Source organism: Heterocephalus glaber, unplaced genomic scaffold (assembly GCF_053883595.1).
Source record: "Heterocephalus glaber isolate CG9 unplaced genomic scaffold, H.glaber_assembly_v1.0 deba00001805, whole genome shotgun sequence".
NCBI lineage: Eukaryota > Metazoa > Chordata > Mammalia > Rodentia > Bathyergidae > Heterocephalus > Heterocephalus glaber.
The window spans coordinates 1,111,240-1,183,328 of NW_028258480.1; the positions used below are offsets into that span (position 1 = coordinate 1,111,240).

General features: G+C 41.7%; 1 protein-coding gene across 1 annotated transcript; it reads left to right on the forward strand.

Annotated features, from left to right (window-relative positions):
- The first annotated feature begins 2,760 nt into the window (after positions 1-2,760).
- On the forward strand, positions 2,761-34,595 carry LOC101699817 (fatty acid desaturase 2-like protein FADS2B). Its single transcript, XM_004869791.4, has 12 exons — positions 2,761-3,349; positions 12,589-12,699; positions 15,715-15,912; positions 17,145-17,246; positions 22,546-22,671; positions 25,393-25,453; positions 27,819-27,895; positions 28,087-28,184; positions 29,253-29,349; positions 31,325-31,404; positions 32,633-32,758; positions 34,018-34,595. The coding sequence occupies exons 1-12, from the start codon at positions 3,029-3,031 to the stop codon at positions 34,064-34,066; spliced, it is 1,446 nt and encodes a 481-aa protein (XP_004869848.1). The 5' UTR covers positions 2,761-3,028; the 3' UTR covers positions 34,067-34,595.
- The last annotated feature ends 37,494 nt before the right edge of the window (positions 34,596-72,089 follow it).

Consider the following 72,089-nt stretch of genomic DNA (forward strand, 5'->3'; position numbering starts at 1 on the left):
ATAAATATGTATGATTACCATGCCAATTAAAATAACTTTTCAAAGAATAGTGCCAGTAGATAACACTTACAGAGAGCTTCTAGATAATATCTTAATCACTGTACATAAAGTCACATACTATTTGTGTGTGTTGAAGGAAAATCTATAGGATATTAGCATGACTAGCTTCACCCATGTTTTATAAATGAGGGAACTGAGGCATGGAATGGTTAAGGCCAATTTCCATCCTCAATTTTGAACCGTGGATATCCAACTCTCTACTAAGATGTTGAATACATGGAGATGGGAGGATGTGTCTCCTTTCATTTTTTTTTAAGCAGCTTTCTATACAGAGAAAAGAGTTTTGCCCTTCTTTCTTCTCCAGGTTTTCTAGCACTGCACTCAGGAAATAAGCTCGCAGTAAATCTTCGGTCGAGCATGTACAACAAGAACAAGAAGGTCCCGATGGCAGGGGTGATTCCCGCCATGGGTCTGAGAGGTCCCGGGCTGAGAGTCAGAGGGACCAGAACTCCAAACGCCATGCTGGTCTGGCCCGGAATGCGGCTGGCCTCTCCTAAGTAAGTGACAGAGGAGCGAGTGCTCCTCTCAGGTCCTGGCCTGTGACAGCCAGAAGACCCAGTTCATAAAGCCTATGAGACGGCCTGGCCTGCGACACAGCCAGTCCATCACTCCTAAATCAATGGCCCATGAGTCTTCCTCAGCTGAGAAAAGATCCCAGCTTTTCGAGAAGCCCTGGGGGTCCCATCTTTTCATGATCATGAGCCAGTGTTGCATCTGAGATGAGGCACTGACTTAACTGTCCCCACGGAGGAGCTGAAGACTGCAAGGAAGCCAGGAGGGAGCAGCACCCCTGAGTCTGAGATGGGCGCTCCCCGTGTCGGGAAGACTGAAGACAGCCGACCCCTGCCCACAAGCCCACACCCGAACCCACTGAGAAGGGGCTTACGGGGCCCACAGGACTGAGCACTTTTCAGCACTGTGCATCTTCCAGGGTCCTTGCCCGTGAAGCAGGGATGAGGGCCCCAAGGGCTGCAAAGGTCTCTGCTTGACCCTAAGCCCACCCCAAGCCCACACCCTTCCCCCCAAGGACCTCAGTGGTCCCATAGGACACCGGACAGCTTCCCTGGACCAGCCCGACCCCGCCTGCCAAACGCCCCGGCAGACTGCCCTCCAGACCTGACACTGAAATCCTGGGGTCTCCTGAGCTGATGCCCGCTGCGTAGAGAACACTGAATGTACCCGTGTGGAAATCACAGAACCTATCGGAATCCCTGAGAGCATCTGTAAGCACCCCGGCACTGATGTTCACTTGATGCCAGCTTTGTGCTTATTCTGCCAGAAGAAGTAATTTGGCCGATGTCCCAGGCTGAACTATGGTCCCAGACCCACAGGTCTCTAAAAGTCATGCTTTATCTTTCCTTTGTCAGTTCCCTTTAAAAAAGAGAAAAAAAAACTTTACTACATTCTAAAAATAACAGACACTGATTTGTAGAAAACTTGAGAAGCACTGGAAAAAAAAATTGTTTTAAAGACATAATCTTGAGTAATGTTATAATCCAAAAGGAACTAATGCCAACACTGTGGCATCAAACATCACTATATAAATACAATTTATTGACTAATTTTTCCTTTGTTATACTGAAATCATGAGTTCATATCATGAAAAATTGGATAACTTATTGCTAATATCTATATAATACTCCATCTATTTATAATCAATGCAATGCTGCCTTCTTATCATTGAACACTTAGGCCACATCTGATTTTTAGCAATTATAAGCAATACTGAAATAGATCCCTTTTTACATCAACCTGGGATTCAATTCTTAAACATTTAGTTCAGACACATTCTCAAACATAAGGAATGTGCTTTGGGGCTAAGGATGTAGCTCAGCAGAGCAGTGCCTGCCTGGCAAATGAGAGGCCCTGGGTTTGATTCTGGTACAAAAACAAAAGAATGTGCTTTTACTATTATTCTATGCTACCTTTTAAAAAGAATTAAGACCTTCCTTCCCCACTTCTACCACCACCCGGAAGCTCTTCCGCCGTATCTGTGAACCCCGAGTTGCCCCATACAGGTCGCGACCCCAGCTCTGGGGAGCAGTGAGAGGGACTTGGCGTCTGCAGAGAGCTTGGCACCCGCTTTCTCCACTGCCAGGTGACTCTGAGGCAGTTACCTGAGGCCTGCACCTGTCTTCTCACCAGAAAATGGGCACTAGCAGTCCCTCCCTCAAAGGACTGACGGGGAGATCAGAGAGAAAGCATGTGACACAGAAGCCACCATGTGTTCAGTAAAGGTCGGCTGCTCTTACCTTCAGATGTCCTGGCAGATTTAGAAAGCTTGGGAAGAAACACACCATGGAAAAGAAAGCCTCATTCCTTCATGTTGATTTGAGTTTTTGTTTTGGTTTCTTTTTTTTTTTTTTCTTGCTTGCTGGTTAGCTTTTTTATAAAATAAAGCTCTGTTTCAAAAAGTATTTAAAATATCGTGGTGAGAATGACAGGTGCCAAAATAACATTTCCCAAGTGCACCAGCATGCGCATCACCCTGGAGGTTTTGAAAGCCTTTGCTCACATGTTAGGCTGACAAATCTGAAGGTTTGCACTCACAGACACGTCTCAAGACCGGCGATTCAGGCCGCCTTGCATCTGGGCCAGGGCTCAGTCCCTCCTCCCTGGGGCGGGCCTCCAGGTCCAGCCCCAGCAGGATTGGCCCAGGCTCCTTGCTCAGGGACATTTAACCATGAAGCAAGAAGCTGCCTAGAGGCAGAGAGAGAAGGGAAGCAGAGCAGCATGGTCTAGGCTCTCCGGGAGCAGCAGGGACCTGTGACAGACAAGCGTAGCCAGGTAACAGGCTGGCAAGGAGCACACTAGCAGGTTGGAGGAGAGGGAACTAGGCTCAAAAGTTTTCTGCCCTGTGTGTCCTCCTGCCGTGGAATGAAAGCAAAGAAAGGCATCCGTTCCACAGTCCCATCAGAGGATTAGACATTTCAGGAGTCAACACAGTGATCCCAGGGATTCAGTGACCATGAAGCTTGAGGAAAAGCTAGAGGAGATTGGCCACATTGGAGGAAGGAGGGGGCCTTGTCTCAGTGAGACGTGCCAGGCAGATGCGAAGCTGAGAGCAAACAGAAAAGGGGACGGCCCTGCAAAGCAAGAGGCAAATGGCAAGAGCACTGTGCCCAGGAGAAGTCTCAACACGTACACCTGGCAGGAGGTCCAGAGACACAACCAGGAGGGTGACCAGTGGCTGGTGATCAACCGGAAGGTTTACGATGTCACCAAGTGGGCGTCCAGGCATCCAGGTGGGCACCGGGTCCTCAGCCACTATGCTGGGGAAGATGCCACGGTAAGGATCCTGTCTCTCTCTCTCTCTCTTTCTCTCCCTCCCTCCCTCCCTCCTCCTAGATGCAAGGTGGCTGAGCTCTTGGCTGTCTTCCCAAAAGGGTTCAAGTACGTGTTCAGGCTCAAGATCACTCATCCCCTCCCAAACCAATTTTTCAGGATTCCTATCTAGCAAGACTCTCGAAGCAATTTAGGCTCCAAGATCTAGCTGTTTCCTGCACCCGGTGGAGGATGAACTCACATGTTGACTGTGAAACTGTGTTTGTGTATTCTGGGCTTTGTTTTGCTTTCTTTTGAAATGGGGTTACCATCTTACAAGAAGAAAGTTGACAATAGGTGAGTAAAATCCACAGGGGAAACATCTGTATCCCACGCAAAAATTTCCAAGACTTTTATAATTGCTGTGTCCCAAAGAGAGAAAGCCATCCATCCAGTGGGCATCTATGTGTTGTTAAAAGTGATAGAAGCCAACAATGACCATGAATTTTAGGGCTGGCGGCATGCTTCTGATGAGGTAGCTGCTCATTCAGTGTGGCAGAGATGATGCAACCCACTTCTAGGGAGACATTTAAATGCACCAACTCTCATACATCTCCCCATGAGGGAAGTAAAACTACTCCCATGGTACAGATAAGAAAGTTGATTGCAAAGAGATAAATAATGTGTCACCTCTCTAGCAATCGTAGTGCCAAACTTCGGAATCAGATTGGTTTAGTCACAACTCCCTGTACATATGGAATCTTTAAAAATACAGTTTCCATTTACTATTTAATAAGGAGGTCTCTCAAACTCTTAAGTGCTTTGAAGAATCCTTTTGAAAATACTCTAAAAGGATATCTGTTTGCTCTCTACTGGGAATTTTATTTTCCATATTCTACAGATCCAAAATCAGAGGGTTAGGGGGACTCAGCAACTAACTCAAAGACAGAAAAATGATATACAACACAACAGAAATTTAGGCCTGAGCTTTTAAAATTCTTTTCTCGTACCTGGTAACTTTATAAATTGGCATACAGCTCCTGCAGCTGGTTTCAAAATTTAAGACCAGAAACATCATTTTGCCAAACACCAGCCTACAAATGGTGTGTGCTAATAATAAAAGAATGTGGAGGTAGTAGACATTCTTTTAAATATAGATTTTATTTTGTGATCCCATCACCATTTTTTTCCTCAATTCTCAATTTTCCCCCATTCTCTCATTCCGCCTCTCTGTTCTTATACCATCTTCTGGTCTCGACTTTGCAATCCGATGAATGTCTTTCTGAAAGCATCCTGTTGCCTTCTCACCACTTCTGTGAAATAAGATTTTAAGAAAAAATAAAGCCCAGCCTTCCCTTGGGAAAATGAGCATGGGCTTGTAGTGATGGGTGAGTGTATTGTGTGTTAGGAAGGTGCACACTGTAGAAACCTCAGTGGCGAAGGGTAGAAAAAGCAAAATGGAGAATATTTCTATGAGAATAACAGGAAAGTAAATAACAAATACAAAATGAAAAAAAGACTACAGACTCTGATTCAGTGCTTCTAATTCCCCCAGCTCAGAGAAGATATGGACAAAGGTTTTCAATGTCACAGAATTAATTCAAACGGGCAAAGATGGGGGCTTTCAAGCTTGTTGAAAATAACTGATAGCCTTACTCCACTGCAAGCAGCATGAATGATAAACCTTGAATTTGCTAATAATTTTTATTCTGGAGAAGTCAGGGAAAGACTGTGCTTATGCATCCAACTCTATCCAAGGAGGAAGAATTGATTACTATCATAGAAACCATCAGAACCTTAGGGACACATAGCCAACCCACCTAGGATTTGCATATGTCCAGGAAGAAAATCATAAACCTGGTAAGCCAAGAGAAAAGATTTGCTAAGAGAAGATGGGTCAAGAAGGACAGCATGGATACCAGGAGGGTCCTGGCCATTAGCATACAGGAATAATCAGAGGATAAGCAGCGTGAGCTTGGACTCATTTACGTGAACGGGCACAAGTTATTGCAGAGCTCTCAGCCTCCGTTCAGTGATCTGCAAGTTAGGGAGGACACCAGCCAGGTGACAGGGTGACGGTGACTGGAAGGGATGCCAGTGCCGTGCGGGCACCGTTCTCGGCACAGGTCAAAGTTCGTTAGACCAGAGCTACTTTGTATTCATATCACTGGCCCCATACCCCCGGAAATATGGTTATTTCCTGTTTGCTCAACATCAGCTTACAATCCTGATGCTCTCTGGTGCCTTTTGCTTGGGAAGAGCTCTACAGTGGAGACGCACGATGCTTTTGAGTGACGGAGGGCAGAACATCAGGTCGGAGGACCTGAGGTCAAAGGTCATCCTTGACCTTAAGATATGTGTTCAGGTCGTGACTGAACAGGACATGGAGACCAAAGTACAGCCCTGGACCAAGGCTGCAGCTGTCCCGATGGGGCGCCATCCTCTTATTTACGTAGGGTATTTTCTCCAGACCTCATACAAGGTGAAGGATAATGAAGTGGTCTGCCCCACGGGTCCCTAGTCCATTCATTCTTGCTAGCTATTCTAAAGCCTTCGTGAGGTAGGGGTTCAGCCTCGTGTTGAAAGTACAGGTATTAGGCAGAAACAGGTACAGTGTGCATCTAGGAAGGTCCTGTGGAAACTTGCTCTTGGGTTCTCAGGGGTTTTAATCTAGAAAATGGGGGTGGCAATACCCTCATCTTAGTTTTGTTCTCCAAGTCAGCGAGAATAAAATAAAGTACTCCTTACAGTGGTGGGCACTGATTAAATACTCAGGAAGTGGTAGTTCTTGTGTTTAAACACTATTTCATTTTTCTGAAATGGATTTTGATGTTCTTCAGGGAACTTTACTGAGAAAAACAAACCTGAGCTGGCCATGGTGGTGCACACCTGTAATCCCAGCACTCTGGGAGACTGCACCAGGAGGACCACAAATTTAAGTAAGCCTGAGAAATTTAATGACTTGGTGAAACCCCATCTCAAAAAATAAAAATTTAAAGAAGAGAAAGGGCTGGGGATGTAGTTCAATGGAAAGCTCCTGAGTTCAGAAGTAAAACATATGGTTTTTGTCCTTGGCTCTATTGATATAGTGTATTACATTGATTGATTTGTGTATGTTGAACCATCCTTGCATCCCTGGGATGAATCCCACTTGGTCAGGGTGTATGATCTTCTGCATTGTTTGCCAGTATCATACTGAGGATTTTTGCACCTGTGTTTGTGAGGGAGATTGGCCTGTACTTCTCTTTCTTGGTTGGATCCTTCTCTGGTTTTGGTATCAGGTAATGCTTGCTTCCAGGAAAGACTTTGGGAGTGAGTATTGCTTCCTCTTCAATTTCATTAAACAGTTTCAGAAGTAGCAGCATTAGATCTTCTCCAAATTTCTTATAGAATTCAGCAGTGAATCCATCAGGGCCCGGGATTTTCTTTGTTGGTAGGTTTTTAATTGCACCTTCAATTTCATTGAGTGATATTGGGTTATTTAGAATTTTTATATCTTCTTGATTCAGCTTTAGTAATTCATGTGTATCTTGGAATCTGTCCATTTCTTCTGTGTTTTCCATCTTATTTGAGTACAGGATCTCAAAGTAGCTATTGATTAAGTGAAATAAATTGGATACCCATCTGTAAATATGGCATTGCTTCTCTGGTGTGAGAAACTGAAAGTGTAAATAAGGATCAAAATATATAATAGATATTGTGAAGTAGGAAGTAAATGTTCAAATGGGAAGGGGAACTAGGGAGGGAGGAAGGGGGAAGGAAAAGGAAAAAATGAGAAAAGAAGGAAAAAATGGAAACAAAGTATTTGTAAATAAAGAGAGGAAGAGGGGCCAAAGGGAGGAGGGGAAATAGAACAAAAAGAAGAATCTAGATATATCATATACAGATACAAATTCCCTAGGATGAATGTGATCATTGTGTATATAGAAACTGTACCAATAAACTTAATTAACTAAAAAACAAATAAAATTAAAATGGCTGAGTATGTAATTCAGTGCAAAGACCCTGAGTTCAATCCAAGAAAGGAAGGAAGGAAACCAGGTAAGAAGGAAGGGAAAAGAAAGGAAAGGAAAAAGGAAGGAAGAAAATCTATAAAACAAAATCAGCACATACAACCCTTATGTTATTATTTGTTATTGGACATATAAATTTTCTGGTCTTTTAAAACTGCATAATTTATAACTAAAATCTCAGTGCTACTAATTAGAATTTGGTCCCCAGCCTTTTCACTTGATAGGCTCGCTCATGAAGAGCCAGAAAGCCTGTATGTGCAACAGGAAGAATTGATTATAAAGATTACATTCTAATTATGTCATGATAAGATATTTTGCAATCATTAAAATAAAGGCTGCACAGCATTTTGTGATACGATGTACATACGAAGTTCACCGTCAGCTTCTGTAAGACAAGAGCATGCTCCAAGCTTCACGCTCCAAGCACCTCCTAGGCTTGGCACAGTGCTGCTCAAAGCACACGCTCAGTTGCTGTCGGGGGGCGGGGGGGGGCTGTGGTAGTGATGACCATACGGAAGATGGAGAGAAGACAAAGGGACAGGGTAGCTAGGGAAAGAAAATCCCAGGGAGAAAGAGGGGAAAGCCCTAGGTGTTGAGCAAAGGACTTTGCATTTTACCCTCAGGGCCTGGCAGTCTCTCCCTCCACAAGGCAGGAGGAGAGAGAGTGGGATTTCAGGTTCCAAGGGACAACAGTGGATCCCGAGGAGGGACTGTTTCTCTGTAGCTCAGCCTGGCAGCCAAGTGGAAAATGAGATGAGGAAGAGTTGGTCACAGTGAAGGAAGATCAGGATGGAGTGCGGGGAACACGCTGAAGGCGCAGGAAAAGCACCAGCGACGACAATGGCAGGGGTGGCAGAGGCATGAAGGAAATCTAGAAGACAGAAGGTAGAGTTGGCGAGTCACTGCATGCATGAAGCTTGAGTCCCTGGCTCACAACAGAAAAAGGGCTGGGGATGCAGCTCAGTGGTTGAGCATCCCTGGATTTGATACCTAGTACAAAAAAATGAAAGAAAGAAAGAGAGAAAGGGAGAGAGGGAGAGGGAAGAGAAGAAAGGGAAAGAAAAAGAGGAGCAAGTATAAATTCACGAATCTGACTTGAACTGGGTGGTGAAATCCAATCATTATAAGACAAGAGCAGCAGGGTGGGAGGGACAGACAGGCTTGGAAGGGAGTGTGGGTGGGAAGCGGGAGTGACTGGGCTAGGGCTCAGCAAACCGAACGCAGTATGTCCATACAAGGGAAACTTTGACGTAAGGAAAGACCTGGACAGAATGGGCAGCGTGTGTGTGCTTCTTCCGGCGGGAGAAAGGGGGTCCGGTGTCTTCTGGGAGCATTCCCTACCCAAGCTACTGAGTCCCGGATCAGGGCAGAGGTGCGTTCTCCACCCAAATCAGCCCTCACCTTCCACCAGAAGCCTGAGGAGTCTCAGCCTCGGCCTTAGCACACTCGCACTGGGGATCCACAGAGCAAGTAGAGAGGAACTGCCCGAAGGAGGGAAAGAGTTTTCTTCTGTGGTTGGGTACAGAATATTCTTGTGAGCTTTTTTAGAAGAGAGCACAGCAAAAGCTGCATTCCTGTTGTCTTCTTTGGTGAGCTGCATTCTCCGTTGGTAGGTTTCTGGATTTATGTTCGTTGTTCAGTCCTCTTCAGGAAAGTTAGCACTGTCAGTGAAATAAGTGAGAGTGTACAAACCTCTTGGTTTCTAATTCCATGCCTGAGCCCTGAGTGGTCAGGCTAGGGCTTGGACAGGTTTCAGACGAGGACGACCAGGTAGTGTTACCTACATATAGAAGAAAGATGGGGTTAGAGAAATTAAGTGAGCTGCCCAATATGAAAGTCATCTCTTCTGCTAGCCTCTACCTTGGAATGAATTTGAAAAGACCCACTTTGGGGGTGGTTGCAGCCCCTCAGGCACAGGGTTTGGCAGATGGAACAGAAAGGCTGCTGGACCTGGGGCTGCACTTGCCCACCCTCTTCCCGGGTGTCTGTGCAGGGCCCGACCTGGATACAGCATTTAAGTTGCAAAAACAGGACCTCATCCCAGGCCTTCTGACTTCTCACGCCTAACCCTCACCCTCCCTCAGGATTAGACCGCCAAGCAGGAAAGCCCATCACATTATTTCCCACTAAATAACAGCAAAACTAGCAGCATTTCCAAGGCATTGGTGAAATCAAGGCAATAAACACATCTTTCCCGCGTTGATACATACTATTTTGAGAAAAGTCAGCTTCTAGAGGAGCTCTAACGTACATTTAGGAACGAGCTAAGGAACGGACACGGTGATTTAGCAGGGAGTGGAAGGCTAACAAATGAAAGTGGGAGCTGCAAAAGTAGCAGAATGCGAGACAGCAGAGAGGCAAAGGACAGAAAGACAACAGCACCCAACACCTGCGTCTTCCGAGAGCAGCACTGCGATCATCCAGTCCCTGACACAGTCTTCCCAGGCCCGTGTCCTCCTTGCCACTTCCCTTACTTACCAGGTGTGTATTCATCACATGCCACAGTCCAAGCGCCATGCAGACGTTGGGTAGATAGCTGTTGGTCCACAGTAGACTGCTGACTCACACAGTCCCAGCCTTCAGCAACTCTCAACTCTCCAAAGAGACAAGCTCACTACAACATGGCTTTTAGAGCTCTGGCAATGCAGTGTGCTGGTGCCAGGTGGTGATCATGAATAACTTTCCTGAACGAGTTAGGGAGAGGCTGTACTCAGTGTGGTCTGAAGGGTAAGGGGGTAGTTTTGTGCCGAAAGTGGCAGAAGGAAGTCAAGGCAACAGGAGCTGCACATGGAAAGCCTCAGATCCTAGAATGTCTATTGAATGAGGAGTGGAGGAAGTGGTGTGCACAAGATGTGGGGATATTTGGGCCAGCAGGGAAGGGCTTTGCATGATTAAAACCTGAGGTGGGAGACACCATTGCCATCTGCCCAGAAGATACTGATTTTCAGGTCATCTCAAACAATCCACCATCCTGCCTTTCAGAAAAAGAAATGCACGTCAGAGCTGCAGCAGACTTATAGTTTCATTTCTTTAGAGTCACAGAGCCCTGAGTTCAAATTCCGGCTCCACTACTGACTGTGGCATTTTGAAGCAAAATGTTTCTCCCCTCTGAGACTCGATGTCTTTGTCCAACAAGAAGCTATGGAATCTTACAGAATTAAGGCAATAGCTAGGAGTTGGCCCACAGAGAGCCTGGTATGTAGGATCTACCCCGTGAACACTGGCTGTACCCTCTTCTCTTCAATTTTATTCCCTCTCCTTCTCCCAGCAGGAACATACTTGCCCGAGAATGTTGGCAACAGAACCTGTTTTGCAGACTTTCAAGAAGGGATTTCACAACTCACATTCTGGATTCTATTAGAAAATCTTGACTGTATAAGATGAGCTAAACTCCTTTATTGTTATGTCGCATTAATGCAATGACAAGTTGCCACATACTGTGTCAAGGCCCAGTATTCAGGAGAGCTCTGCAGCTCTTCCATAGCTATCATCACAGTTTTTGACCTGTGACCCTTCCCGGGGAGAGGAAGAAAAGGGTGATCTCAGAAGGATGTTATTACCAGCACGCTCTAAGGCGAAGCTGCACTAGATTACATTGTTCTGCACTTTGACCTTAATTCATCGGGATGTTTTCTACTGCAAACTGCTCTGAAACAGCAAGCACAACACGACACTTTTAGTATGAGAGTCAGTGTTCAGTTTCTTCTTCGCTAAATCATTCTGTACCTGTTTAGGGAAACTAAGCTTTAAGACCTTATGTCTAAAAGCATCTTCAGAATTTCTAAGGCTCATAATTTCCCAAGGGTGTGGGAAGAAATGTGTACAAACAGAATTGTCAGGAAAGCCGGCCAGGTTCTAGCAGATTAAAGCTCTCTTTATATCATTTCATCCACAGACCCTCAGGTGAAGTGAGCCTGGAGTTGAGATTGAGCCCTTCTGGCTCCCTTATTTACTCTATAAGCACCTTCTACAAGTAGACTCATGTATATCCAAAGTGGGATATATTCAAAGTTACTTCAGGATTCATTATATTCCCACTCCACACCAGACATTAGGCAATAGGAACAAAATCAATGAATTGCTGCATTAAAGAGAAAATAGATAGGAAGTTCTCATCATTAGAGGTATGCAATAGGAAAGACAGTAAGTATTGTAAATTATGTATATGTCAATCGTCATTGTATTTAATTCATTTATTATTCTTAACTGATTTATTATATTATTATTTAATTCCTCATAACAGCTTATAAATGGAGTAGCAATCATTAACCCCATTTGGGGGGGGGGAGATCACAGGACACAGCTGTAGCAGAAAGCTGGAGCTCAGGTATGGGAAGCCTGGCTTCAAGGCCTGCTTTCTGGATGGGTGCTGGGAGTGACACTACCCCAGAGCACTTGCGTGGCTGCCCTGTACTCAAGTTACAACTACATTTCATTTTCAATCACTCCCCTCCCAGAATCATAGTAACAGGAAGTCCAGAATCTCCATCTGGTAGAGTCCTTCTTCCCAACCCCTCTGTGAATACTGGGAAGGAAAGATGCTCTTACTTCTAAACATAAGAGGAAATAGGAACCCCACTGCTTCTCAGAGCCATATGAAACGGCTACTTAGCAACAACATTTTTATGGAGTGATGAGAGCCCTTTGGGGAAAACTCAGCCGAAGAGTGTACAACTTCACACAACCGGGCCTCCAGTACTGCACTCCCATGATCCCTCATGTCTTTGTCTTGAGCCATTGTCACCAAAGTTATCTGTCCTTCTCTGGACATAACCAGCCTGTGGGGCCTAGTTCTTCTGGGTTTGGCCGGAAACCCAGAGGAACCCTCAACAGAAGATGGGATTCGCATAGCCAATCTTGTTGCTGCACACCTTAGGGAGGGAAAGCAACTGCCCAACAAAAGCCACGCAGGTCTTTAAAGATTCCTCATGGCCAGTAAACCAAAGCAACTACTTCTCCTGATGCTCAGTAAGATAATCAGTGAGGTCAGTGGTCCAGGATAGCCTGGCTGTATTGGCCAGGTCTAGAGAGACAGAATATGCAGGACATGGGTCCCTGGCATTCGCCTTCAGAGACGGATCGCAAGGGTAATTCTGATCCACCAGTTGGAAGCATCAGCCTGGACTCAGAAGCAAGTCCTCTGTAGTGGGGTTTGTGCTGGTCCCCAGGGTGAGTAGGAGACGAGGTCTGAAAGTTAGTTTGCGGATAATCTGTCTCCCCTGAACTTCTAACAGAGCGCTCTCTCCTACAGGATGCCTTTAGGGCCATGCACCTGGATCTGGACATTGTGAAGCTGTACCTTAAGCCTCTGCTTATTGGAGAGCTCGCCTCAGGAGAGCCTAGCCAGGAGAGAAACAAAAATGTAAGTGAGACCTCAGGATCAAGTGTGTGGAAGCCTGAGACAAGGTATATACAGCTGTCGTGCCTGGGTAAGCTCACAAAAAAGTATGAGACTTCCCTCTTCCTTCCCAGGACTATATTCTAAGACTCTCAGTAGATGATTGGAACTGTGGATAGCACTGAATTCTACATACAAGCAATTTGATACCATGAGAGTTGATGATAACCAAGACAAAGATCTAAAGAGGATGACATTGCTTTGATGTCTGCAGAACCCACTCATTTACAGTAGTTCTCCTTTATCCATGGTTTTATCCCCATAGTTTCAGTTTGGGAATAACAGCAGGGTAGTGTACACAGTGTGGACAAAGCAATGGTTTCTGCCCTGGGTGGGACAAAACAAGATGGGGGGGGGGGGGGGCGGGGTTCATCATGTTACCCAGAATGGTGCCCAATTAAAACCTGATCATTGCTTCTTTCTGAAAATTTTCTCTTTAATATTTCTGGACCACAATTAATGCAGGGTAATGGAACCTGTGGGAAGGAAATGCATGGGCCCAGGGGACTGAGTGGATTCTGCACCTCTCCAAGCAATACTGTCTTTAGATCCTTAGGAATCTCAAACCTCTGTGAAACAAAGGAATGAAATTTCTGGCCCTGTGTTCCACAGCAGTTCTCCATCTCTGAACACCTACTTCATGCCAGGCAGCATACACATATTTTTTTCAGTGACTCCTGGCAATTATGTGTTTGACATCTACACCTCTTGTTCCCTGCTAAACTAAGCTCCATGGAGGCAGAGAATGTGTCTCTCCTGCTCACCCTGCATCCTGCAGACCAGCACAAGACATGGAACAGGAAACCCATAAAGAGCTGTGGAATGGAGGATGCAATTAGGTCCTCACCAGTGTTCCTTTTACACTTGGAGACATTATCATTCTTGTGGAATAAATTTCTTTCTGAAGCCCCCACAGCTGTTTTACCAAAGCAATGTAACCCTAAATTACTTCTCTCTAGCACCGAGCTCTTCAGTATTCCCAAGGGTGTATGCCAGTATTTCTTTGCTCTTTGGGCTACATGGAATACTGTCCTCCAAAGAATGGAGTCTCAATAAGACTAAAACTTCACTGGGTGGTTTTACATAAACCTTAAAGGACTTTGACTTAATGGTGAACAATTCAATTTTTACAATTTATTTTTATAAGAACTTATATTTGTCAGATTCTTAGTTTCTTTGAAACAATTTGCACAAAGTGCTGATCCACATCTCACTGTGAAGTCAGACTCACATAGGGGGTGGAAGGACCAGGAGACACTGAATGGATCATGTCCAGGTCCGAGGCAAACACACTCACTCCTTAGCCCAAGTTCCTCCACGCAGCTGTGGATCAGCCAGCACAACTCTGCTTAGAAGATGATTCTGAGGGCAGATGGGTTGAAACCATACCCATCCCTCCCACTCTGCAGCTCTACAGGTTCAGACCAGCTCCTAGACCTCTCTGTGGCTCAGTTTCTCACACGGTAGAAGAGAACAATAACACCCATCTCATAAGAGTTACTAAGAGGTGATAAGAAAGAAATAAGAAATGAAATCATTTCAAGTATCTAGAGCATAGTAAATGCTCAATAAATGTTAGATCCTATCATCATCATGAGCCCAGTGGCGGTACTAGGAACTTAAAAACCTCCAGACATGTCCCCGTCATTTGGGGAAGTTGGCCCAAGGCTGAAAGGGAAAAATGATGCCAAGCTCAATCGATATTCCCCAAAACACCCTGAAAAGGACAATAAAATCCTCCTGATGGTGGAGAGCTGTGAGATAATCCCTGGTCTCCAAGGACAAACACCTGCTGTAAATTTTCTGCCATGCATCTGTACATTCGGGTGGCTACCTAGGGACCACTGGGTGTTAGGGTGAAACAGTGTCATGGGCTGAAGTCCAGTGTCTGTCACTGCCTTGCTGATTTCCAAGCCAAGCCGGTCACCCTTCTGGATTCCAGTGACCTTGTACTCCAGTTCAGCTGGGACCAACCCTAGAGGTGACTGATTAACATCAGACACTCATTAAAATCATCTCTAGTGGCCAGAGTTCCAAGGTCAACCGGGACTTGAGGGAAAAGCCAATCCAGACTTTTGGGAGCAGGGAGTCCTTTCAAAGTTGTATCAGCAAAACCTTAAATGAGAAATTGGCTCCTAGCATTGCTTTCCTGACTCTTGTTTATTCCCAGTTTTTCTCTTTTCTTATAACTGTACAGCCCTGTTATTTTTTTTCTCACAGCCTGGTCATTTCTCAGCTGTCCGGGCTTCAAACCCATTAAAGTTATTAAGGCAAATGGCACTTCTCCCAGCCCTTGCACAGATGTGGCAAGCGTGCAAACCAAAGCCACCATTGGCCACAAAGGCACATGCACACAGCATGCTCATGCGGGGTGACTCCCACCAGCCAATACGCATTCGTGCCAGTAGCTCCCCTGGAATCCCCTAGAAGCTCTCAGAATGCCTGTCCTTAGGGCCATCTAAGTGGGCTGTGCTGTTCTGTGCTCGCCATTCTCCACAGGAGTCCTTTGTCTGCGTTCAACAGCTAAGGACGAGCAACACACTGTGCGAGTTACACCAGTAACTACGGTAACACTGATCCATGTGGACCACCGAACGCACAACCACAACACAAGCAGAGCTCAGCCATTGCCTGAATCATACTGACGGCCTTGCTTAGGCATCTCTCAAATGACCCTTCTGCCCACAAATCAGCTGCCCTTCCCTGAGCTCCCCAACAGTCGGAGAAGAGTTTCCAACTCCCTACTCATCTTTTGCAAAAAAAAACAAAAGATAAGATCATCACCCTTTTTCAAAGATTTCATTTATTTCTACATTGTTTTTTGTTTGTTTTAAATTCTGGACAGTTAAATCTGTTCCTATTCGTGAAATTACATCGATCCCATCTTATTACTAAATTAATAAAATAAATTACACCTTGGGCTCCTTGTGTTCCCTCTCCCCTGAAGGAACTGACCGCCCTTGAATATTCCCTTCACAGCCCCAGCTGGTGGAAGATTTTCAAGAACTTCGCAGGACGCTGGAGGCTATGAACATGTTTGATGCCAACCTGGGCTTCTTCTTTGTCCACCTTGCTCAGATCATGGTTTTCGAAGCCCTGGCCTGGCTCATCCTGTGTCATTTTGGCAGCGGCTGGACTGTTACCATCTTCATTTCTTTCCTTCTCACAGTTTCACAGGTAAGCAGCCATCCTGAGCCAGGCTGTGGCCCCAGGGAAAGGCTCGGTGCTGCTGCTTCTCTCTTTAGATCTCTGTCAGCAGCCGCCTGACACTTGTTAACAGGCAGGTCTATACAATTATCAGCAGGTTACTACACTCACCTGGGCCCGAGTTCTCTCGTCTCTAACATGAAGATACTACTGAACGTGGAACTATTCTGAAGAAGCCTACACACACCAAACATACCTAGCCCGGGGCCTGACATAGTCTCACTAATGGCAGCTGCTTCTGTTTACCCTGTTTGATTCCTAAAATTTCAGAAACCAAGGTCCTGTCCTTGGCTGTGTAATATTCATCTTTATCATTCATTTATGAACCTACCAACATTTACCAAGGAAGGGGACCATGAGTTCCCCAAAGACGGAGGCCACATCTCGGCAGATGGGAATAGAAGCACATGAGCTCCTCCGCAAATGACACACAGTGACTGATGCTTATGGAGCACTGGTAAAGTCCTTGTTGAATGAAGTGTGACTCCCCGAAGTGGCCTCTGTGAGCAGAAGGCCGGGCTGCGGTTCTGAGGGGACTTCACATATACCCTGTGTGTAAGAAAGGAGTCACCAGGAGGAGACCCAGTCACTCAGCTGAACATGCTGTGAGCCAGAGTAGGACGGAAAGGCATGGAGCAGAAAGGGGCAACTGGGGAAGAAGGTTTTGTAGAGAATTAACACAAATAGGTTTCTACCTTCCCGAATTTTTATGCCATGTTTTTTCTTGAAAAATCAACTTGCTTTATTCTTTGGAAAGCAACTTTTGGAAGTTGGAGAGGAAAAACCGGATGTGTTTAAGGCTTAGCTTGAGCTGGGCACCTTACACTACGCAACCAGTGCACGGGCCCGGGAGTCAATACTGTTTTCCCCAGCATCGGGTAACTGACTTGGGCTTTGGCTGCTGAGGAACTTGCCAGAGTCGTGCAGCTGGACATGATGGAGACCCTAAATCTGTGTGACCCCAAAGTCCGTGGACTCTGCAGTCCACGCTGGAAGATGAGGGCAGAGGCAAGGGGAACATTCTGGGCTGGGAGAACCACCTGCCCAAGGGAGGGAGGCGAGTGAGAACAGGACATGTGCGCACCTAAGCATGGGTGGAGGTTGGAGGAGACCGTGTGCTGTTCTCCAACAGCTCAGCTCCAGGAAAGGGCTTATCCACTTCTCCTTGACTTCCTGTTTCTCAACAACTCTGTCTCCCCTAGGCTCAGAGCTCGTTTTTGCAGCATGACATAGGACACCTTTCCATGTTTAAGACGTCCAAGTGGAACCATCTGATGCATAAACTCGTCATGTGCCACCTCAAGGTACAGGATGGGGGGCCACACATCACTCCCTGGGGCAGAAGTGTCTGTGTCTCCATGCTCCAATCAGTAAAACGTTTTTTACAACACCCCACAAATAAAGGTGAAGGTACTAACGATGGGGATTATATATACTAATACAGCAAATGACATCACAAACTATGTGCTAAATCAGAATTTTACATTTTAATGAGGAAATGTTTACTCTTATTTAAAAGCCCTTCTATTTTTCACTAATCTATTGAGTGCAATTCGTGGCATACCCATTGCTCTAAAGAACAATCTCATAGACAAGAGCTTGCACCTTGTCTTAAAGGTGAAGACGTGCACTGTAAAGTCATGAAAGGGAATATTCTTAGATGGGATTTGCCTTTTTGCTGGAAGGGTGAAGCTGAAGAAATAACAGATGAAGGAACAGATGCAGGAGAGCAGATAAAATAAGGAGCACTAATAGGGGAGACCAGATGTCTCTAGGAAGAGGCAGGTTGCAAACCCCAGACTTCTGGAAGAACCAAGTAATGATGGTGACAGCTGATCTGCACCTCTTAATGTGAGCTCCGAGGGGCAGGCATGCTGTGTAGCTCCCAGGAGAGCTCCGCATGCATTAGGCCTTTGGTAAGCACATGCTGACTGAACTGCTGTGTGAAGGAATGAATGAGCCAGGGCAATGCCACAGGATGCTGGGAGCAGCTTTCAGGGCTGCCTCTGACACCACTCACAGTGTGGTCTTAAGTAAACCCCATTTTATCTCTGGCTTTCTGTGTTACTATATGCAATATTCAGAGTTCAGTGAAATATCTACTTTTCTATAACTTTCTAGGATGTGTGACTATGCCCCTGGCCCAGGCTGCTGAGCCTTCCAATAAAACAAATTTTGCATTCAAGGGAAAGTTCACAGGAGCTATCTCAGAGCTCCTTTCTTCTTCCTTAACACAGAGAGTTTGTCTATTATTTTTAAAACAAACAAACACAAAGCAAAACAGGTTATCTGGTTCCCCAGCCTACAGCAGCTTGGAAGTGGCCGACCAATAAGAGGGTGAGGAGAACACTGGAGCCTGGCCTGAAGCCAGGTGAGCAGAAGCCACAGAGAGCAAATAACAGGGAGGGAGGACAGGTGGGAACTCCAGAGCCATCCCCTTCAGGCTCCTGTAACTGTCATGGGGAGGGATTAGAGCAGCCCTGGTGTTTAGTGGGGACAGATCTTCAGAGGGACTCACTACTGAAGCAAACTGAGCAGAAAGTTCGTAGCACGGTGTTTAACAGTGCAGGCTCCATTCTAGCTGTCACTTGGAGGCACCTGAAACGTTTAACCAAACACTGATTCCCGGCTCCATCACCACTGTCCTGATTAAATCCATCTCTGGTGGGATCTGGGCGTCAGCCTGTTTGAGAAAGCTCCTGAGTGAAGCTAATTGCATCCGGGCTGAGCAAACTCCAACAACACCACCGCCTCCCGTGGGAACTCAGCCACCATTAGCTGGGCCACTTTGAGCAAGTTCCTGGCTGAGTTTGAAACCAAGTTTCTTCAGCTGTTAAATGAGGAATGGTGAAGGAGGGCTTCCACCTGTAGGGTTGGTGTTAGCACCACGTATGTGCAATCTTGTGTGTCATGTGTAGCACAGCCTAGAAATGCTTAGCAATTGTCAGCTGTTACAAACATGATGCACAACCCTTTCCTAATCAAAGTGAGGACCAAGGATCATTAAGAAAAATGGCTAACCGTGCTGGTGTTAAGAGACAGGGAATTAGACCCTAAATCACAGCAGCAATGACTTGCAAGACACGGAGTCACCTGCTCTTGCCTGCTGCCTTTTCTGTTGAGTAGACTGTGGCAAAAGTAGGTTAAATAGCAGAGCGCTGGAGTTTGGGCTCCTATTAGAGATACATCTGTCCCTCAAAATGGTCAGAATGAGTAATAATAAAGTGAAAAGTTCCTTTTAATCAGGCAATCCTAGTAGAGACACTAGTCCACCCTCTGTCCACCCATGCTAGAGAGATGAGGTGGTTCTGGCCCTGGCAGTGCTTCCCACAGGGTAAAGGCAGAGGCAGTCTCCAAACCTAGGGGTCATGGGAGGAGATCTGCCCTACACGTAGTTGGCAATTGATCTGGTGCCAGTGTGTGGAATATTTCCAATAAGCCCCACCCTTGCTGGCACTTAGGGAAATCAGTGCTTTCCCAAGAGCCTAAACCTGAACAGTGCTCTTTCTCTAGAGTCCCCAGAAACAAATTTGTCCTAGCTGAAATGAGTCTAAACAACCTCGATGACTTCTGAACAAAATGAGAAAATGCTAGATGGCTCGTAAAGCAAACCTGGAGTCCTCTGACATTTAGCAGTCAGAGCCGGTGACTCATGAACAAAGTGAATATAGGCTTCAGCTATGTGCAGAAGAGAAAATTACCCATGGTGAAGAAAGCTGAGCAGAAGGTGACAAAGGAAATTTGAAGCAGCAACATTCCGATTTTTACATGTGTCACAATTTGAAATTTCAAAACTTGACTTAGTACCAGTCCTTTCCTTTACCCTACGGAAGGCAGAAATACTAATGAAATTCTTTGGGATTTTCACTCACTAGCTGTAAAAAGATATGGAAGTTCTGGTCTTTGCACTGTACATAAGATTAAAAAAGCATGGCTGAAAGAAAACATCTTGAACTTTCAGAACATTCTCAATCTGAAAATCTGAAATCCTAATTACTCCAAAATCCTTAAATTTTTGAGAACCAACACAAGGCCACAAGTGGAAAATTCCATACCATGAGACTTTGTTTCATGCAAAATAATTATTTAAAATATGTAAAATTAACTTCCCCTACATGGATAGGGTACATACGAAAATAAATTCTATATTTAGACTTAGGGTTCATCTTCACAATATCTCATTTTATTATGCAAATATTTCAAAATCCAAAGATATTTGAAATTCAAAACAGTTGTAGTCCTAAGCTTCAGATAAATGCTTGAACTAAACTGAACTCAAAATGAATTTCCTGTAGCGTAGTTTTCAAGCCCCATCTCCAACCTCCAATACACAGATTTTGAAAATAATATGTATTAAGTGGTGCTATCAAGGTGATGAGCAGAGGATGTGAAATTAAGACCTCCCTAAAATATTTGTTGGCAGAGGAAGGTGGGGTCAAGCACACTGCTTCCTGTAATCTTCTCAGTAACCTCACCCCTGAGGAAACTGCCCAAGTCACACTCCTGGTAGATGGATAGCCAAACAGGCATTTAAGTTCTCGTTGACTTCAGTCTAAAGCCTGAGTTCTTTCTTCTGCACCAAGAAAGGAGCTAACTTTGATCTGAGGTATGGGAGGGTCGTTCCTGCACAGAACACGCGTGGGTGGCCAGCACACAGATGCTGACCCTCACTTGGCTGTGAAGTATCCTCTTCCTTGCCTTGGAGAAGAGTCTTCAAGACAGAGGGCCCAGCCAGAGCTGGCTCCAGTTGTTTAGATCACACCTGTCCTCACCTGCCCACTGCTCTAAGTCCTTGTCCCACTGAGATCCTCCCCAAAAGTACTGAGAATCAAAACCTGTGTCACCAATTACCACAGATACGTATTTGCTAAAAGTACAGTCAGCTGGGAGAAGAGGCCAAAGTGTCAGTTCTGGGAGGACTTAATTTAAAAGAGAATCACTTATCACGTTCTTGTTTAATTCTCTACTGTTCCCATTACAGTGTACATTTCCAGGTGTGGGAATCCCATTTTATCATGTCTATCTTGACATCACAGATATTTAGCTCAGTATCTGACACATAGGGCATACTTCAAAATAATGGATGGGTAAATACATTGCATCTACAATGCGGAAGGAGATGAGTCAGATGCATTTGATGAGAGACACACAGAGGACCATGGACCTAAAGGGGAAATGGAAATCCATGGATCCAAGTGAGATACCCAAAAGGAAATATTTGGAAAATGGCTTCCCATTCAGGCATGTGATCAGGAGAAAGTGTAGAGCTGAAGGGAGCAATTCTGCTATAAGAATGTTAGGTAGTGTTAGAGGTGAGAGGAGAATTCCACTTCAGATGATTGGGGACGGGTGGCGATTGCTAACTGTATGGACCATGAAAAGGCAGTACCAACACATCCAACCTTCAAACATACTTGTTCCCTTCTGCCACAGATATGTGCTATCTACAGCAGCATTCTGCAACAGAAATATAATACTAGCCACATCAATATAGTGTGTCATTTTAAGCTTTCTAACAATCATATTTAAAAGGTAGCATCATTTTCCTCTATATATTCAAAATATTGTTTCAAGATGTAATCAGTGTAAAAATTACTAATGGTATGTTTTAATTTCCTTTTTCATACTGAATTTTCAAAATCTAGTATGTAGTTCACACTTACAGCCTGTTCAACTAGTCACATGCAACCAGTACAGCTAGGACACATATAGACTAGGTATTGAAGGATGGTAAGTATGCAATAAAGAAGCCACTGTTTCTGCTTATTTTTCTGCAAATGATTAACATAAATGAGGATAAAGCAGACATCTCGGTCCATCAACATTTTACGTACAGCGTGTCATATCTCCCTGAGCCACCCGTAAAGATCAGTGTCCTAACTGTGCATTTCCTGGAGATGGAATTGAGCTCCAAGGAGGTGGGTGATTTGCACAAATCACACTGCAGCATTTCTGTATCCAGCCTATGAAAGCAGGTTGATAGACTCCAAACCACTTCCTCTATTAAAACCTTCAGACTGCAGTGAGAGAGAAAAATCACAAACCAACCAGAGGCTAGTTTATCATCTGCTTAGCAAGCTAAGCATCAGCTAAAATATTTTATTCTCACTTATTTTGAGGCTGGGATGTGCAGTGACCCCACCACCACCACCACCAGCCCGGGGGGAAATCACTCCAGATTCACGATTTTTTGAAATAGTCATTGGAGTAGGATACTTGAGGCCACTTTTCCCAGAACTAATTAAAGACTTGGAGCAGAGGCTTCTTTATATGTAAAACAGAAATAATACTCTCTGCTTCTCCTACCTCCAAAACTCTTTAAAAAGAGGATCAAAAAAAAGAAGAATGGAGAAACAATTTATTTCAGCCGGTTTTCATATTTTCATTACCAGGAGTTGTTTTAGACTGCAGCTCCGTTCCTGTATCCAGGGATTATTTCTTCATAAGCTACAGCAGTCCATTGAGTTACTCTCTTCCAGTAGGGGAACAAGGAAAGTGAAATATCAAATATCTTAACTTTTGAAGAGGCACACAGAAAACTCAGACAGTTTGGGTATTTGGGGAGCAAACTCTTTTAGCTGATCATCCCTCTCATCCCCTCAGGGCCTGTCTGCAAACTGGTGGAATTACCGACACTTTCAACACCATGTAAAGCCAAACATCTACCCCAAAGATCCAGATATTGACGTGGGCCCACTGTTTCTGCTTGGAGATTCCCAACCTGTCAAGGTACGTTTAAGTGTCCCAGACCCTCGCTGAGAGTTGCTGGAAGAGATGCCTAGAGCAGCTGCCTTTCTTGTCTGGAAAGATCAAAATGAGCATTCTGGATTCACACACAATCTGAGAGCAGTGCTTTATCCTTTAGGTCCAGGGTACAGACTTGGAGTCATGGCTCTGTGACCCTAAAGGCCATCCGGTTCAATATCCTAGACCGGGTGATATAACCTGTGTCGCTCTGCTTGAGCAATCCCAGTGACAGGTGGCTCCCTGCCCAGCACTTATCACAGTCCTGAGGCAACATAAGCCAATGTTAGCAAATGGAACAGGGTGACCAAGTGTGTCATGACTCTCCAAAACCTAGCGAGGACACGGACAGATGCTCACTAAGACAAGAAAATCAATAAGCAGTTGACGAAAAACATCTAAAAATCTAGCTATCTCAACTAATGCTGGTCACATTAGAAAACATGATGGTGTTATTTTTAGTTTATATCCCTTTATATGTGACCACACAGCTCGAATATCTCTCCTCAAGGGAAAATGACAGATCCCGAGTCAGGTCCTTAGAAGACAATGATGTCTTCTAGAAAACCTTGACTGTTAAAAAATAGGTCTTTAGTTTTGTCCATTGTTGCCTGAACCTATTTGGTCCATCGACCAAAATTTGTCCAACTTTTTGAAAATGAGTTTTCCCAACTTTGGGAGACGTGTCCTCTGCCCCACCTGAACTAGGAAAGAGTCTTCTGCTTGTATATATTGTTTGAAGTTGTTGGCTGTAATCATAATCAGTTGCTTCCAACAAGGGCTCCATAAACATGTTGGATTTTCCTGATGCTTATGGACTTGTGTTCATCCCAGAATTGTAATATATTGATGTCACTAATGGTCCCCCCAAATCCAGAAGCCTGACTCTCCCAGATGTGCCTTCTAGATGGCATTTCTCAGCACACATGCTGGGTCTTTACGAAGGGTGAAAGCTACCTCTCCAGCTTCTCCAGCTGCCCTGGGGACACATCTCTAAGGCTTGCTATAGCGCTAAAGCCACTCTGCAAGGTGTTACTGAAACTTAGTTAAGCTCTAGAATTTAGTGGGTTCACTTCAAAAACGTTTCTGATGAGTCCTGAGCTTTTCTTTTCTTCCTTCTTTCCTGACAGTCTTTCTAGTACTTTCCTCAAACATCAATTTCTTAGCAAGCATTGATTAAATCTTCTATATTCTGCACTCCTATCTGGCAAGACTTAGAATCCTCCTTCAGTTCCTCTAGGTTTACTAGCTCCCAAGCACTTTCCACCTAGTCCATTTTCCTTGTTTCTTACTACTTATGAACTTCGAGTTCAGGGAGAAACTGAAAATGGCTATTATTACTTCATTATTATATGGCATTTTATTTGTGCCAGTATAAGAGAAGGAAAGGCCAACTATACTGTCCAAATACAGGAAAAACATCTATACATAGGAGGGAAGATACCAAACAGAAAAAAATGAGAGTCCAATGCTCCCTACAGTGTGGAACAGAGTAAATGTATAAAAATATAAACTGGGTATGAATTATCATTTATCCCTTCATTGGGTAAGCATTTACTGTGACCGCTAGATACAGAGATACAAACATTACTTCTATGCCTCTTCTCAAAGCATTTGCTGTCTGTGTGCCCTGAACACTGTCCATACTAAACACGTGAAATCCTAGGAAACAAACTATCCTCGGTAGTTAAGAAGAATATGATTATATTACTATAGAATCAAAAATCATATATAATACGTGTAAGTGTTCTGTAATATTGTCACTACGTGTTAGGAAGTCACTGTGTCAGAGCCATGAGGAGGAGAAAAGAGGAAAGGTGGGGCAGACTGGGGAGGCCATGTTTGTGTCTTACTCACATGACCAATTCGTAAGTAATTACTTCCTGTAGCTGGGACTAAATACCCAATACTCACAGCTTAAAGGAGGAGAAGTTTATTTCATTCACAGTTTGAGTGGATTCAGTCCATGGTTGTTGGCTCAAGGAAGAAACGGCATGGTGGGAAGGACATGGTAGAGGAGCTGCTCACTTCCAAGCAGTCAGGAAGCAGAGAGGGAGGGAGGAGTTGGGAATAATACGACTTCCGGGTCACGTCCCAGTGAACACCTCTGGCCAGACCTGCGCTGGTAACAGCACATCGGCTACAAACTCATCACTGGATTGATCCACTCATGAGTAGAGTGCCCCTGCTCCAGTAATTCCCAAAAGCCCCACCTCTAAACAGACACGTGAGACTTTGGGGGACATTTTGGATCTAAACCATAGCAGTATCCATTGGATGAAATAAAGGAGCCTGGGCTTCAGCAGAATCCTGATACTACAAGTGAAGAAGAGCAAGAAAAACTCATCACTACTTTCTCTGTGCAATTTCCATCCCACTCCACAGAAGGAGGACAAATTTCAAAGTGATTTCCATAAAAATTTTAAAAAGGAGATCAAAATCCTCATGGTAAAATGGAGTGATCCATCTGTGAGAGAACTGCCTACATTTAATTAAAGCAAAATGATGCCACAATATTTACTCCCATCCCAGTTCTGGTTCTTCTAGTATGTCAGGTTTGACAGCCAAAGACCATTAATCAGATGGCTCTACCTACAGAGATTTCACCCCCACACACACAGACACACACACACACACACACACACACACTTAAGAGTGATGACCAGAGGTATTTTCTTATTTTATTTTTATTCTCTTTCCATTCAGTACGGCAAGAAGAAAATCAAATACATCAACTATGAAAAGCAGCACCTGTACTTCTACATGGGTGAGTCTCCCAGACCCACTTTCCCTATCATTTTATTTCCCTAATGCATGCACTTATCAAGCCAAGAGGCATGATTAGACTCCTCCTGCAGGGACCAGCCTGTCTTACTGTCACTGAGAAAATCAGCACATCTTCGTTCAGACTCACCTATGTGAAAACCTGAAAAGAGGAAGGGAAAAGCAAATACACAATTTAAATAGGCATCTCATCCCTCCAGGGGGCTCTAGACAGGGAAGGAAGGAGATACTCATGAGGGTTGGAAGCCACAATGCCAGTCAAGAGGACCTACATCTGAGAGTTGCATCTTGGAATGGCTAAATACTATCACAAGAAAAGAATATTGGTATTGTGTAGAGAGGAAAAAGAGGTGGGAAAATAATACTGAAGCATTTATAGGGTGTTGCCAGAAAAAGTAGAAGCCAGAAGTGAAAGTCACCCTTCAAGCTTCTGCATGGAGGAATATTTGCTGTTTCCACTACCTACATGCAGATCTAGGACGTATGAGACTTACACATAAATATATCTATCTAGGTATGTGCATGTTGGCCAGGAATAAAAGCAGATAAGCCTCACTGAGCAATTCTGATACCAATGAAAGAATATCATCATCAAAGAGTCTTTGCCCTGAACCAAAATCAAACTCATGAGACCTCACAAAGAAATGTTTCAGGGACTCCCAGGTCTGCCCACCTAAAGCAAACTCGCACATTTGGGAAATAAACCAAAATCAGGGGAGGAACCAAACCGTGTCTGGACCAGTGATTCTCAGCCAGTAAGTTTTCTCCACGGGACCCTGACAGTGTACAGGGACAGGTTGGTGGGGTGATACTGGCATCCTTTGGGTAGAATGCAAGATGCTGGCAGATGTTTTACATTGCCCATAACAAAGAACCATCTCCCGCAATCCCAGCAGGGCTGAGGCTGCGAAACCCCTGCAGGTAATGTGAATGGCTTGTTTGGGGCACTAGCCACCACCTGTGCTGGGGAGCTCAGCCACTGCTCAGCTTGAAATACTGGGCATCCATGCCGCCTCTTCCACAGCTGGATTCAGTTTTCCCACCCTACACTCGTCTTCTGACCCTTCTCTTGCAAACCCCAAAAGAGGAATGGGACGTTGCTGATCATTTTGAAAGGAAGCTGACTGCACCCTACCTGAATACGTAGTTGCACAAGAAATCATTTATTTTTCTGAACTTTTGTGAAAGATGTGTCTTTGTTTCCCCCTTCTACAGTGATGCGCTTTGCCCTTAGTGTGTGAGGGACAAGCAGAGGGTGCGGACTCGCTGCAGGAGGCCCACCTCACAAACCCTTCTGCTCTAAGAGCTGCTTCGCTGTGTCCTTTCCCTGCAGATGCCAGTTTAGCACCTTGGGTACAAGTACGGGATAATTCAAACCATCCCAGAGAAACAGAGCTGGAAATTTGCTAAAGACTTGAAGACAAATTATATTCAGGCTTGAGATTAACTGTCTGAAACAAAACGTGGGAGACAGGCTTTGAAATGCCTGGGGATCCTAAAGAGTAAAAGTGAAAGACACTGCTTGAGATGGGATTGGGCTGGGGACCTTGGTCAGTGTGACTAGGTTAGGCCAGTGTCTGCAGATTAGCACTTCCAGATGCCAGGCTCTGCCCCTCCCGCAGAGGGTGGGGGACAAGGCCCAGCCTTCTTAGGGGATGCAAAGGCCCCTAGGACTCTGGCTGTGGAGGATAAATCTCAAAGGGGGAGAGAAACAATTTACAACTGGAAGTTTCTAAAATAATAAGTGATCTAAGAAGAGGAGAACCAGGCACCTACAGTCACATTGGGGCTGGAAGGAAAACGTTCAATTCTTTGAGGAACATAGAGCTTTAAAGGGAACTTGAGAGGGGTTCGATCATCCCAGAGATAGGACTTTGAACATAGGATGGGTGCTGGTGTTGGTTCAAGTTTCTGAATCTCGGCCAGGATGGTGGGGAGGGGGTGAGACCCTGTGCGCTGAGAGTTTGCAGTCCTCATAGGCCAAGGCTGAGACCTCATCATCCAGGGGCACAGAGGACTCTAGCTGGAGCTTGGTTAAAGAGATGGTCCTTTCCAAAGCCAAAGGATCCATGTGTTTGGGAAGCTTTGATGACATCAAAAATGACACAGACCTTCAATGCTTCCCTGGTTGCTCTGAAAGAACTTGAGCCTGGAGCTACTGACCAAATTCCTAGTTCAGTCTCTTGGACTTGGAAAGCCCAGTGGAGACCAGGCTGAGGTCAAAGATCTCTACTCCCTTCCTTTTTCAGGCTGGGAGCGGCATGTTAATGGGACAGACAGCTGCTGACTTGCACTGGGGTCTTATTCTGCTTATTTATCTACTATCGTTTTTTGTTATTCCTTTTCAGTTGGGCTCCCCTTCCTCATGCCTGGGTATTTCAATCTGCAATCCATGCAAGTGATGTACCTTCGAAAGTACTGGGTGGTGAGTATTCCACTCATTGTGGAAACTAGACCAAGTAGAAGAAGGGATGTAAAAATGCTTGGTTCTCACCAGATGTAGCTTCCTGGAGTCGCAGGGCATAAGATTTTAGACAGTACATGAAAGAATCCAAGTTCAGGGAAGGGGAAATGAAATACTTAGGGCCCTTAACTTTCGAGTACTTTCTCTTGCAGGACATTGTGTTTGTCAGCAGCTTTTACATTCGACATTTCATCACTTTTGGTCCTTTCTATGGAATTTTTGGAACCGTGTTGCTCATATATTTGGTCAAGTAAGAATATGCTTTTACTTGCATTACCCAGATGGTCCTCTTACCTTCCTTATCAGAGCTGTGTGATAAGTAAGTCTTGGCCCATGCTTGGAACTGAGATATTTAAGGAATGCAAACAAAAATAGCTAAAGTAGTTGAATAAGACAAACTAATTGAAAAAAGAATTTGCCCAATCTCATTTTTCTAACATCCTTTATTCCCAATTGAAGCATTTCCTTTACATTTTTATTTAGTTAGATACCATAACCTCCACCAATAGTCATGATAGGACAGCTTGTAAAGTTCACTTTATGACTAGAGATTTTTCCCCAAACCAAAATGACTTCATTTTGCCTAAATAGCCCTCTTCAACTTCCCAATTTTTTTATTCCTCATTTTGTTTATTATTGTTGTAAATCCCAAATAATTATAAGCATGATGACAGCTACTCTGCATTAGAGTCTGTGAAAGCCTTTACATGCATTATCTAGTTTGATATAATCCTGGTACAGTCCAACAATAGAGATAGTATCACCTTCATGTTCCTGCTAAGAGAACTGAAGCTTGGAGAGATTTAATCACTTGCCTGATATGACAGAACACGCAAGGACCAAAGCCAGTGCCAAGACAGAACTTGAACCCAGCTCTACCAATGACAAAGCACGGGCTATCAACCACTTTGTTTTATTTTATTTTATTTTTGGTACCAGGAATCGAACTCAAGTCCTTGTGTTTGAGGGCAGGCAGCAGAACCAATGAGCTAAATCCCCGGCCCTATCAATCACCTTGCATGTTTTCTTGGAGAACCTGATGATTTTTTCATCTCTGCTTTAGAGCTACAGAACTCTTTGGCAGCACTGCTCCCATGAGTTAGGAAACAGGGCAAACCAATGGCTAAATGTCTATGTGCCAACTCGAGATTGAAAGGCATTGAAAGAGCTACACAAAAGACCCCCATTTCACTGAAACCTTGGAACTTTTGTTGTTTCCTCCAATTTTTGGCCAGTTCTTCCCAACGCTATGCAAACGCAGGAAATGCAACTGTAGCACCTTCAAGAGTCATTGTTCCTTGCTTTTGTTCCCCAAAAGGTTTCTTGAAAGTCCCTGGATCGCATATGTTACCCAGATGAGCCACATACCAATGAGAATGAGCGAGGAGGAGAACCGAGACTGGCTCAGCACTCAGGTAAGGATGGAAGTCCTCAGGGAGAGCCTTTCAAACCAGGCTGACTTAGAATCTGGACACCGCACACAAGAAAAACTCAGCTTTCTAGGGTGCTCTCCAGGGCTCAGGCACTGTGAGGCACTTTGCAGTAGAGACCGTGCGTAGTCTTACTTTACAAAATAAAATTGAGCCATGAAAAGGTCCAGTGACTTCTATAGGGTCACTCAACTCATCAGTGACATAAGCAGGCTTATACACTGGCCATTTGATTTTAGAGACATTCTTCTAAACCACGAGCCAGCCAACTGCAATTCAGGAGCCAAATCTGGCCCACTGCTTGTTTGTGTAAATAAAGTTTTATTGGGACATAGTCATGTTCCTTCATTTACATATTATCTGTGTGCTTTTATGCTACAACAGAAGAACTGAGTATCTCTAAAAGAATTAAAATATTTACTATCTGGTACATTGTAGAAAAGATTTGATGACCCCTCCTCTAATCTTCCACATTACATAGCCTTTTGAGTGAATCTGAGATCTTAAAATTACAGAATTAATTTTATACCTGTAAGGACCACATTTCATTATATAGATAGGGCACTGCAGAGAGGGCCCATCCTCTCCAAACACGCCGTTAACACTTAACAAAGCTATGATCAACACAGTGCACCCCCCTTCTAAGGCCTAGCCCTTCCCACTGGCTCTGCTGTGATGACAAAGGAACCCAGTTTGTATCCTGCTCCTTAATATTTCACCTTGTCTTGCTTGAAATATCCCTGAAAATATCTGTTACAGTGAACCATTTAGTTTTCTTTTTTCCATTCATCTTACCTTGTAATGATGCTTGTGTGAAGTTATATTAAGAAATTTAATTAAAATAATATGTAGCCATATTGTGTTTATAGCTAGTACAGGAAGTTAAAATAATCCCTCCACAAACCTGCCAGAGTCATTCAAATGCCTTCCACATTACAGACTGTCTAAAAGCAATAAAAACACTTTACATTCTTAAAAGTTATTGAAAACTCAAAGAGCTTTTGTTTATATAAGTTATACCATTGAGGTCTATACTTGAAGTTTAAAATGGGAGATTTTTGAATGTGTATAAATTAATTTTAAAATAATAAGAATAAAGCTAATACATATTAACTTCAGAGGGACAGTGCCATCTCATGTTTAGCCTCTGGAAAACTCCACTGTATAAGCATGAAAAAATGAGAAGGAAAAAGGAAAATAATGTATTAGAAATCTTATGAAATCATTTTGGCCTGGTAGATCCCATTAAATATCCCGGGCCGTCTCAAAATTTTCTGAACTACACTTTAAGTAACACTAACATAGAACAACCATGGACTGACATTCAAAATGGCAACCATCCAGCAAAAACTTAAATCATAAAAAGACAGTGAATGAAATGTAATTTGTATAGATTCTGAGTCTTAGAGTCTGGAGAAATCTATGAACTTCCACTCAAGATAATGTTTTTTCAATGCATACAATAAAATATGGAAGATTACAGAGGAAACTGTCTATACTGGAATGTGCGTCAATGCACAGAACCCCCTGGTTAGGACCCTTGAATACCTCACTCCGCAGTCAGAAGTTCTTCAAAGCCACTCTGGAAATAGTAATCAGCCCCTGTCATCTCCACCATAACCCCTCAACCCCATCGCCATCTGCCTATATCTTCATTCATGACACTATAATCTTCTATATTTAAGAGTCAATGGTGACTGTTCTCTCTCACATTCTACACACTCGTTTATAGCTATTGTTTTATAGCTATTTGCTTCTTAGCAAAATATCTTGTTACCCTATTTAAGTGTTAAACTTATTGAGACCTGGGACTGTCCACAGTAGTCCTCATAGTTTCTTTACACAAAATGAGTACTCAATATACATGTGTTGATGGTTGACTCAATAAGAAAACAAATAAGCATTTTCTTTGTCTGATGCTTGGATTCATTGATACCTGATGCAAGTTTTTTCTTTCCAGGTCTTGGCCACCTGTAATATTGAACAGTCTTTTTTCAATGACTGGTTCACTGGACACCTGAACTTCCAAATCGAGCACCAGTGAGTCACTGAAACAGCCTGTGTGTGGAAAGGACAGTCATGTGTAACAGTCCCAAATACAGTCCAAAGTAGGGTCCTTTGGCCAGAACCTCAGAGGGGAAAAATAATCAGGAATCTTTAACATCTGCGACTTTGCCATTAGCATCAATTATAAGGGAAGGAAGAAAGAAAAGAAGGGAATATAACAATTGTCAGAAAATGAAATAAAATCTGAGAAAAGAACTAGTAACTTAGTTTTAGCTACACAAAATCTTAGAATTTGGTGATTTGGTTTTTCTCTGCATTTTGGTTTGTTGGTAAAACCCAAGAAAAAATCACACTCTTGGGTAACCAAGTTGTGTTGAAATTTAATTACAATTTAAATTAAATCTCTACCACTGTAGAGCAACATTACAAAATAATCAACAATGAAATCCATTCCCTTATGTAATTTGCAATGGTAGCTGGCAATACATTGACCAATGGGTCAGTTAAGTGGACATGCAAAAAAAAAGAGAAAATGATAATACTTAAAGAGTCACTAAGAATACTCAGCAGAAACACTTTCCATGTCTTCTTTATCTAAGCTATATCTGGGAGATTCACAGAAAGAAAATGTGTATACCTGTTCATAGGATTTGTCATCTTTCTTTCTACATTAGTCTTTGAAACCTCAGCAAAACAAAAAAGAATTATCATTCACATTTTGTTAAAAAAAAAAAATTGGTTACAATCCTAGAAAGTCACTTGGCTGATTAGTGAAAAACTTTGGATAAGACTAGTATCTTCTCACTTCCTATTGCTCACCTAGAACTTTGCCCCTTATAAACCATGACCTGACCTTAGTGAATACTCACCTTTTCATGAACAGGAGTTAGACTGATAAAAAGAAACAGAAACAGAAAGAGACAGAGTCAGGGGGAGGCAGAAAGTTATCTCCAGCTCTCCTAGGTAATTCAAAATGATAGACAACCCATACTTTCATTTGAATTTGCCAAAAATAAACATATTCAGTGGAGCTGATATTTGTTCTAATTGGCATTTCCCAAATATTTGCCAACTACATGACCCCCAGAGGTGATACGATACAAGATGAGAGTGTTTTGGTAAGGGATTTTGAACTTCCCAGAATTGGACCAGGTTAAAGTTGGATACGCATTGCTGATCTGATTTTATTTGGTAATACAAGAAAGAAATCTTCGGGTTTTCCTTCAGGTCTAACTTCCATGTCTGCCATCTGTTTCCTTAGTCTTTTCCCCACCATGCCGCGCCATAATTACCACAAAGTGGCCCCACTGGTGAGGTCGCTGTGTGCCAAACACGGGTTGCTGTATGTGAATAAGCCCATGTTGACGGCGTTTGGAGATATCGTCAGGTAAGGCCACAACTGCTCAGGTAAGGGCTCACATTGTCTCTCACCGCAAGTTCCCAGGCTGTGCACTGCTAGTGAGTCATTCTTCCAACAACCACTTACCAAGGAGCACCCATGAGCCTGGCATAAACACAGGAACATACAGGGGAAAATACAGCGGCAATAATGACAATAGAGATGCCATTCACCTCTTGCGTCCCAGGCACTCCTAGTGAAAAGGCCCTGTCCTACATATTTCAAGCTCCTTGAAACCAAGGCTATGTCTCGTTTGTCTTTGTACTCCTGACCCTTGTGGCTTCTCACATGCTTCAGAACAAATGCAGTGAGCAATTATCAACTCTTCCGACGCCGTGCTGCAGACGCAGATCCCCACAGGCCCAGGGAAAGATGTGCACACCAGGCTGCATGCTCCAGCGCGGGGGTGAGGGTGGCAGGAAGTGAAGCCACTGTCATCCTCGGCCACTCACATTATCATTCCTGAGAGGACACTGTGCTCAGCAGGTTACCAGCCAGTGGCCTGGGTTTAATAACTTTCTTTGAACATTGAGGGAGAAAGGTACCTTAAGAAGGCCATCAAGGCCAGGCCTGTTCTCATCCAATCCCTGTCCAGTGCCCTGACTTCAGACTCTCCACAATGCCCTCTTCCTGCTCTGCCCTCCAGCCAGCCGGGTGAACATCAGTGGCTATAAATCTCCCTGCTTTGGCACTTTTTCTTCTGCCTAGAGCATTCTTTCACATCACCACCTCCCCTTCATTCCTGAGTCAATTCCCATTCATTCTGCAAGGCTCGTCTCAAACTCCTTTTCCTCATCTTGCTCTTACTGATCACCAGTGTGCCCAGTTCTCCCTTACTGGGTGATAATTTACCTAGTACACATCTGCCAAGCTAGATCAGGAATCCCACGCACACAGGACCGCATTGGTCCTCTTCATTGCTGTATGCCCAGAGTCCAGAAAACTCTTCCTGATTATAAAGTAGGAGAAGCAGGGGATATGAGATAGGTTGGTATACAGGGATATGGACGTAGAAGAGAGTAAAGTAAGCACAAATATCAAATATTATCCATAAAGAAAAAGTAAATTCACTTCCTAAAAACAATTCAGTGTATTCGTACCCTCCACTGGTCAACAGATAATGACACATATAAGATATGTCTGGAAGTGGCATTGCCCTGAGCCAGGCAGATGAGCAAAGGACCATGGAGAAGCGGCTCTTCCATGACAGGCTCACCTCTTGATTTCTATTTTTGCTTCTCCCCCAGGGCCTTGAAGAAATCTGCAGCCCTCTGGATGGACACTTACTATGAGTGATGTGGCTCCATCCAGCCTGCTGTGTCTCTGAAGGGGGTTAGTGAATGTGCAAGAGCTCTTCACTGTTTAACTGGGAATTAACTGGCACCACCGGCAAACCTGTGTTTGCCAAGGACATGAACACGAAGACACCTGACAAGCCCTCTTCCCTGAAGGTCTTCACAAGCAAGAAGCAGAAGAAACACAATACAACCTCAGCTGGAATGGCAAAGGGAAATGGGCGCTTACTGTGTTTGCTTTTTCATTATGATCTTGAATGTAGTCTATCAATATATGGTCAGATCACCTCATTCAAGGGGCATAAGTACAGAAATCAGGTAAAACCTTCCCAGAGAAAATGAACATAGGAGGAAGTAGACCAAAGGAGACTCATCTGATAGAGTATTTTGGAAAACAGTGCAGTTGCTCTTAGAAGATAATAATTTATTTAAGTGATCCCTGTTGCACAAATTTTCACATTTCTTTTCAATTATGTGGACTTCTTTTTCTTGAAAAGTTGATTGGCATTAAAATATCTTCAAACAGGTCAGTATTCACTTCAGACTCTCATTATTGTACCTATCTATGTGTGATTAGCATATATACACAGTGTTTCCCCACATGAAGAAATTAGAATTTCTATAAAATCTCTTAAAAGAATGTCTTCCATCCAGCCCCACCAGAAACTGATCAAGCAGTTTGATATTTAAAAGCATCTTACATTTGGCCAAAGAATAAACCTTGAGTATAAAAATTGGCTGAGCACTCCCTACCCACTGCAGAACCACCAAACGTCGTTACTGGGTCCCCAAAAGGAAAGGAGCTCAGTGGAGACTGCAGGTCGCTTCAAAGCATTTTCAAGGATGATATCCAATCAGGCGTGTTTGAGAGGAGGGTTTAGTGGCTCTCCAGAGTTTCCGTGCTGGGGAATGGGGGGACTCTCAGTGCTGTGCTGATCTCTATTCTATGCTTTTTTATCATGGGGGCACCCTAACGTGGACCTTAGCTGTAGGAGGGCAGTACAAAGCCCAAGTTTCCTTCCCTGGCTCCAAGCAAATCAGCATTATTGGTTTATCTTTTGCCGGCAGTTCTACCAGTAAACATTCATTCCCTCCAAACTCTTCAAAATACCCTTTGCATTGGTTTGTTTCTTAATTAAATTCCAAGTGAAGGACAGCACATTCAGTCACTCAGAGCTGCTGGGGAATTCAACTTCCATGGCAAAGCTAAGAAAACAAGAACTGATTGTCTGGGAGCAGGAGATGTTCCAGTGGGAATAGTGACAGATAGGAAAGTTGGGCAGGGGATAAAAATGGTGAAGAGCTTGTAGACTTCGTGATCCTTCGTGGTTGTGCCAGGAGCCCTTCTTCCTCCTGCTACTGGACCTAACAATGACTTCTGCCCGAATCCAGAGTGGTGAGTGGGAGTGAGTGCAGTGCACCTGGTCCAACTACCCTTGATGCTCAGGCACTGTTTGTTCTGCTGCCCCTGGAAATAGCAACTAGACTTCTCCCTGGGCAAATCCAATGACCTTAAAGGAGTTCCTCACTGATCATCAAAATTGGCCTGCTTTGTAGTTCTCCAAACAAAGGTGATTCCTGAGTGATTTTGAAGAAATCTGGAAAATGTAGCTAGATTGTGCAGAGGAATTGTTCAATTTTTATGAAAAGGTGCTAGGCCATCTGGTCTTAAGCTTTTCTTTGTTGAAATGTTTCCATTTATTTGCTTCTATGTCCTTACTCTGCATCGGTCCATTCAGAGTCTCTATTTCTTCGTAATTTACTCTTTATAGATTGCATGTTTCTAGGAACTGATCCATATCTTATAGGTTAGCCAACGTGTTGGTGCATAACTGTTTGTAGTGTCCTTTTAAGGTCCTTGGCATTTCTGTTTACAGAAAAAGGCAAGTTAAATAATGTGCTGTCTAGGCATTCGTGAGCATGTAGTAATGTTTAAAGGGAACTAAGAAAATAGCACAAATTGGGGGTCACGGGGTGGGGGTGCTAGGTTGCCAGGTAAAATGTGTGAGAGCAGGATGTCGGAGTGAGGGAGTGGTTCAGATGGGGATCAGGAGCCAAAACCTCGTGGCAGAAGGAAATTGGAAGACTTGAAAGAAGACTGGGAGTGAAGCACAGCAAGAAGGAAGCGAGTAGTATAAGGCGTGGCAGGCACAGGGCATGGCTTAGGGTCTGACCCTTATTCCAGGAGCCTGGGCATCCACTGAGGAATTCCATGCAGAGCTATACTATAATCTTCAGGAGTCACTTAGTTTAGAGAGTCAGGAGCCTGGTTGAGGAAGCTACCTTCATTTATTCCCTTACAGCAGGTAAGGTGGAAATACAGTGACCTTTAGAATCAGTCGCCTAAATTCTACTTCACTGCTTCGTGGTCTGGGAAGTTATGAAAGCAACAGGCTTTGGTCCTCTACCTCTGTGGAGCATACTGAACAAGCAATAAATATAAAGTCAATATCTCATCAAGTGAAAATTCCAGTCACTGCAGGATGAGAGAGAAAAATTAGTCAAGTTCATGAATTCAGGAAAATGGTGAATTTTACTGATTAGCAGGGTACTAAGCAAATTAAAATTTTACTCCATAGTGACACCACCACTTAAAGATGTCTTATTGCAAGATTTTTCTGATTGCAAAAATATGTTAATGAAATATCTTCCAATTAGATAGAGATAAATCATATCTACTTCACCAGAAGCACTTCCCTGTTCTTATTTCATAGCATAATGTCTTTAAAGTTGATTCATTTTGTTGCTTATTGCAGGACTGCCTGCTTTTCCAAGGCTGAATGCGATTCCATTTTGTGTACATACCATGTTCTTTAACCACTTATCTGCTGAGGAACATTTAAGGTGTTTCTACATCTCACCTACTCTGAACACTGTTTCAATAAAGATGGGGGAGCTCATATTTCTTTGAGGTCCTAATTTAAAGGAATAAATACCAAGAAATAGAATTTTGTGTAAAATTCTCAGCAATACTTATGAGCACATGCAAAGCAACAGGATTGATCTACACCCTTCATGGGCATTGTTTCATCTGATCTTTATAATAGGCCCATGTGGCAGGTGCCATCTCACTATATGGATGAGAAGCCACAAGCTTAAAGAGGCTGAGGAACATACTTGATCTCGCAGGTGGAAACTGATACGGTAGACTTTCAGAGCTAGGGATATCTGACTCTGTAGTCAGCACTCATTAATTCTCGTACTAAGAAATTCAAAGCACAAGAGAATTGCGTGGCATTAAAAGACATGGGCAGGTGGCATTTGGGGAATATTTCTAAGAGCTTCCTGGGAGCTCATGAGAGGGCACAATGACCGTTAACCCTCCACAAGAGTGTGTTCCACCCGAACAGGTGACCAGAGAGGGGAACACAGGAGAGCACCAGACAGGCACAAGAGCCACCTGGAAAGAGTCCTTCCCGAGCAACTTACACTCATCAATCTACAAAAATCTTCCAGCTCAGGAGAGTTTCAGTGGGAGAGTCTCAAGCTGAGCTTTAACCTTTTCACAGAGACAGATGCTACGTTAAACATGGGGGAGCAAGGTGAAGAAGCTGATTTAAGAATTTGCAGTGGCATGGCATGAACTCCACCCAGGAAAATCTCACATTCCCCATGGTTATGTTTGTGTGTTTTTCCTTGACATCCTGTTTCCTCTAAAACTTCATCCTTCTTGGCAAAATTAAGTAATGATAATTTGCCTGCCTTTTCAGTCGGGCATTAAGTAAAGGTGACTAAATTAGAAATCAGAAGATTCTAATTCAGCTCATTAACTTCATACCCTAATATGAACCTGGCCAGGTTACTTCCATGCTGTATACCACAATCTCCACATCTGTAAAGTAGGTGTGGCACGTAATATTATTGGCCTGTGCATCATAGCATGATTGTAACAATCAAATGAAGTGAGACAAACGAAATGGTTTCATTTAGTGGGGAACACCCATTTTAATTCTGATTATTATTAGTTACTGTCATTATTACTATTATTATTATTATGAGGTTTTGTTTCATCTTGGACTCACTGAAAGCAGGAAAAGAAAAAGGGAGGAGAGACACACAAGCTCACAGGATGGAAATACACTGAATGGCTTTAACAGTGTCAAGGGCACTTTTCTCCGGAGCAGAAGCTTATGAGTCACATCGGAGATTTCTCCTGTTGTGAGAAGGAGCCCTGGGAGTCACCTTCTGCTTTGACTCTTCTAAATCCCCAGGGACTGGCAGCTAGATTTTAAGCTAAACAGGGAGCAGAAACCCAAGGATCTAGCTACCCAAACTTATGGGTAACCAGATGAGCACTCAATTTTTATTGTCAGACATCTTACCAACTATCAACACTATACAACATTTACTGCTAAATTAGATTGCCCACAACTTAAAAGAAGAGAAGTTTAATTTGGCTCACATTATAAGGGGACTCAGTCCATCCTCAGATAGCTCCAAAGCAAGAACATCACAGTAGAAGGGTGTCAGGATCAAAGCTACTTAGTTCATGGTAGCCAGGGACCAGAGGAGAAGAACAATGACAAAGGGGAAAGGGCTCACGACCAGACACAGACCCCAAAGCAATGCCTCCTCCATGCTGCACCCCAACATACCTACAAGCCTGCTCCTCCAATCCCCATGGTGGATCCCAAAGACAAGCATCAAATATATAAGAGAAGACATTCTTGATTTTTTCCTAGATAATTATCTACTATCTTGGTATAATCCTAGAAAAGCAGAAAGTACAGGAGTTTGAACTTCAATTCTATTGAGGGCAGGAATACAGTTCGGTACTTTTTCTGTCACAACAGTGTTTGTGAAAGGTTTCAAACAGCAACGTTGAAAGAATTTTATAGGGCACATCTATACTTAATTTCCACATCAACTTTGTGGTAAACTTTACCTCATATCTATTCATCTATGCTCCTCTCAGTCAGTCCATTAAGCCATTTTATTTTTTAGGCACTTTAAAGTAAATTTCTGGGGGGTTATTTTTTAAAATAAACCTCAAGTTGTGCAGACAACACATTGTGTGAAAGTGTATTTCTCCTCTTCAATAAAGAATTGCTGAAGATTACCTCTAGTAAAATATAATGTACTTAACTTTTCTGCAGTTTTCTCACTCAGTACAGAATAAACCTTCATGCATGCACATATGCCTGTCTTTCCTTTTTGCATTTCTTCATATTCATTTGTATTCATCACTCTTTCTCTTTCGTTTGACAACACTTGCTGAGCACCTACCATGAGTCAGGCATTGGGGCCAGGGGACAAGAACAAGAGAGGCAGAAGGCTCCAAGGACTTCCATTCTAGAAGAGAAGGGACCCAATCCACAGGTGAACAGAGAAAAATGTAAGATGGTTGCATACAAAGGAAAGAAGCTGAGTAGAGTGAGGGAGTTAAGCAGGGGACTAGATTATTTGAAGAGGTTAGTGAAGAGGTGATTCTCAGAAGAATATTGAAAGGATCCTGCCATGAGATCCTGATGAACAGGAACATCAAGAGCAAGTAGAAAGGCCTGGAGGAAGGAGCACACTTTTGTTCGGAGAGCAGAGTGGGAAATCTGTAAGAGTGAAATAGCATGCAAGGGTGTTTCCTCAAATATCACTCGCACAGCATTTATGTGTGAGTGCAGTTTCAGCAGTCTTCAAAATGATCCTCTATTATATGCTCAAGCATACTTTGCTCTGACACTTCTCCCGAGTTAGCTGATGAGGTTAATTATGTCTTTCTGAGCTCTCTTGCCCTTTGCACCTCACTGATCTCTGCCTACATCAACCCTAGGCTCAAAACTATGTGAGGGCAGGGACTTCAGATGCTGTTGCTCATTGTGGCATCAGCAGCCCATTGTTTGGTGTACAGTGGGTGTGCACTGATGAGTATGAAGGTAGGGCAATGACAGACAAGCCTGGAAAGCAAAGTGAGCTGGTATTGAAAAAAATCTAAGATATTAGGCAAGAAATTATATAGTTGGCATAGCAGATGACATGAATCTACAGGGAGGAATGGGAAGGATTCTACCAGGAGATTCTTCTGGGCAGGGCAAAATCAGCAGCAGCATGTGCAAACGGCCTTTGAGCTGGGGACTGGTATCATGGAATTGGGCTCCAGAAAGATGCACCCTGAAGCCAGGAGACTGCGATGCAAGTGTGAAATGCAAAGGGATGAAGAGGGACACATGCACAAAGATCCATGGAACACAGTGAGAACACTAGAGAAAACTTGATGTTTGGGTTGTCGATGGTTACGTTAACCACTGCGAAAGGAAGGGAAAAGTAAGAGACAGAGCAAAAGTAAATAGTTGCTTCTAAACATAATAAGTTTAGGGCATTAAAAGAAAACCTAAGTGAAGATGTCTAGCAAGTAATTGGAGAAAATGTCCTCTGGAAATTGGAAGGGAAATAAGGACAAAAGTTACCAGCTGGGGTACACTCTCCAAATAAGTCACCAAGAAAAAGAAGTAAAGGAAGAGATTTGATTCGAAAAAAACCTTAAGAATGTTTTCACTGCAGAGAAAGGGGGATAAAAGAGATAAAGAAGACTTAGGGAGATCTAGCAGGGAAAGATCAGTGTACGATGCAGAAGGTGGAAGGGGAGAAAGCTCAGAAGTGTGGTTAAAAAACAAAGACTGAGTGAAGCCATTACAGACAAAGGGCCATTTAATTTCATGTTTGATTCTATTGAGTTTGGAAACATCCAGGCTAAAGAATACATGCTGAACTTGTTGCTGCTATATTGTAGAAGAATTGCTTTACCACAGAATAGGGAATGGAAAGAGAATTAGAGAAAACCCCTGCAGTGGGTCTCAGTCTCCTGTGAGGCAATACAAAGCAAGCTAATAAGAACAAAGAAAAGAGATGAGACTTAGAGAGAAAACTGAGCCTTGGGCTGATCTATGCTGCTCTGGGCAACAAAGACAAAGGGCCCCAAAGACATCCAGTGTTTATTAATTACAAGAAAGGGAGCAGGGTATGCTTTAAAGACCTCTAGTGATCTAGAGCCAAACATCTGGTGTGATGGTGCCGAGCAGGATTGTAAACAGAGGAGACACTGCTTATCTTGCTTGGAAAGAACAGGTACTGGGACAACCCAGTGGGTCAGTGAAAAGCCATAATTCAGGGGAGAGTATTTTAACTGGGGTCACACTGACCTCAGCTGCACGTAGCTCAGCAGAGCCCTGTACTTCACAGACCAGGTCTTAGGCCTCCATGGCAGCCATTGCGGGAGGAGCTATACTCTCCCAGCCCACCATCCGACATGCCCATGTGAGTCACGTAGGGCTTTGGTCCAACTCCTGATATAAAGCAATATGGCCAGATTATGGAAAGCAAGAAGTAGGTGCCACTTATAGCCCGCTAGTACTGTCAGGGATGTCTGCTACACCAAGGTCTCAAAGTTTGCCATCACTTTTTAAAGATGAGAATATTATATTATATTTGTATAACTCTGAACTGTTTTTCTGAAGTGGCACAAACATAAAAAACTGTAAAGTTTATATGAAACGTAAGGTAAGTTGAATAGGCTCCTCCTTCCGTATGATGACCAACATGGGTACATTCACGGTCTGTTATCCTAGCTAAACTGAAAGAGGAGAGGATCAATATCTCAGCACATCTGGACATCCCAGAACACTGCCTGGAAGCCTCTGCTTTACATATGGTCAAAAAGATCCGTGTCAGTTTCACGGATAGCTCTGCAAGCATTCAGGAGTCATCTGTATCGGCTATTGAAATGGCACTGCACTCCTGTGGGGCTTGGTAAACAGCCACTACCCCAAGTCTCCCAATTCCCTCTCCCACCAAACCTTCCCTTCTGCCAGGACACTCTTCACCCCCACGAGTGGGCCCCCAGCTGGGGTAGGTGGTAATTTCCCATTCCTCTTAGGTCCAGCTTATATACAAAAGACGAATATCCTATCCAAGATCAAACTTAAACTCTAGGTCTTGGGTGATTTGAGTTTTACCATTTCAACATGGCCTACAAAACCTTCTAATTAAGAACAACCACCAAACCTGCAAAATGTCACAACATAGTGAGAAAACCAATAAATAATTTTTTCTCATAATAAAGCACTTGAAAAAACTCCTGGTAATTGCTGCCCAGAATTCTACATTGTGTTCGCAGAAATAAACAAAGAAGCCTAAGTGGATGGAATTTTTACAGTTCCTTTTCTCAGTCAAGCAGAAAGTGTTTTACACAAGTGATCTGGTCTCCTCTTCGAGACAGAGCTAAACACTGACTCACAGCAGGAGAACCTGTGTCCTGACACATGTGCTATGGAGAAGAACTTCCAAGAGGCAAGAAAGCAGGGCTTGCCTTGAGCCAGGAGAGTTTCTGAACGTGAGGGTGGATGGCAAGGGTCTTGCCCTTGGCTTCTCTCAGCAGCTGCCCTATTCAATGCTCTTGGCTAATTGTGTGACTGCTTCCTCCCCAGCAGTCCCCTCTTCTGTCCACATGTGACCAATGAAAATCATGCATCATTTTGAGCTTTAAAAATACAAGGTACGTGAGCATCAGCCTGGTGCCTGGCTTCCAAATCTCCCTCCTCCCGGCCTCTGTGTCTGTTGTTCTCCTCTTCCCTCACCAGCACCTCTGAGCCTGATATTGCATCTGCCTGCATCAACCTAGATACTCACACAAGGGGCTCCTTTTCACCATGTAGGTTCCTGTCCTATAGCGTGAATCCCATTAAGGCACAGAAGCCCTGTGTGCATCCTTTCCCACTGCGGTGGTCGGAAACGTGTTCCCCAAAATTCATGTATTGGAAATGAAATCCCCAAAGCCACACTGTGGGAGGTGTGGCCTTTGAGGAGATGTTTAGTAACGGGAGGTCCAGCTTGATGAATATGTTAATGCCTCTGTGCAAAGGCCCTGAGGAGGGAGTTGTCTCTCCTCCACTCCTCTGCCTCATGAGGAAGTGCTCCTGCCCTCTAGAAGTTGCAGGCTCCAGGGTATCCTTTTTGAAGCAGACTGGGCCCTCACTGAACATCAGACCTGCTGGCACCTTGATTATGAACTTTCCAGACTCCAAAACCACAAGGAATAATTATCTGTTCTTTAAAAACTACCCAGCTTGACGTATTCTATTACAGTAACACAAAATGAGGATCCATCATTGCTTATCATTCCCTAACCATCACCTGTTGTGTTTCCTTTGTAATATTTAACACCATCTGACAGTCATCTCATGCTTTTTCTTAATAAGGGGGAATAAAAGTAGGATGACATTTACTGCTGTATTCCCAGCACCTGTGCTGGCCTAGAGTGGATGATCAATAAATACTTGTTCTTGGTTGGCTTCCCCTTCAAGCCACCAGACACATCTCATGGTCCTGCAGAAGTCTCACTGCCCAGGCCAGACTGGAGCATCCAAGGACAAAGGCCCAGGAGCATCCAGTAGAGTAATATTTGGAGAAGAGCTTCTGATTTCCAGCTTCAAAGAATCCAGCAAGTAACTGTAGAGAACCTACATGGTGACTAAGATGCATGGGGAATATGGGCAATACCGTTACTCTACCTTCATGAGGTAACAGTTTTGTTGAGAAAACAGACTTCACACAACAGGAAAGAAAGAAAGAGAAAGCAAGAAAGCAAGAAAGCAAGAAAGCAAGAAAGCAAGAAAGCAAGAAAGCAAGAAAGCAAGAAAGCAAGAAAGCAAGAAAGCAAGAAAGCAAGAAAGCAAGAAAGCAAGAAAGAAAGAAAGAAAGAAAGAAAGAAAGAAAGAAAGAAAGAAACTAAGTAGTATCAAGAAGTGCTGCCCCTAAGAGACTCCGAGAAAAGGTCAGTGAGGTTTTACAGAATAAGTAAGTCCTGGTGACAATGATTTCTCCTGTACCAAATGAAGGGACACAGATGGGAAAATATCTAAATTTTCCTCCAGTTCATAAACTGAATTAAATAAAGTACTTAGACAGGAAACTGCCTAAGTTTTTGTGTAGATCTAATACTGTAGCAGATCTCCTATCCAGATGTTTTATCCTGAACCTATAGGTCTAAGAGCCCTTTATACCCTCTATATTTTTGTTAAGAACTTCAACAAAATTCCATATATATCTGCCCTATGAAAATGTAAATTTCTTGAGAGTCAAGACTGTCTTTCTTTTTTGTCATTGGTATTGATTTTGCAGGGATCAAAGCCAGGGCTCCATGCAGGACAGGCAAGTGTTCACCAATGACCCATTCCCACAGCTCCAAGAAGTATCGATGCCGGGTCCTCAGAGTAGAACACTGCCAGGATTAGCTCCGACGCTTCATAAACAGTGTCAAGCGGCCAAATGACAGGGCACCTTACACTTTGTGTAACAAAATCTCTTTGCCACATAGAAAGCAGGCGCCATCAATCATTTTGGACAATAGCTAAATCCAGTTATATTGTATCACTCAAAATGGCACCTTTTCCTGTTCATGGAACGACGTAAATATTATTAGCTCAAGAAATGATCCCATCAAAAGCTGCTTTAATAATTGAAGGTTAATACATAATATCATCTCCCACAGAAGCCAAACTCTAAGATACCATAGCCAAGTCCCCAGGTAAAGCTTCAATTCTTTACACAGGATGGGGTGGAAATAAACAAGTGGGTGTTTCAAGTGAAGAAGATCAGTGTGTCCTACTTACGCTGTTTTGATAGAAGATTGTACACTGTCACAAACAAAGGAATTGAGAGACCAGCTTCTCCTGCTATCTCTGTGTTGCTGGGCTTCTAGTGGGGCTCCTACTGACCCTTCCTGGGGCTGTCAAGAGCTCAGCCAGCCTCGGCCTGAGGGATCCAGCGGACCTGCTCTCGGCTGCTTAAACAGATGAGGCTGGCTGGGTCTCACACATCCCGACGTGCTGCTTGGGAATGCTTCCTCCACTGAGAGGTCCCTAAAGAGGTCACCAAAATCCAGCCTTGTTCTTCTTGGACCCTTGTTAGCAACTTCTCACCACTTTCAATTTTGGCAAAGCCCCTTTCCAAGCCATTTGTCAGACATTTTGTTTCAAGGAGGAGACTTGGGTCTCTTGTTGGTGGTGATGATTTGGGGAGGGGTTGTTTTACAAGGTCTTATCTGATTTTTAGGCACTTTATTTCAGCCTTCTCCTTCCATTTTCCCCAGTATAATTAAAGGGCACCATCAGTCAGATGATAGGGTACAAGAGTAGACATCTCTCAATCGGATGACTGTAAAAGCCTTGTAAATGACCTCCCAGTTTCCATTCTGTCTCCTGCAATCTGCACTCCAGTCAGCAGCAAGGATGATCTGACTATGATTTATCTAATGGTGCTGCCCCTATTTATACCAAAATGGCTCCCTATCGCACTTGGAATAAAACCCAACCTGCCCTCTAAGGTCCTCACATGGTCTCAGATCTACCAGGTAACTGACCAGTTCTTGGTCTATCCCTCTGTCCTGCTTTCTTGTTCTTAGAAAACACAAGCAAAGTAAGTTCATTTCAGTTCCCACTTGAAAGAATTGATACTATCCATCCTTTTGGCTTGACTTGCTTTTCTCACTTTGCTATCTCATGTGAAGGGCTGTTTTGCTCTGTTATTATTCCTGTCTTTTTTTGTTTTTCTGATATCACTTAAACCCTGCAGAAATTACCTAGCCCAGTGATAGCTTTCCTTATCTATCCTCTCTTTCACTACAAACACAGAATGCAAATTTATCAGAATCAGATCTACTTGTTCCTATTTTCTATTTGTTTTCCATGTGTACAGTAGCTCCTGTCACTTACTTGGTACTAATTATGTCTGTTGCATTACACAAAAAGAAAAGGCCATTGAATCAGCACAGAATATTTTAGCCAGGTATGGTGCCCTTCTTCTGATCCATAGGCCTTGACAAGCTGAGGGGGAAGATTACCTGAGCCCAGCAGTTTAAGAGGAGTTTGAGATAAGCCTGAGCAGTACCATAAGATGCCAACTCAAAAACTATATATTAGACCATTTAATGTAGAACCACTGAAAATTTGTTTTTCCTAAAGAACACTGAAAATTTCTCCATTCAAGTTCTTACCCAAAGTAAATACTTCCTAGTGTTGGTGACTAAGTGCTGAAACTGGATTCAAACTGATTTATTTGAATTCCAACTTCAACAATTAGTGTGACCATAGCCAAGTTACTCAGCACCTCCAAACCTCAGATTCCTTATCTGTGAAAGACAGACACCAGCATGGCAATTAAACAGGATACCACATATAAAATTGTCTGGCCCAGTGCTTCAGAACAGTGACAGCTTGAGGAACATTACTGACACTACCGCTGTTGGCTTTGTGCTCACAGGAGTTGTCACCAAAAGGTAAAAGAGGAGGATTTCTTCATCAGAAACCATGCTGTTCATTTCCATTTATTCTATGAAGATTTGAATATATCCCAGTTCCAAATACCTCCAACACAAAAATAAATAAATATGCTTGCCTTCAAGCAGCTCCTAACCAGGGAAAACAAGAGACACATCATCAATGAGCACACGGGGCAAAGGATTCAGCTGCCACTTGGCCACAGGCTGAAAAAGGAGAGAGATCTATGATACTAGGGGTGAAGGAGGAGTCACATTCATGTTTTCCTTAAGCAGGAGGCAAGGGATGAATATGAATGAGCCAGGAGAATGGTGAGTGGCAGGGAGGAGAAAGAGGGTTGCAGAAGGTGTTGAGGAAATGACACAGTTTGCACAGAGATGGTGGTGAATTGGTAAGTTTGGAACAGATCTCAGTAAGAAAATGTGACAGCCTGTATAAGACATGGGGAGTCATGGAAGGGATTTAGTCTGGAAAGATACATCACCAGCTCTGCATTTAGTTTATTTTGTGTTTGTTTGTTTTTTGGTACCAGGGATCGAACTCAGGACATTGCACTTTCGAGGCAGGCATGGTGCCACTGAACTAAACCCCCAGCCCTAGCTCTGCACTTAGGAAAGATTGAACTTGTGTAAGAAGAAAGTTGATTGGGAAGTCAATCCTGGAATGGCCCTGGCTGTGGAGATGGGAAATAGGGAGTGAATGAAAGACAGAAGGAAGAACTGGGCTTCAGGGGAGAATTCAAGGGCCACTTCAAGAATGTCCAGTGGAAGGGAACCATAGGAAAATCATAACTGTGTGATGAAGAACTTAATTCCCTTTTCAGCATGCTCTAAAACTTGATGAAATCTTGATTGTGTGTGCACATCACACTGTAACCTACTCACATAATGGAATATTATGCAGCCTTTGAAAAAGGGAAATTCTGCTATGACAGGAGACTAGGAGGTAGACTTTTGAAGATGGAAGAAATGGAGAAGAGAATTAGGGAAGGGGGAAAGAAGGAGGGAGGTAAAAATTATGATTAAACTGTTGTCTGTAATTGTGCAATAGCATTACATCTAAATATGTAATACATTAAAAATATTTAATTGCTTAAACAAACGAAAATCCTGTCATTTTTAACAAAACTGATGAATCTAAAGGACAGTTGGCTAAGTGAAATAAACCAGCTGCAGAAAAATATATACCATATAATGTAACTTCTAAGTGAAATCTTTTAAAAAGTCCAACTCAGAAATAGAGTCAAATGGAGTTACCAGAGGATGGATAAATGAAAAAGAGGGGGACTCTGGTCAAAGTACAAAATGTAAGAAGAGGAATAAATTTTACTGATCCCTTGTACCACATGGTGACAACAGTCAATAACAATTCATTGCATATTCCAAAATTATTAAAGCAATAGATTTAAATATTTTATTGTGAAAGATATAAGTTCATGATGTAACTAGATGTTAAATACCCTAATTTAATTATTCTACAATGTAGGTACGCATATAACATTTCCTTGTACCCCCAAAAAAATGTACAATCCTTATTTGTTAGCTTTAAAAATAACAAAATAAATACAGGTTTAAAAAGAGAACGAAGTGTTAAGAACACCTATAGGTCAAGAGATTAGGGGACAATTGATAATAGTGAAACTATGCAAGCAAGCCTGATCACCACTATGAGTTTACCATGGAATGTCCTAGTCAAGTATGCATTTGGTTAATAAAAGTACAACTGAACAATGTCTGCTATGTGTGCTGAATAACTGAAGGCTTGAAACAGTCCTTAAATTCTTGAAATTCTGTAGCTGAAGACTACAGTGAATAAAATGAAAGTTTCAACACAAAGTGCCAGCACTGGACTTGAGCAGACAGAAGAACGTATCTGTGAGCTTTGAAATGATCTATTCAGAGGACAGAACACAAAAGCAAAAAGGATTACTGTGGCGGACCAGCTGTCACCAGTTGAAAGGTTCCCGAATGGGGGAAAGGAGGACTGAGAAAATAAGACAAAGAGACAGAGTCGGGAGGGCTCCCAAGACCAAGCGAGCAAGTTTATTTTCACCTCTCTTTTATACATTCTGTGAGTTAGGTCATTAATCATGACCTTTATCAAAAACACCTGCTTCCTTGTTTACTAGTTCTTTGGGAATTCCCCACCCTCATGGGCTTCCTTGTTTCTCGGGCTTACAGAACATTCATCACGTTCCAGGGCAATCTAATTCGGCAAGTACGTGGTTCCTCATAACATAGTCTCCTTGCTCTATATAATGGAGGGTAAGATTAAACATGGATCCTCTATGGCTAACACCACTCTCCACAGATTACAGAAAGCCTGGATCATTTACAGGCCACCATCAAAAGCGGTAATATATGGTTTGTGAAAGATTCCAAAGGAGAAAGATGAGAGATAAGGGGAGAAAGATTACTTAAAGAAATGAAGGTTGAAAACTTCCTTGATGTGGGGAGAGATACAGACACCCAGAGAGTAAAGCTCTCAGTCCCACTAATACATCTGACCCAAATAGGCATTCAGCAGCCTATGTTGTCAAACTATCAGAAACCAAGGGTGAAGAAGAGTCTTAACAGCATGGGCACAAAAAGTGACCTGCCTTATACAAGGGACTCTCCACCCCTTAGCAGACACTCAGGAGAAGCCAGAGGCCAGAAGAGAAAGGGAGGATGGACACAAAGTACTGAAAAATAAAAATACCACACAAGAATATGTTACCTGGCAAACCTGCTCTTCAGGAATGAAGCAGATATAAAAATTTTGCCTGACAAACCCAAGATGAGAGAGTTATCTGTGCTGGACTTGTTGTACAAGAAATGTTAAAGAGATTTATTCAAAAAGATATAGATGGGTAGTAATTAGTAAATTAAAATATGTGCGCATAAATCTCACTGGTAAAGTATATAGGCATATTCAGAATACTCTAATACTCTAATGGTGGTATACAAATAACATCAGTGTGAAGGTTACAAATAACTATAGCTGCAAAACTTGCTGATGGATACACTATAAGGAGATATAAACTGTGATATCAAAAGTGTAAAGTGGAAGGCAGCATAGCCTTTCTGCGTGCAGTGTAATTTGTTACCAAACAAGACTATACTGTAAGGCTTTATGGAAGCTTTACAGTAATAGCAAAACAAAACCTATTGTAGATGCACAAAAGAGCAAGAAAAATAAATCAAAGTTTATTTTAAGTAAGTTTCTAAACTATTTTAATAGTTTAGAAAACTATTAAAACACAAAGAAAGACAAAAAGAGAGGGAAAACTGAAAAATAGAACCTCAAAATAGAAGAAAATTGACAAAATTACAATGAGTCCCTATGTACAAATAACTAGCTTACATGTAAATGGATTAAATTATCCTAAGATATAGAATGGCAAAGTTAAACAACAAGATCTCTTCCAAAAAGAGTTAAAGATATCATATTATAGGTTACATTCAGACCCATGTTTACAGCAGTACAACTCATAATAGCTAAATCTCAGAACTTACCTATATATGCATCAGCAGATGAAAAGATAAAGAAAATGTGATATTTATACACATTTATACTGTGTAGTAAAGAAGGATAAATTTCAGTCATTTGTAAAAAAAAAAAATGTGCACTTTGAGACCATAATATTAATTGAAATAAATCAGACACAGAAGCTTAAATATCACATTGGTTTCTTGGTTATGAGAAACCCAAAGTATAAATAAATTAAAAAGAAAAAGGAAAGATTGAAAAGATCTTTAAAGGAGGGAGATAAATCATTGCAAATGGGAAAGGGATTGAGAGATGGAGGGAGAAGGCAGAAGGAAAGGGAAAGGGATGTAAAAAAATTAAGATGTGTCATGTACATGTGCCAACTCCCCACAATGAATGTAATCATTACATACCTCAAACATGGACTAATAATATAAAACATTTTTAAATTAATTGTTTCAATGAGACAAGCATTACCCTGATACCAAAGCTACAGAAGAAAATCACAAGAAAATAATAAACCAATATTCCTAATTGATGCAAAAATTCATAAGAAAGTACTAACAAATTAAATCTACGAGACTACCATCACCACATTAAAGGTATTGTATACCACAACTCAGAGGATTATCCAGTAATGTAATGATTGTTCAGCATAAGAAAAGCAATGTAATATAATGTAGAATAGGATGAAGATTTAAACAGGACTATCTCAAATGATGAAGGAAACTCCATTTAATAAACTTCAACATCTATCATGGTAAAAATCTTCAACAAATCACCCAGAAGGAGGCTCCCCTGCCACCATTCCATGCTCCCAGGGCAGAGAAGGTGAGCCAGTCCCACCACCTGGAAGGAGGATCCCCCACCACCATTCCATGCTCCTAGGGCAGAAAAAGTGAGCCAGTCCCAGAACCCAGAAGGAGGCTCCCCCACCACCATCCCACGCTCCTAGGACAGAGAAAGTGAGCCAGTCTCAGCACCCAGAAGGAGGCTCCCCCACCGCCATCCCACGCTCCTAGGGCAGAGAAGGTGAGCCAGTCCCAGCACCTGGAAGGAGGATCCCCCACCACCATTCCATGCTCCTAGCACAGAGAAAGTGAGCCAGTCCCAGCAGCTGGAAGGAGGCTCCACTGCCGCCATTCCACATTGCTAGGGCAGAGAAGGTGAGCCGCACAGGCACCAGAAGCACGCCCTCCACCCCGTGGAAATGAGAAGATAGGTAAACAAGCCTCAAAAACAGACTTCCAGATCACCTACAGCAACCCCAAAGGGAAACAAGATGGAACAATCTGATACTCAAACACCTGGACTCCCTGAACTGGCAACAAAAGAGAGTCTGGAAAAAATGAAATCAGAAATAATTTCTCAGATAACAGCAAAGATTGTGCTCATAGTGCAAGACATGATTAATAAATCTAGAGAGGGACAGATAAAAAATAGACGATCTGAGGAATATGATGGAATCCCTACATAGGAAAAAATGGAATCCATAACACAGATGCAAACAGATTTCCAGGAGATTAAAAACTCCATCAAAAGTCTGCGCAGCAGAATGAACCAATGTGAGGATAGAATTTCAGATATAGAAGATAAGATTGCAATTAGTGACCAGGAAAAGAAAAATTGCTTTAAAATTGTAAGAGAACATGAGAAATCAATCTAGCAGCTGCTAGACGATGCAAAGAAGAGTAACATAAGACTGATTGGAGTCAATGAAGAAACAGGAGAGAGTGCAGATGACATAAAAGAACTGTTCACAGAAGTGATGGCAGAAAACTTCCCAAGGAGGGGAAAAGAACTTGACATACAGATAAGTGAGGCATATAGGACTCCAGCTAGCCTTGATTAAAAAAAAATCTACACATAGCCATATAATAGTTTGGATTCCAGAAACTCAACAGAAGAACAAAATTCTACAAGTAGTGAGAGAAAAGAAACAAATCACATACAAAGGAAAGCCCATCAGAATCACAGCAGACTTCTCAACACAAACCTTCAATGCAAGAAGAGCTTGGAGTGATGTATTTCAAACCCTAAAGGAAAACAGCCTCCAACCCAGATTGATGTACCCTGCAAAACTATCTTTCAAAATGGATGGAGAAATAAGATACTTTGATGATAAAGAGCACCTCAAGAACTTCATGATTAACAAACCAGCACTCAAAAAAATTTTAGACAGTATCCTAGGAAAAGACAATGAGGATCACAACCCCAGGAAGCCCAGCAGAATGAATCCACTGGGCATGACAAATTAAACACAAAGGGGGAGAATCCAACAAAAAGAAAAAGTCATGAAAAGGCTTTTAAAACTTTTAACTTCATCTCCCTAATGAGTGTATAATTCAATCTTGTTATTGTACTGATTAGTATTTTTCTGATTCTAGAGTTGCACACCTTTCCATATGCTGTACTGACTATTTATCATCTTCTTCTGTCTACTTTTTCATTGGGTTGTCTATTAATGAGCTATAAGAGTTCTTTATATATTGTTGTCATAGGTTATATGCAATGTAAATATGGTCTGTTTAAGGACTACTTTTCATTTTAATGATGTCATTTAAAGTTCTAAATTTTGACGGAATCTCATTTATCAATTTTTTTCTTTTATATATCATGATTTTTGTATCCTAGGTAGTTCTTGCCTACCCTGAATTCATAAACATTTTCCCTTATAATTTCTTCTTAAAGTTTTATACTTTTAGGCTTTCATATTTAGGTTCATAGATCCCTTCAGATTATTTTTATGTATGGAAATAAAGGGTTCAGGTTAATTTTTTTATATACGGATACCAGGTGTTCTAGTTCCGTTTGCTGAAAACACTATCTTTTCCTCAGCTCTTGAATTGAGTTTATATTCTATAAAATGTTAATGTTAAATAATCTTTCATAACTCAGTGGACCATATATGTGTGGTTCTATTTCTAGATTCTCTGTTTTATTCAAATGATCTATATGTCTTTCCTTACACCAACACTGCCTTGAGTACTGTAGCTTTAGAAGAAGTCTTAAAATTAGGTACTAAATGTCTTCCAACACTGTTTTCTTTTTTCTTTTTACTTTTCTAGGTCCTTTGTACTCCTACATAACTTTTAAATTTCAATATCCAATTCTTCATTTATAGCAAGTATACATAGACCTGAATTTTTATATATACCTTGTGTTTTCTAATCCTGCTAAATTCAAATACAAGTTCTAGGGGCTCCTAGAGATTTCTTAGTATTTTCTCTGTAGATGATCATTTCACCTACATATAAAGATTTTGCATCTACCTTGCCAATCCCATCCTGTGTCATTTTATTGCCAGACTATTTTGATTTGGGCCTAGGTTTCAAAGTTTAATAGACAGATGAAGAGTAGGTATATCTGCCCTTGTTTCCCACCTTAAGGAGAAAGCATTGTATCTTCTCCATTCATATAAGGCATTTTTGCTGGAAGTATGGAGTATATGTCTTTAATCTGTTGAGAAGGTTCTGTTCTATTTCTAGTCTCCTGATAACTTTTACCATGAACAGCTGTGGAATTTAATCCAATACTTTTTCTCCAACTAGTGACAGGATCATATGGCTTTTTCCTTTCCTCTGTTAAAATGATGATTTTGGGGGGGTGGATCTTCCAATGCTGAACCAACACTGCCATCCCTATAATAAAACCACTTTCTTTCTACAGACTGCCAGATCTGACTTCTAATAGTTTGTTTTGTTAAACAAATTTCTATCTATGCTCATACTTTTTTCTTCTATTATCTTTATCCAGCTTTAGGATTAGCACAATGTTAATTTCCTAAAATAAGGAGAGAAGGGGAGAAGTGTTCCTTTTTTTTTCTTTACTTTAAATGTTTGATATAATTTATTGGTTAAAATTTATATGATCTTGTTGTTGTCATATATAGGTTTTCAAGCTAGGGATATACTTTCTTTAATAGGTGCTATTCAAATTTTTTATTTCCTCCAGAGTTAGTTTCATTAATTTGTCTTCCAAGGTAATTCTTAGAAGTTGTAAAATTTATTTCAAAAAAGATGTTTTTAATATGCTTTCTATATCCTTTTAAATTCTGTAAAATCTGTGATAATGTATCCTAGATCTTGATATTGTAATTTTTACAATGTATAATTGATATTGTGTAATAGGAAGTAAAGGTCTAAAGGAGCAGGGGAAGTGGGAGAGGTAGGGGAAAGGAAAGAAGGGAAAAGAAAACATATGAGAAAAAGAAAAAAAATGGAAAGAGAGTCTCTGCAAATAGGGAAGGGTGGAGGGGGTCGAAGGGAAGGCAGGGGAAGGGGAAAAAAATAAGAACCAAGGTACTCATGTAATGGTACAAGATCCCAATGATGAATGTAACTGTATTTTATACCTAAAATGTACCAATAAACTTAACGGGGGGGAGGGAAATCTTCAACAAATTAAGACTAGAAAGGAGCTTCCAAAACATTAATATTAACAGTACTTGGACGTATGAAAAGTCATTCAACATGGCTCATTGAAGAAAAAAGTAAAATACACAATTTTCACCTATGATAATAACAATGAATAATAAAAATTCTTTATCAGTGTGTTGAACAGCATATGGAAAAAATAGGCATTTAGTAGACATGATGGAGGACACATTAACCAAATCCACCAAAATTTAATGTTCATTATTTATGACTCAGAGATATAGCTCCTAAATTTCCCCAATCCTCCAGATAAATTCCCACTCATGAGCATATGTATTTATTATGAAATTACTCATTCCAGCAAAAATTTGGAAACCATTTAAAGGCCCAACAATGAGGAGAAGAATCTGGTTAAATAAATTCAGGAATGTTGCTGTTCAATAAAATACAATACAACAATTAAGAATACCAAAGCCACTCTGCATTGATGTAAACAGATTACGTAGAAATATTAAGTAAAATGAAAACCATAAAACAAGGTGAATAATACGCCATCATTTGAGGAGAGGAGGTGGAACGAAGAATATAAATATTCATCTGTCTTCAAGTGCAAGGAAGCGCTTATATCTGGAGGAAAATAGCAACTAGAGGCTGTGGTGGTGCACAAGAAGTAGAGATTGGAATAAAGGGATAGGGAACATGTTTTTATTGTGTATATTTATTACCAAATTACTACATCTGGGGTGGTCATGACTCACCAAAATAAATTGAAGATAAAGATGCATGAAGGGACATAGCCAGAACTGAAGGGAGGAGGGAGGGAGTTGTCTACAGCAGAATTACTGTCACAAATGGAGCAAGTAGTCCCTAATGGCAGTAACATAGAAATAAATTCTACTTCCTCTGGAAAGCTTAAGATTTTCTCAGCAGAGATTATTAGCAAATGAACATTATTTTTCCAACTCTGTCTCCAGCACTGAAACCTCAGATTCTCAGGGGAAGCGGGCATGGATCCCTTAGACCCCAGCTCTAAACTCCCTGATGGGGAGAGATGACCCAACCAGATCTCGGTGGCAGTCAGCCTGCACGGGATGCAGAAAGAACTCGGAGACAGCTCCGATTAAACAAAGAGAATCCCGCTCCCAGCCCCAGCTGCGTCTCCTGGCAGCCAGTGCAGCAGGCAGCGAGCAGCAGGTGAGAGACAGCGCCCAGCATGCTTCCCCAGCCAGGACCCAGCTCCCCGCCGGTGATGGGATGGAAATGCAGAGGGGACAGTGGGGCCGCTGGGAAAGAAAGTGAGGGAATAAGTAAGTGAATGACTCAACCAGCTAACTGATCAGTCAAAATCATATCCACTTTAAAATAACATCAGCACATGCCCGCGTGGCAGTGTGCTGCATATTTGTTCAATGCCTGCTCCTGTGCTGAGAAGTTGGTATAAATTTCCTTGCCCTCTTTGGTTTTTGCCTTGGAGGGGGCGCATATTTGGGAATTTTTGCTTTTTACTTTTTATTTTGAAATACAGATTCCAAAGCCAGCAGAGCAGAGAGCTCCCCCAAATCCTTCTCAGTGGTCACGTCTGAGATGATTACATTGTGACACCAATCCCAGGATGTTTACACGGTGCTGGGTGTGTGCAGCTCTGTGGCCTTTGCTCACCTTTGCTCACCTGCAGATCCCCATAATGGAGATGTGGGGTATTCCATCACAGACTACAGACTCCGGACAGACTTCTCTCACATGAGCCCTTAGGGACAGACAGACCCCTTCGCCTACCGCCCTCTTACCCTTCAGTCACTGAATTGTTCTCCAGCTCTGTCATTTTGCCACTTTGAATATGTTACACAAAGGATCACACAGCATGTGGCCTTTGGAAATCAGCTTTCATTTTCACTCAGCACAATCCAAGCTGCTGCCAGCATCCATAATTTGCTCTTCTTTTTTTCCAAGTACTATTTCACAGCGTTGATGTGTCCCTGTTTGTCTAGCCAATACCTGTTCCTGAGGATTTGCATTGCTATTACAAGGGAAGATATTATGAAAATTGGTTGCACATTTTGTGGATGCATAAATCTTGTGCGAACATAATTGTTTAAGAGGAGCTAGACTGGGCTAGACAGGAATTGAATGTTTAGATTTTTAAGAAACTATCAAACTATTCTCCAAAGGAACTATACCACTTTACATTCATTAAAACCTAAGACCACCTGAAGATCAATGGAATAGATTAGAAGATGCAGACACAACTCCAGACACACTCAGCCACCTCATCTTTGACAAAGGAGCCAACCATCCTCACTGGAGGAAAGATAGCCTATTTAATAAATGGTGTTGGAAAAACTGGATTTCAACCTGCTAAAGATTAAAATTAGACCCCTATCTGTCATCATGCACTAAACTAAAATCCAAGTGGATTAAAGATCTAAATATTAAAACAGAGGGCCGAGGATTTAGCCCAGTGGTTCTGCCACCTGCCTCGCAAACACAACAACCCGAGTTCTATCCCCAGTACCAAAAAAAAAAAAGTTAAAAAAAAAAGATAAAATAAACATTAAAACAGAAACACTAAACTTGCTGGAAGATAAGTTAGGTAAAACTCTCAAAGATATTGGCATAGGAAAAGACTTTATGAACAAATCCTCAGTAGCACGGGAGCTAGCACAAAGAATCAACAACTGGATCTCATCTTATTAAAAAGCTTCTGCATTGCAAGAGAAACCACCAACAGAGCTAACAGACAACCTATAATGTGGGAAAAAAATTTTAGCAGCTGTTCCTCAGACAAAGGTCTACTCTCTAGAATATATAAAGAACTTAAAAAAAACCAGACCTCCCAAATATAAAGACCCAATTCAAAAATGGGCATCTGAAATGAACAGACATTTCTCAAAGAAGTAGAAATAGGAAATAAACATATGAAAAAATGTTCAATATCACTGGTCATTTGAGAGATGCAGATGAAAACAACACTGAGATTCCACCTCACCCCAGAAAGAATAGCTGCTGTCCAGAAATCAACCAATAACAAATGCTGGCAGGGTTGTGGGGAGAAAGGAACCCTTCTCCATTGTTGGTGGGAGTGCAGACCAGTGCAACCACTGTGGAAATCAATATGGAGATACCTCAAAACAACTAGGATTGGAAATCCCATTTGACCCAGCAATTCCTCTGCTGCGTAACTTCCCAAAAGAATTAGAAGAATCATACCATACCGATATATGTGCACCCATGTTCATAGCAGCACAGTTTGTAATAGCTAAAGCTTGGAAACAGCCCAATTGCCCATCAACTGGAGACTGGATAAAAAAGATCTAGGTTTTTTTTTTTATAAAAAGGAGTACTACTCAGCCATAAAGAATGAGAAACTAGAGGCATTTATAGTTTTGTGGATGCACATTGAGGCCATACTCTTAAGTGAAATAAATAGGGCACACATGTGTAAATACCAAATAGTTTCTCTGGTATGAAAAACTAAAAGTGTAAATAAGGATCAAAATGTATAATTGATATTGTGAAATAGGATGAAAAGGTCTAAGGGAATAGGGGAAATGGGAGGGATAGAGGAAAGGAAAGAAGGGAAAAGAAAAAATATGAGAAAAAGAAAAACATGGAAACAAATTATTTGTAAATAGAGAAGGGTGGAGGGGTTGAAGAGAGGGCAGGGGAATGGGGAAAAAATAAGAACCAAGATACGCCATGTAAAGGTACAAGATCCCAATGATGAATGTAACTATATTATATACCTAAAATGTACCAATAAACTTAATTTTAAAAACCCTAAGACCTAAAATTTTTCTCGTAGCTTACCTTCTGAAATTCACAGAGTTTTAGACTTTACATTTAAGTACATGATCTACTTTGAGTTAATTTTATACACAGTGTACAATCTAGAGTCCTTATTTCCTATGGAAAGCCACCAGCTCCAACAACATTTGTTTAAATGTTTTGCATCCCCATCAAAAACTAATTGGCTGTCCATGTGCATTCACTTCTAGGCCATCTGCTGTGTTTTATTTTGTGTCTGCCCCTCTGCTGTTGAGGCAGTATCGATCGCTAAAGCCAATAAATCTTGGTCTTCAGTGGAGTAGAAGTCTTGATACGGTATGCAGTGGAATTCTTTCTCAGAATTTGTTCAGTTCTTCTAACAACTTTTCATTTCCACATAAATTTTAAAATAATCTTTGGCAAAGCCCAACCGACCTCCAATGCTGCTTGACAAAGTTCCAGCTGGGGGAAAGAAAGGGTGGAACACATCGTACCCTCATGTTTTATTTTTTCTTGCCATAATGTTTATAATTGTTACTCTGATCACAGGAGTCACTGTGTTTGTGACTAACAACAAACTCTCCATGAGGCAAATTGGCAATGATATATTGAAATCTGATCTGGCTCATAAGCCCCAAATTCCAGTTTCTCTTAGTTCTATTGCCACATCCACTTCTAAAGAAATCTCTCCTGAAACTCCCTCTGTTTTCCCCACTACTATGACTCCCCCTCTTATTGCTGACATTCTTTTTACTAAAGGGGTCTGATGAAGAGATTGAAAGGACAGACTTTAGATGTAAGAAATAGCGGAAAATTGGAAAAAGAAAGAACGTTAAGGCAGGTAAATGCATTAAGGAGGCAAGTTACTCAATATTTCTCAAAGTGCTGTAAATATCTCCTGCTCATGGACAGTGAACCCAAATGACATTTAGTTAAGATGAATAGAGGTATAGAAAAATAGAGAGCTAATAGCAAACTATATTAACCATTGTGCAGTTTCTCAAGGGTCAGCTGGTGACCACAAGTTTGACACTTAGTTGATTAAATCTTTCTTGTACCCCCGCTGATATAAAGACTTTGATTAAGTTACTTTCTGTTCTGTTTAGGTGTGGGTAAATAAGGGGACAATTGTAATTTTTAAAAATGTATTCGTGATGTTCAATGAAATGAAACAGCTTAGAGGAATTGTACTCTGTTTAACAAAAAAAATAACCTTTACTTCAATAGAAATTGCTAAGGCAACTTAAAATGTAAACATGTTCCACCCAATGCCTCCCAACTATTGCTTAAAGGTATAAAAATAAATCAGACCCTGAGACTTATCAGAGGGAACCTGAACATTGCTTGAGAAGGTTCTTTTCTCATCACTGGCCCAGGACATCTCCCCTTCCTACCCTACATCGACATCGACTGCAGCTGGTCTGCGGCAGTTGGGTTTCTGGGATCTTGACTATTATATGTTTAGGTGTAGTTTTTTTATCATGACTAGTTGGAGTTCTGTATGCCCCACTTGTCTGTATGTCCAATTCTCCACCTCTGTCTGGGAAGTTTTCTATATTACTTCTGTGAACACTTTTTTATGTCAATTGCAATTTCTCCTGTTTTTCCTGGACTCCTATCAGTCTTATGTTGTTCTTCTTTGCGTAATCTAGCAGCTTCTTGACTGATTTCTCATGATCTCTTACTATTTTTGAGAAATCTCTGTTTTCAAGTCCTTCACTGCAATCCTGTCTTCTATATCTGATATTCTATCTTCAGATTCCCTTAATCTATTCTGTATGCTTTCAGTGCAGTTTTAATTTCCTGAATATCTGTTTGAAACTGTTTCATGGATTCCATTTCTTTCCTATGTTGGGCGATCATGTTTTCCATTTCTTTCTTATGCTGGCTATTCATGGCTTCCAGCATATTTCTGTGGTCATTTATTTTATTATCTGTTTCTGTTCTAGAGCCTCTAATCATGTCTTTCACTCTGCTCACCATCTCTGTAGTTATGTGAGATTATTTCTGCTTTAAATTTTTCTAGAGCCTCATTCATCTCTTTTGTTACTTCCTGTGCTATCAGGTGAGTGTGTCTAGGTGGTTAATTATTGGACTTTTCCCCTCATCTCCCCCCAGAATTTGCCTTTTGTGAGGTGGAATTCAACTTACTTAAATGTCTTCTCATTTTTGTTTTTGGTACTTACCTTGGTTTAGTTCCTGGGTTAATACATTGAAGTTTCTTATTGTAAGTATCTTTGTTGCTGTATTTAGGACCCTTATGGAATGATTCCTTCTCAGAAGTGTCTTCCAGATATAGCTGGTCTTTAGGTTTAAGTCTCTCATTTTCCTTGTACCAGGAAGGACAACTGATTAGATCAATCACAATAGCCAAAGTGATACAATTAGCAACACAATAGTATCACGTACCTCTTAGAAAATGATAATTTGTGGTAATTAGTCTATCGTCTTTAACTATGTGAATTAAATCAAAATCAAGGACTAACCCAACACATGTTTATAGTGAATAAACTCTTCAATAATATGGCAACTTTACCTTTCAGGATGGGGAGTTAGAATGAGTTGGGGAGGGAGGGATAGGTAGGTAGAAGGATAGGGGAAGGTTAGCAATGAGGCCAGAGGGCACAGGTGATAGAAGGAAAGAGAAGAAAGGAAGAACAAAGAAGAAATATGTATTAGGGTCAGAATAGGAATACAAAAGGTAATGAAGAACAATGTGGGACAGTAAGGGAGCAAGGGGATGAGAGAGAGAGAGAGAGAGAGAGAGAGAGAGAGAGAGAGAGAGAGAGAGGGAGGGAGAGGGAGAGAGTGAAAGAAAGAAAAAAGTGAAAAATAAAAATTTTTAAAAGAAGAGATAAAGAAGGAAAAAAATTAAAAATAAGAACAAAAAATTGTGGTAATTTTGAAAATAACAAATAAAAGATAAAAATGAAGGGACTCCTTCAGGGTATGTCTCTTCTGTCACAATAAACAGTGTGGGCAGAAATGTGTAGTTATAAGTCAATGAGTCTCAATAACCCAGGCATAGACCCATGAGAGTCAGGCAGATTTCTGGCTGCAAGTCCCAAGTTGAGTTCCCTGTCCTCCTGCAGGGTTGAACAGTGCAAGCTTCTATTGCAGGCTCCAGCTGCCATTCCCCTAGTGATAGTCCAGGTTCTGAATTGAGGTGATGATCCTTCTAACCTACCAATTATAGTGGTCTGGTGTGTCTTTACTGCAGAGATTCTCTTCACTTTTCCACTGGGCTTGTTATCAACAGGGAGCCTGAGAGAGGCCCTCTCTCTCTTGTTCACTTCTGCAGTTCAGGACAATGGTCTTTATGTCCCCCTGTGCCTCTGTAGTGTGGAACAAGGTAGCTGCACAGCCAAGAGGCCAGAGGTGGGGCAGGGTCTGGCACTGTTCTTATAGGTGCCTGCTTGGCTCCACAGGTGGCTGGGGGTTGTGCCCATGGGGTCCTTACAAGCTCTTGGTTGCAAGTGGGTGTAGCAAGCTGGGCAGAGCTTATCTCAGTCCTGGGTGCTGTGTTCCCCACACAGCTCTACCCACATGGCTCCACAGGTGGTTCAATTTCATTGTTTTTTGTGAATTGTGTTTTTGGTTTGGATGATTCATCTATATATGAAAGTAGAGTATTGAATTTAATCATAAGTGATATCTTGGAGCTTTTCTTTATATTCTTTGATGTTTGTTTTAAAACACAATGCATCAAACTTCATTGCATATAATTTATGATCATGAAAGGTTTGTGTTAGATGGTTCTGTTAAATATATTGTGTTTTTATAACTTTTCTTATTAAATTTGGCTTGAGGGATTTCATGGCTCCTAGGGCAGAGGAGGTGAGCCAATCCCAGTGCCCAGGAGGAGGCTCCCTGCCACCACTCCACCACTCCAAGGGCAGAGGAGGTAAGCCAATCCCAGCACCCTGGAAGAGGCACCCCACTGCCATTCCACCACTCCTAGGGCAGAGGAGGTGAGCCATGTGAGCACCAGCAGCACACATACACACACACACACACACACACACACACACACACTGTGGAAATGAGAAGACATGTAAACAAGCCTCAAAAACAGACTTCCAGATCACCTACAGTAACCCCAATGGGAAAAGAGATGGAACAATTTGATGCTCAATCAACTGGACTCCCTGAACAAAAGAGGATCTGGAATAAATGAAATCAGAAATACTTTCTCAGATAACAGCAAAGATTATGCCCATAGTATAAGACATGTTTAATAAATCTAGAGAGGACACAGATTAAAAAAAAGAAGAGCTGAGGAACATGATGGAATCCCAACATAGAAAACAAATAGAATCCATAAAACAAATGCAAACAGATTTCCAGGTGATTAAAAACTCCATTGAAAATCTACAAAACACAATGAACCAAGGTGAGGACAGAATTTCAGATATAGAACATAAGATTGCAATTTGTGACCAGGAAAAGAAAAATTGCTTTAAAATTTTAATGGACCAGGAGAAAGCAATCCAGAGAGCAATCCAGAGGGCAATCCAGAGAGCAATCCAGGAGAAAGCTGCTAGATGATGCAAAGAAGAATAACATAAGACTGATTGGAGTCAATGAAGAAACAGGAGAGAGTGCAGATGACATCAAAAAATCTATTCATAGAAGTGATGGCAGAAAAGTTCCCAAACAGGGGAAAAGATCTTGACATACAGATAAGTGAGGCATATAGCACTCCAACTAGCCTTGATCAACAAAATTCTACACATAGGCATATAATAATTAGGATTCCAGAAACCCAACAGAAGATCAAAATTCTATAGACAGTGAGAGAAAGGAAACAAATCACACACAAAGGAAAGTGAATAAGAATCACAGCAGACTTCTCAATGCAAACCCTCAAGGCAAGAAGAGCTTGGAGTGATGTATTTCAAACTCTAAAGGAAAACAGCCTCCAACCCAGATTGATGTACCCTGCAAAACTATCTTTCAAAATTGATAGAGAAATAAGATACTTTCATCATAAAGAGCACCTCAGGAACTTCATGAATACCAAACCGGCACTCCAAAAACTTTTAGACAATACCCTAGGAAAAGACAATGAGGATCACAACCCCAGGAACCCCAGCAGAATGAATCCACTGGGCATGACAAATTAAACGCAAAGGGGGAGAATCCAACAAAAATAAAAAGTCATGACAAGGCTTTTAAAACCCTAAATAAATAATAAGGTATTTATTCCATTCTTTACAAATGATCTGTGTACTTGATTTTCCTCACTGGGTCTTCCAGAGACTTTGAACCCACTGCTGCTTGCATCACCTCCACTCTGGCCTCTGCAGTCCCTTCAAGACTAGTGTGCCCTAAGCCAAAGTTCACCACCATTCCTAGGGTGGCTTCTATGTTGGTGGAAATCCCAGCCTGGATGCACCTGAGGGAAGCCCAAAGAGTGTGCCCGGGCTGTGAGGGACCCAAGCTCAATTCTTGTCCTACTGACCCAGACAGGGACCTCTCCACATTCCCTGCATGAGCAGGGTAGTTTCCCTACTGCAGCAGGAGGGCCAAGAGAATACACAGGACTTGTTCAAGAGCCCTGTGTTGCAGAGATTGCTGGGCCTCTCATTGCCAGGCAGCCGCACATCTCTCAGGAGGTCCCTGAACAGGGTGGTTTCCTGGCTGGAGGGAACTGTGCTGGAGCCAAGACTGACCCTTTCCCCCAAGATCCACTGTGAGTGGAGGCCACTGAGCCCATCAGTTGTGTCAGGAATGTGGACAACACTTGTCCAGCTCCACACAGCTGAAAGACATTCCTGACTACAGCAGAGGTGGAAAAGTCACAACAGGACACATGGATGTCCAACTGGCCCCTGGGGGCTTCTGAGCCCATCTCAGTGGTTCAGTACACGTGCATCTCCTGGCCAAAGAGGCTGCAACCACACACTTTGGTGAGTATCAGCAGGATTGTTTCTACACCTGAACCCAGCAGCATACCTTCTTGTTCTGTTGCTGATTGTCAGTCTTAGCTCTCAAAATGGTCCTCCTAGGACTTGGGCAATACAGTTTCATAATCTCCTAACAAACTCCTGAAGGAACAAAGACAGATTTTGTCAATGAAAGAGTACAGAGGTTTTGATGTGTACAGATAATAGTAGGTAACATTTTTCCTCTATCTTACTGATATCCACAGTCAGTGTCTTAAATTGCAACAAAAAGGCAATGACCTTGTTTATCTTTATTGGCATTGGTATATGTCTTAGAAGTTCATACACTGTACATATAGGAAGGAACATTAAAAACAAATGACATGGGCAGACAGGCAGGTCTGTGCACACCCTACCGAGGTCCTGAGTCTTGTGGAAGATGCCAAATCACCCCCACTGCAGACAGGCAGGTCTGCCCATGCCCTACTGAGGTCCTGAGTCACACAGAACATGCTGAATCAGACCGCTGCAGACAGGCAGGTCTGTGCATTGCCTACCTAGGTCCTGAGTCACACAGAACACTCCAAATCACCCCACTGCAGAAGGCAGCCACCTGGTTCCACACTACAAAGATACAGAGGACACCAGACCACCAGACAAAGGTACTGAGCCCCGCAGTTCCCATCCCAGAGGTAGGGGCTTCTGAGCCACCATCCCACTGCTCCTGGTCCAGAGGAAAGGGCTTCCCAGCCACCATCCCTCCCACTGCTCCCAGCCCACAGGAAAGGGCTTTTGGGTCACCATCCCTACTGCTGCTCCTGGCCCCTGTCCCACCTCACCCAGCTCAGAGAAGGTAATCTGTGCAGGCACTAACAGCCCCCCGCCCCATTTGAAATGAGAAAACACATAAATAAGTCTCAAAACCAGACTTCCAGATCACCTACAGCAACCCCAAAGGGAAATGAGATGGAACACTCTGATACTCAACCACCTGGACCCACTGAACTGGCAACAAAAGGGGATCTGGAAAAAATGAAATCAGAAATAATTTTTCAGATAACAGGAGAAATTGTGCCCCTAGTGCAAGACATGATTAATAAATCTAGAGAGGAGCTCAGGAACATGATGGAATCCCAACATAAGAAAAAATGGAATCCATAAAACAGATGCAAAGAGATTTCCAGGACGTGAAAAACTCCATTGAAAATATACACAGCAGAATGAGCCAATGTGAGGACAGAATTTCAGATATAGAAGATAAGATTGCAATTAGTGACCAGGAAAAGAAAAATTGCTTCAAAATTAGAAGGGAACATGAAAAATCAATCCAGCAGCTGCTAGATGACGCAAAGAAGAATAACATAAGACTGATTGGGCTCAATGAAGAAACAGGAGAGAATGCAGATGACATAAAAAATCTCTTCACAGAAATAATGGCAGAAAACTTCCCAGGCAGGGGAAAAGAGCTTGACATACAGATAAGTGAGACATATAGGACTCCAAATAGCCTTGATCAAAAAAAATATACACATAGGCATGTAATTGTTAAGATTCCAGAAACAAAACAGAAGAACAAAGTTCTCCAAGCAGTCAGAGAAAAGAAACAAATCACATACAAAGGAAAGCCCATCAGAATCACAGCAGACTTCTCAACACAAACCATCAAGGCAAGAAGAGCTTAGAGTGACATATTCCAAGCCCTAAAAGAAAACAGCCTCCAACCCAGATTGATGTACCCTACAAAACTATCTTTCAAAATTGATGGAGAAATAAGATACTTTCCTGACAAAGAGCACCTTAGGAACTTTGTGAATACCAAACCAGCACTCCAAAGAATTTTACACAATATCCTAGGAACAGACATTGAGGATCACCACCCCAGGAAGCAAAGCAGAATGAACCCATCTGGCATGACAAGAAATTAAATGTAAAGGGGCAGAACCCAACAAAAAGAAAAAGTCATGGCCATGACAAATCAATACGTTTCAGTTAGAACCATCAATGTTAATGGTCTCAATTCACCAATCAAAAGAAATAGACTGGCAGAATGGGTCAAGAAGCAAAATACAACAATATGCTGCATACAAGAAACACATTTAATTCAAAATGAAACTCATAGACTGAAAGTTAAAGGGTGGGAAACAATACTCCATGCAACAGGAACACGAAAAAAAGCAGGAGTAGCTATCCTCTTTGCAGATCAAGTAGCTTTCAAACCAAAACTGATTAAGAGAGATGAAGAAGGACACTACATCCTTGTAAAGGGAAGAATCCAACAGGAAGAGATGACAATCATAAATATCTATGCACTAAACACTAGTGCACCCATCTATATAAAACAAATACTAACAGACATGAAAAGTCATATATGCACTAATACAATTGTAGTGGGGGACCTCAACACCCCACTGTCACAAGTAGATAGATCAACTAGACTAAAAATAAGTATTGAAATATTAGAACTCAATCGAACTCTTGAACAAATGAACTTAACAGATGTTTACAGAGTCTTCCACCCCACAAAAATCAGAATACATATTCTTCTCAGCTGCACATGGGTCATTCTCCAAAATAGACCACATACTCACACATAGGACATGTTTAAGTAAGTGCAAAGGAATTGAAGTTATCCCCTGTATATTATCAGACCATAGTGTGATGAAATTGGAGATCCATAGCAAAAGAAACAAAAAATTTCATAAACACGTGGAAATTGAACAACACACTTCTGAATAACCAATGGGTCACAGAGGAAATTCAAGAAGAAATCAGACAGTTCCTTCAATTAAATGACAATGACAATACAACATATCAGAATTTATGGGACTCAATGAAAGCAGTCTTACGAGGGAAATTCATTGCAGTGAATATGCGTATTAGGAAAACAGAATGAGCCCAAATAAACAACCTGATGCTGAACCTCAAGCTTCTAGAAAAAGAAGAGCAGGACAACCCCAAAACTCATACAAGGGAGGAAATTATAAAAATCAGAGGAGAAATCAATGCAATGGAGACTAAGAGAATGATACAAAAAAATCAATGAAGCCAAGAGTTGGTTCTTTGAAAGAATCAACAAAATTAGCCATCCTTATCAGAAAAAGGAAAGAAAAGGCCCAAATCCATGCAATTAGGAATGAAAAGAGTGAAATTACAACAGACCCAGCAGAAATCCAGAGGATCATCAATACCTACTTCTTGAACCTATACACCAATAAGATGGACAACACAGAAGAAATGGACAGATTCCTAGATACATATGAATTACCAAAGTTGAATGAAGAAGACCTAATAATTCTAAACAACCCAATATCAAACAATGAAATTGAAAACGTAATAAAAATCTTACCAACTAAGAAAAGCCCAGGCCCTGATGGCTTCAATGCTGAATTCTACAAGACATTTAGAGAGGGACTGCTGCCACTACTGTTTAAACTCTTCAGTGAAATTGAAAGAGAAGCAATACTCCCAAATTCATTCCTAGTAGCAAGCATCACCTTGATCCCCAAAGCACAGAAAGACTCAATCAAAAAGGAGAACTATAGGCCAATCTCACTAATGAACATAGATGCAAAAATCCTTAATAAGATACTGGCAAATAGAATGCAGAAGTTCATCAAGAAGATCATACACCCTGATCAAGTGGGATTCATCCCAGGGATGCAGGGATGGTTCAACATATGCAAAGCAATCAGTGTAGTACACTATGGCAATAATGCCAAGGACAAAAACCATATGATTATCTCCATAGATGCAGAAAAAGCATTTGACAAAATCCAACATGCATTTATGATAAAAACCCTACAAAAAATTGGAATAGATGGTCTCTACCTCAAACTGATAGAAGCCATCTATGAAAAACCAACAGCCAATATCATATTAAATGGTCAAAAACTGAAATCCTTCACACTAAAATCAGGAACAAGACATGGATGTCCACTATCACAGCTCTTGTTCAATATAGTTCTGGAAACATTAGCCACGGCAATTAGACAAGAGAAAGAAATAAAAGGAATAAACATAGGTAATGAAGCAGTCAAATTGTCATTATTTGCAGATGACATGATACTCTATAGACAAGACCCCAAGAACTCCACCAAAAGTCTTCTAGACTTAATAACCAAATTCAGTCAAGTAGCTGGTTACAAGGTCAACTCACAAAAATCAATAGCTTTCCTCTACACAAATGACAGACTCACTGAGAGAGAAATAGGGCAAAGAATTCCTTTCACAATAGCATCCAAAAAACTGAAATACCTAGGAATCAACCTAACAAAAGAAATCAAAGACCTCTTCTCTGAAAACTATGGCACTCTGAAAAGAGAGATTGAAGATGATATCAGAAAATGGACAGATATCCCGTGCTCCTGGGTAGAAGGATTAACATAGTGGAAATGGCCATACTTCCAAAACTGCTATATAGATTTAATGCAATTCCAATTGAGATCCCAGCAGCATACTTCATGGACCTTGAAAAAACAATCCAAAAATTCATTTGGAACAAGAAGAGACCCAGAATAGCAAAAGCAATTCCAGGTAACAGAGACATGGCAGGGGGTATCACAATCCCCAACCTGCAACCATACTACAAAGCTACTGTGATAAAAACAGCATGGTACTGGCAAAGAAACAGACCTGAGGACCAGTGGAACAGATTAGAAGATGCAGAAACAATGCCAGACACACTCAGCCAACTCATCTTTGATAAAGGAGCCAAATGCCCTCACTGGAGGAAAGATAGCTGCTTTAATAAATGGTGCTGGAAAAATTGGGCTTCGACTTGCCAAAGATTAAAACTAGACCTATATCTCTCACCATGCACTAAACTAAAATCAAAATGGATTAAAGATCTAAATATTAAAATAGAAACTCTGAATCAGTTGGAACAGAGGTTAGGTAGAACCCTTGAAGACATTGGTGTAGGAAAAGATTTCATGAATAAAACCTCAGTTGCCCATGAGCTAGCATAAACCATCAACAAGTGGGATCTCTTCTTATTAAAAGGCTTCTGCACAGCAAGAGAAACCACCAACAGTGTGAAGAAACAACCCACAATGTGGGAAAATATCTTCACCTGCTCTTCCTCAGATAAAGGTCTACTATCTCAAACCTATAAAGAACTTAAAAATATCAGACCTCCCAAATTTAAAGACCCAATCCAAAAATGGGCATCTGAAATGAACAGACACTTCTCAGACAAAGAAGTACAAATAGCAAATAAATACATGAAAAAATGTTCAACATCACTGGTCATTCGAGAGATGCAAATGAAAACAGTGCTGAGATTCCACCTCACTCCAGAAAGAATGGCTGCTATCATGAAAACCACCAATAATAAATGTTGGTGGGGCTGTGGGGAAAGAGGAACCCTGCTCCACTGCTGGTGGAAGTGTAGACTGGTGCACCCACTGTGGAAATCAGTATGGAGTTACCTCAAAGAACTAGGACTGGAAGTCCCATTTGACCCCGCTATTCCACTGCTGGGGATCTTCCCCAAAGAATTAAAAGAATCATACCACAGTGATATATGTGTGCCCATGTTCATAGCAGCACAGTTTGTGATAGCTAAAACATGGAAACAGCCCAAATGCCCATCAACTGGAGACTGGATGAAGAAAATGTGGTTTTTTTATAAAATGGATTACTACTCAGCCATAAAAAATGAGAAATTAGAGACATTTATAGCTAAGTGGATGCACATTGAGGTGATACTCTTAAGTGAAATAAATAGGACACACATGTATAAATACCAAATAGTTTCTCTGGTGTGAGAAACTGAAAGTGTAAATAAGGACTAAATGTATAATAGGTCATGTGAAATAGGAAGAAAAGGGGCAAAGGGGAAGGAAGTGGGAGGGCTAGGGGAAAGGATAGAAGGGAATGGGATTAATATGAGAAAATGGAAAAATAGGAACAAAATCTTTGTAAATAGGGGGGAATGGAGGGGTTGAAGGGAGGGCTGGGCAAGGGTGAAAAATAAGAACCAAGAGAGACTATGTAAAGGTGCAAATTTCCAATGATGAATGTCATTATATTGTATACCTAAAATGTACCAATGATTAGAATGAATAATCGATAATGCAAAATAGGAAGAAAAGGTCCAAAGGGGTAGGGGTAGTGGGAGGGGCAGGGGAAAGGAAAGAAGGGAAGGGGAAAATGATGAGAAATGGAAAAAATGGAAATAAAGTCTTTGTAAATAGGGAAGGGTGGAAGGGGTGAAGGGAGGGCTAGGAATGGGGAAAAAATAAGAACCAAGATGCATTATGTAAAGGTACAATTCCCAATGAGAAATGTAGTTGTGTTGTATACCTACAATGTACCAATAAAAGAATTTAATAAAAATTTATTTGTTCAAATAAAAAATAAATAAATAAAACACATTGCCATGAATCCCTCTCAAAATGCTTCTCTCATTTTGAACACATTTATCCCCTTGTTTTGCCACTTTCTGAAGCAATTCAAGGAAGTCCTCTTTCGTAAATGTCTTCAGTTGCATTACCCTGGCTTCCCAAATGTCCTAAGTACATTCAAAACATACAGCTTTATGCTGATTTTGACTTTGGAGAAGAAGTGGAAGTCACACCATACCAGATCCAGGGGCTAAGGTGGATAAGGACACACGGTCCAGTTTTCATCAGCCTGCCTTTCTGTTGGATGGCACTGGACAGCAGTATTCACCATGTATTTATCACACCTCATAAAGACACTCACGAAGGAGGACTTCCAGAACTGCTGCAGAAAATGGTGGAAATGGTGGAGTGATTGTGCTCAAACTAAGGATGAATATTTTGAGGGGGATTAATGTCAGGGTGTCTTTTACTGTGATCAATATTTTTATTTAAACATTCATGATATTTAAAAAAGGGATGCTTTGTACTACTGATATTTTTATGGTCATCTTGAATTGCTGACTTTTTCTGAGCCCACTGATTACTTTTAGAAGATTTTGATAGATACATAGTCAATCATGTATTCTACAAATAGCAACAGTTATACTTCTGCCTTTTTGAAATGTGTGACTTAAATTCCATTTTTTCACTTCTCCCACTAATTGGAACTTCCAGAACTGTGATAAATAAAAGTGTGAGGATAGATTTGCCTTTATCCTTATTTTAAGAAACAAGTATTCAGTAGCTAACCATTAAGCATGATTTTTGAAGATGTTATTAAGTTGAAGAAGTTGTTTCTATTACAAGATTTCTGAAATTTTTCTTACAGTCATGAATAGCTGTTGCGTTTTGTCAAATGCCTTTGTCCAAAAACACATTATTCTGTTATTTTTCTTCTTTAGATGATATATATGGTTGATTACAATGATTGATTTTTCTATGCTGAACCAGACTTTTACAACTGCAGTTAAATCTGATTGATCATGGTATAGAATTGTGTGTTTGTTTATCTAAGTTGTATATATTAATGTTTTAGCATGTTGGAAAATAATCTTTGCTTCTATATTCAGGACAGATTATAAGTAGTGGGTTTCTTTTCATTAGAATCTTTATCTGATATTGCTATCAGAGTAACACTGGATTCACAGAATTCAGTGCAAATTGTATCCAGTGTGTTTAATCCTTCCTTAAATTGTGTTGCATTTGTTAGTGATATAAATATATTTACATTTAACAATTTAATTCTCTTCATTATTGTATGGCTATTGAAATTATCAGTTTCATAGTGAGTCATAGTAATTTGTACTTTCAATGAATTTATGCTTTTCCTCTTAGTTGTCAAAATTATGTAGTAAGAGTTGTTCTTTGAATTCTCTTATTAGACTTTTATGTTTGCTGAGTATGAAGTGATACTGCCTGTTTTAGCCCCAGTTCCATAATTCATATCTCCTTTCTTTTTTATTTCTCATACCTACTAAAACATTGTCAATTTTATTGGTCTTTGCAAAACCAACTATTCCTTTTACTGATATTTTCTAGGTTTTCACTGATTTCTGCTTTTAGTTTTATTTCTATCCCCTCTGCTTGTATTAGATTTACTCTGTTCTTTTTTCTAGTTTCATAAAGTAGGAACTTAGCTAATTGATCTTAGACTTTTTCTGCTTCCTAATGTAAGCAATAAATGCTATCCATTTCCCTCTGATATTTTAGTTGCTTCCAATAAATTTGAAATAATGTAGTTTGATTTTCATTCAGTTCAATATTTTCTTATTTTCCTCGGCACTTTCCCTTTTGATCCATGTATTATTTAGAAATGATTCCTTTGCTCAGTTTATGGACAGTATTGCATCCTTCTTTTATGTTTTTATATTA

Bases quoted from the DNA above. Each gene is read 5' to 3' on its own strand.
- LOC101699817 (XM_004869791.4), top strand. From the start codon at position 3,029: ATGAAGCTTGAGGAAAAGCTAGAGGAGATTGGCCACATTGGAGGAAGG. The intron at 25,454-27,818 runs GTGAGTCTCCCA...ATTCCTTTTCAG, and splicing joins GCACCTGTACTTCTACATGG to TTGGGCTCCCCTTCCTCATG. The intron at 32,759-34,017 runs GTAAGGCCACAA...CTTCTCCCCCAG, and splicing joins GCGTTTGGAGATATCGTCAG to GGCCTTGAAGAAATCTGCAG.